The sequence below is a fragment of the Thermobia domestica genome, chromosome 12, assembly GCF_964235325.1.
Source record: "Thermobia domestica chromosome 12, izTheDome1.hap1.1, whole genome shotgun sequence".
Taxonomy (NCBI): Eukaryota; Metazoa; Arthropoda; class Insecta; order Zygentoma; family Lepismatidae; genus Thermobia; species Thermobia domestica.
In genome coordinates this window covers 181,259,219-181,331,307 of record NC_137465.1, presented here as the reverse complement: position 1 = coordinate 181,331,307, position 72,089 = coordinate 181,259,219, and the positions used below count along the sequence as shown (strand labels likewise).

At 35.1% G+C, this 72,089-nt stretch overlaps 1 protein-coding gene across 1 annotated transcript; it reads left to right on the top strand.

The window, feature by feature from the left end:
- Positions 1-40,268: 40,268 nt before the first annotated feature.
- On the top strand, positions 40,269-62,435 carry LOC145666200 (uncharacterized). Its single transcript, XM_081733270.1, has 3 exons — positions 40,269-41,294; positions 60,666-61,050; positions 62,395-62,435. The coding sequence occupies exons 1-3, from the start codon at positions 40,269-40,271 to the stop codon at positions 62,433-62,435; spliced, it is 1,452 nt and encodes a 483-aa protein (XP_081589396.1).
- The last annotated feature ends 9,654 nt before the right edge of the window (positions 62,436-72,089 follow it).

Below are 72,089 nucleotides of genomic sequence, written 5' to 3'. Positions count from 1 at the left end.
AAAAGAAATTTTCAATTTCCTTAGATGTGTGGGTTTAAGAGGTGCGAGGATCTAGGGGCGAAGTCCCCCGCTGGACAAAATCGGGAATATGAAATTTACATGCACGGAATTCACTGTTGATGAAAAGGTTGATACGTGAGAGATGCGACGCCGTAGGCCGAGCAAACTCGGGAGTCTGGGGGCGGCCTCTTAGCTAGCCAAAGGCCAGTATTGAGTAGAAAGTGTAAATAAAATTGAAAGTGTAAGTATATAACCAAAGTCTTGAGTATAAAGTCAAAGTGTAAGTATAAAGCTAGTTAAGGCTAAAACGTTGTGTTTGAAACTCATCAAACATTGGAGAGGAAAAATGCTCCCATATATTTAGTGAATTCATAGTTCGTTATAAGATAAATCCAGAGGTAATCTTTATTTATATCAAGGTAGAATATTTATCAGAACTTCCCTTGAATTTATCTCTCAATCGCGTAACAGCACTCATTCTCACTTAGAAGGTAACCCATAAGTAGGCTCCAATATTTCTGGACTGAAAGTCTGTGAATATTGGACTTTATGGAAATTTACAACATATTCGTAGTTATACTCTGAGTTTTTACTGAAATATCAAAACTAGGTGAACCCACCGAAAGTGATTGACAGAGAGTAGAATATTACCGTCAGTTTAATATCAATAACTCACAAAAACAGAATTTTTAAACATCCCTCGGATGATACTAACTTAATTGAGGTTCGAGAAATACCGGAAAATTTAGACTTTCAATCAATTCCTGGGGAACAGTTTATGTTCATTCCGAGACTGGTCCGGAACAAACTGGGGCGTCTATGAGTCCATGCTATAAGTCACTTAACGAAAATGCATTGACATTAATTATCAAGCTATGAAATTATTACAAGTTTGATCTTAACAATAAGTTAAGATTATCTACAACAAGTGTTTAAATTGTCCTTCATCATTTTCAGAATACAAATTATATATTTTAAGTACAGTGTGACTTCATTAAATTTGTTGGATGATATGTGATCAAATTCAATAATAATAACTTCTTTTAAATCCATTTTAAAACCATATTATTTATTTATATATATCCGAAAAAACATTTTTCATTACTCCCCAGACAGAAATGTCTATTTGTCTGAGATTTTGTCTAATAGTCACCACTTTCGAAGTACAGAATTTCATTCGTTGATATTTTTATATTCATTGTAAATTTACCTTACTTATAGTAATTACAAACGTTAAAATGTTTAAATCCTTTATAAAATCACTTTTTACAAACGTATTTATTATTCATTATGCACGTTGCATAACGTATTGTGTAAGTAAAGCTGCTACTTTTACTGTAGTCAACTAAGAACTGAATAACTGCTAGTGTTAAGTAGCACGCTGTGTCTTTTGCGCATAATACGCGTAATTCTTAAAGAGTTATCCTTCATTGTTTCTTTGTGCACACCATTAACATATGATTCTATTAAAAATCTTGGTATTGTCGTTTGTCAATAGTTACCTTGAAAAAATAAAACTTCAGTAAACGAATGGTAAGTTTCTAACGCTTAGTGTAATCACGTGTACAGACTTGTATAAAACCTACCAACATACTATTAAATGTCTGGTATTCTAATCCAGTGTTACTCAAGGTTTACGAGTCTATGGTCCCCATAGGTGAATGTGATTGTTCTGGGCGACCTTCTTCATCTTAACCCATTCTAACTCAGTTCAAGACTTATGACTTGGTCGAGCGGCCTAAGAATCAGACAAAGCCTTCAATTCTTAAAATTTATTCTTTAAGAATATATATATATATATATATATATATATATATATATATATATATATATATATATATATATATATATATATATATAAAGCAAATATTGTTTCTATAATTTATCTTATATTACCTATTTTTCAATTAACATTTCCTTCACATCAAAAGCCCCCTGAATAGTCTATCGCTTCCCACATGAACATTAACGCTGACGTTGAGAATCACTGGTCTAATGCATACAACGATCAAATCAAACAAAAACGAGTTCCTTTCGTTAATCGGAATTATATTCCTTGTTTCAAAATAAAACATCAAATTGTACTAAGATGATTGCGAGAATATAACGCGTACAGACAAGTGGGTGGCTAATTATTTTAACATCCATATACTTCGGCATTTAAAACTCCCATCTATCTTTTTGATGTCCAATTACTGTAATTCTCGTTTGCAGCAACCCCAACTAATTACAGCAGTTTTCAAATAAAACAATATCGTATTGACCTGAATTTAAGCCGCATATTAACATCTGAAGGACTGGAAAAGAAGAAAAGATAAGCATAAGCCGACGGAAGAACAAAAAATACCTCTTAACATTTACCAGTGACCCGGTAATACATGTAGCCCCCCGGCTCATGGATTTATTTTATAATAAAACAGTGCATGCAAAATACAGTATCATTATAAAAAAAAAATGGAGAATTAATTGGTATATTTCTTCTGAAAAGGGTTTCTCTTAACTACCGGCATAGTTTTTGTTAGGCAACAAAATTTGCCTTTTCACTGCAATAACTATTGTCACTACTTTAACTTCTGCTATACACTCAATCATTCTCACAAGGTACATTCGCGAAGTGTCCCCTTGGGATTCGTGTAAAATTGATTCAAATGCAAAATTCTTCGTGGCTTAATGTATATTGTTCTAATTTTAGCTGCCCATGCCGCTAATTTGCAAATTTATAGGCCTAGATATGTTCGGAATTCAATTATACAATACTACAACGCTCGGACACAAAATTGTTTATAGTTTATTTAGATGTAACTGAACATGAATGTCGATATATGGAAAACAAATTGGAGCAAGTACTCCTTCTCTAACACACATTACCCATCCTAAAACGATAACTATTTGCCACTTATATTACCTGGTTCGTGAAATCAAATACTTGTGAGATTCCTTCGTTGAAACCCTTTTTATTACATATTCTTTCTGTTTAATTTTTATATTGTTGTATATTTACAGAACTTATAACAATAACGCGTATTTCTATCAAGGCTCTTATAAAATAGAGGATCTACCCATATGTATCTTCATCCTATAAAATAAATGAAGCCCAAAAACAACCGAGCATCGGCACGTCTGATTGGCTCCTCTCGTTTCCGCCATCGTGTGATTGGCTACTTTCGTTTCCACCATGATTGTTGGCTCAAAACTTTGCGATCCTATTGGGTGGAGTGGGTAGTGCAGGGGTGGCGAAACTGTGACGTATGGCTTCAAGATTTTGGTTGTAAGGGCAGATCCTATATTTTATAAGATACTTGATTTCTATAATAATTATAATCATGATTTTCTCTTCTTTTTTTATACTCGGACTAGTGCCAATTTTAAGCTCTTCTACCCCGTTACCGTTGTAATCCCCGCAGTCATCTTGCATCCGCCAAATTGGATTCAACTTTCGTTTTCTTAAAAATATGAATAAGTGCAAGTGATACATTAACTTCAAGCACAATTTTCTCCGAAATCCATTATTGTAGTTCATTTTACCGTAGCTTGTACTATTTGCAAGGCATTGAATGTTAAATGTCAGGCACTACATGAATATTGAACCAAATAGAAAATTGTGCAGCGCCTCGTATGTATAGGTAATCTTTTACGTAGTTTATCGTTAAAGAAATATTCTCTTCAACATACAAACAGACCCAATACTTACATACCTACAGACACAGAGACATCAATACTGAAATGGTAGGTCTTCACTCAAATCTGGTCGTATGTCTATTTACATTAGGCATTTTGATACTAATGCAATACTTCCTTGTTGTAGTATAACTTCCTTTTTACAGTATAACATAAAAGTAAAAACATAACTCACAGAAATGTAAAGATATGGCACCGATATAACTCATAAGATTATGGCACCGATGTTGTAAAGAGTGTGTTTATACCTACAGAATTTTTTCCAGTTAGATTTTTTTTATTTGTCAACATCATAAACGTGAGCGTAACTGATATTACTCTGCTATGCCTATTCGCGAAGTGCCTGCAGGGATTTAACATGCAATACTTTCCGAATGGTACAAGCTTCGATACCATTCACTACACCAGAAAATTGTACATAAATGTGATGTATTTCTTGCACTTATTTCCATTTGTAAAAAAGAAAATTAAATCCAATATGGCCGATCCAAGATGGCGGCCGGGGTGGGTAATATGTGTCAGAGAAGCAGCACTTGATCCAGTTTGTTATGCAAATGCCGACATTCATGTCCAGTTACATCTAAAGAAACTTAAAACAATTATGTATTCAAGCGCTGTAATTATGTACGAATTCCGGATATATGAAGACCCATAAACATACAAATTATCAGTATAGGCTTCTGAGAACTTTACACTTGAATCAATGTTACACGAACCCCGAGGGAACACTTCGCGAATATACTGTACCTTGTCAGTCGATTATTGTCATTTCAAAATGAGAAATCAGCCCATTTTTAACAGCATCAATATGACTATATATATATATATATATATATATATATATATATATATATATATATATATATACTAATTTTTGTACGGTCGCGAATATAATAAGATGCATTTCAATTTTTCACAATTAAAATCGGAATGAAATGTGTGGCCGTGTTCGAGCCAACACAATGGTTGTCAAACGTGTAATTTATAGCGAGAAGAAACTTTAGGTTCTGTTAACAGGAGGAACAATTTTTGAAAAGGAAGAAAATAATTCTGTGAGCATGATACTGTTAAAAATGCTCAACTATATATACAGGGTGTTTCAAAACAGCACCGACAACGGTTGGGAGGTGATTCCAGACATTAAGATAAGACAAAAATATAGACCCACTTGGGTGCACAAATGCTTTCTTTCGGAGTTATAGGCTCCCGACATCATGAAAAATTGAATTTAAAGGTTCATAGCTTCGAAACTATGGGACCTACCGAAGTCTGGTCAACACTTTACACAGGAACTAATATGTGCCCTATCCAAAAACCTGATTGAAAATCGTATGGCACTTACGCAACAGCTTTTATAGACGTAATTTGGCTACTGCCATATAATTTGAAGTATTCACAAACTACCTCTGTAAAAATTATTGAGGAAGTACCACAGGATTCTGAAACGTGGATATTTGGGTAAGGCACATACTAGTTCCTAAGTGAAGTCTTGAACCGACTACGTTACGTCCCATAGTTTTGGAACTATGGATCTTTAAAGTTCAATTTTTCATGATTTCGGCTAGGGATGGCCACAAAGTTCCGGTTCCGGCGGAACCGGTTCCGCGAGGAAACGGTTCTCGGAGATCCGGTTTTCAGAACCGGTTCTGGAACCGGTTCCGGACCTGGATCCGAAAACCCGGTTCCAGAACCGGATCTTAAGAACCGGTTCCAGATCTGGATCTGAAAACCCGGTTCCAGAACCGGATCTTAGGAACCGGTTCCAGATCTGGATCTGAAAACCCGGTTCCAGAACCGGATCTTAGGAACCGGTTCCAGACCTGGATCCGAAAGCCCCCAAAGACCCGTAAAGGAGGGATAAAGTTCACCTTCAAAAATAACGCAAAGAGGACCATGCGCTTGTGCCTTCCCCGCCCAACCCGCTTGTGCCCCCCAAAAACAATTTGGTCCACCAGTGGGTGTTTAGCCAAATGAGTTGGCCAGTTTGCCTGTTTAACCAATGAGTTTGCCAGTTACTCAGTTTATTTAGCCAAATGAGACAAGCTGCCGCCGCCTGGGTGCCTGCCTGTCGCTTCCACCATTTCATCTAGCATACTGTTCACAGCTTGCCAGCAGCTCGGGTTTAGCGTAGGGATGGTCACAAAGTTTCGGTTCCAGCGAAACCGGTTCCGCGAGAACCGGTTCTGTTTTCAGAACCGGTTCTAGACCTGGATCCGAAGAACCAGTTCTAGACTGGATCCGAAGAACCGTTTCCAGACCTGGATCCGAAAAACCGGTTCCGCAACCGGATCTTCTAGAACCGGATCCGTTCAGACCCGAAAACCGGTTCCACCAGGAACCGGTTCTGGCCATCCCTAATTTCGGCAGCCTATATATCTCCGAAAGGAAGCATTTGTGCACCTAGGTTTGTCTATACTTTTTGTCTTATCTTGGTGTCAGGAATCACCTCCCAAACGTTGTCGGTGTTGTTTTGAAACACCCTGTATACCTTAATTTTTTCACGTAGCGGTACGTACAATTAATGTTTGAAAGTGATCTTCCGAAAACTTTGACATTGTAATTGTCCCAAGTAAAAAATATAAGATTATTCTATGCACAGGGAATTCGAAAACAATACAAAAAAGAGAGGAAATTAATTCTCGTACGAAACACGATAAAAAGGAAATGACTGTAGACCAACTTACGTGTCATTTCGAACGTCCGTCAAAATTTGAAAGGTACGATAATATGAAGGACCACAACGTAAAAACGAAAAATCAGATTAAGGTCAGCTAAAAGAATAAAGTGTTTCCTCCGGTCCTAAATGTCATTAATGCACAAGTGGACATAAACCAAGGACATTTACAGGGTTAGCTTCGAAGCATAAAATAAAGTTCATGTGCTTTTCTAAGAACGAAAAATTAATACATCAGAAACTGAAAACAGACACACATTCCGTACCCACTGACACATTAACGGAATCTAGTTACTATACCAATCCCTTATCCGACACTTCGTTTTCCAGTTCTCATAGCCCTCACATCATTTCGTCCAACTTTTGCAAATCAGACCCACAGATGCACCACTACTGATTTGACTCTGAAATGATGCTTCTGTGGACTAAGATTCACCTGCATGTTTTTGTGAAAGGATTCATTTCGCAAAGTTTTTCTGTTGTTTCTGTACACCCTGTATATACAAAGCTGATTGTATGTATGTTTTGTTCGTTTGTATTTTTATCGGCTTGCCATATACATATCCAAATCCATAGAGTTGGCTTGCCATATACTAATTATAGGTAACTATTGGAAACAGGGGCCCCGCAGACTCCGCATTGCGGGGGGCCTCAAGCTATCAGGGGGCCCCAAATTGTGAAGTGGGACGTAGAGAAGGAGCCCCACTACACAGTTTCCGCGGGGAGACCTCCAAGCCTTTAGTTACGCCAGTGGTAGGAAAGAGGCTATAGCTTATTTAGAATTAGAATTGCAATCAACACCAATATCTTGGTATATCGTAAGTAACTGTAGAAAAGAGACTATAGCCTATATTTAGAATTAGAACTACAGTCCAAACAATTAACTTGGCATACTTGTTGGTAACTGTATTAAACAGACTATAGCCTATTTAGAATTAGAGTCCACAAAATTTGTTTGACATACTTAAAGGTAAATGCAGGGAAGAAAATATAGACTATATGGAACTAGGATTCTACTCTCATCATTGGCTTGGCGTACTTGTAGATAACTATAGGAAGGAAACTATAGTATATTTAGAATTAGAATTGTAATCAACAGCGTTTCTTGCCATACTTATAGGTAACTGTAGGAAAAAAACTACAGCTTGTTAAGAATTAGAACTACAGCTCAAACAATTGTCTTGGCATACTTGTTGGTAACTCTATTAAAGATATTATACCCTATTTAGAACTAGAATTAGAGTCCATATAGTTTGCTTGACATACTTGAAGGTAATTGTAGGAAAGAAAATACAGACTATTTAGGATTGACATTGTAATCTACAAAATTGGTTTGGCATAATGTAGGTAACTGTAGGAGAGAAACTTATAGTCTATTTAGAATTAGGATTGTAATCAATTCAGTTGGCTTTACATAATCTAAGTAACTGTAGGAAAGAAACTTATAGTCTATTTAGAATTAGGATTGTAATCAATTCAGTTGGCTTTACATAATCTAAGTAACTGTAGGAAAGAAACGTATAGTCTATTTAGAATTAGGATTGGAAACAATTCCATTGGCTTTACATAATCTAAGTAACTGTAGGAGAGAAACTTATAGTCTGTTTAGAATTAGGATAGTAATCAATTCTGTTGGCTTTACATAATCTAAGTAACTGTAGGAAAGAAATTATAGTCTATTTAGAATTAGGATTGTAATCAATTCCGTAGGCTTTGTATAATCTAAGTAACTGTAGGAAAAAAACTTATAGTCTATTTAGAAATAAAATTAAACTCCATAAAAAGTTGTCTTGGCATACTTGTTGGTAAGTGTATCAAAGACACTACAGATCCTGTTTAGAAATGAGATTGTAATCAAAACGGTTTGGCATAATTGCAGGTTTGTAGGGGAACGACCATAGCATACATTTATTTAGAATTAGAATTTATACTGTTGGCTAACTATAGGAAGAGATCATAGGCTATCAAGAATTACTTTTACATCATTTCATTACCCCGGGGTGCCGTTGGTTATCAGTAACATCACCGATAGCTAAATTACAATTTAACCAGTTAGTACATTGTTGTTCACACTTTAGTTACAAACACGGCTGCCGTCGTCACTCGTTCAATGGTCGACTTATACACAAAATAACTAATATACATTTCCAGTATACCGACAAAAGGCTGCAGTTGCACTTAAATCGACGCTTTGGTTTCTGAAACAATGTGTGTGAAAAGCAATGAAAAAAGGTAAAATATTTATTGACAAAAGGTATATTTACCCATTTTTCCCCTTCGTGTTAGGTTTTTGTGTTATTAAATAGACAAAAAGTGCTCCGAAATTGGTTTTAAAAAGCGCTGAATGTTTACAAGGTGTGAAGCTATTTATAGCCATTCAACAGCAGGATACAGCAGGGGTCGATAATCCATTAATATTTAAAAAGAAAACTAACGCCGCTGTTAAGAATATTAGGTAGAGGCGTCAATTGGTACGTCCGGCGCTGGAGATGAAGTTGGGTGTGGTGGGGGAAGGAGAAGGTTCTTTTGGAAGGAGGGCTTGATGTATGATGGAAGAAAGAAGCTTCTTATTCGAGTTTCCCAGCTAAAAGAATCGATTCCTCTTAGTGTTACGTTTAGAACGACGAAGAGAGGGTAGTGGCGCCGGAAAAATTTTGTCTCATAATTTTAAACGGATACTACGTTGAGAGAGAGAAACGAAAATAAAAAAAATAGTACTAATGTAAAGGGTGTTCCTAAATCATAAATATAGAAGTGTTTTAAAAAGTAACTACAGTTTAGGATGACGAAAATCTGCACAACACTTGTTTTCACTTCATTGACTTCAAAGGGGAAATAACTATTGTTTTCTGTTTGCTTTGAAATGAATTGGAATTGCAATGATGTTATTTTACTGATTTTTTCTTCAAACGAAATGAAATAGAACCCTTTTTCTCCACTGAATAAAACCCATTATCCGCACACGGTATGTTGTACAAATATATGTAATCCTTATTCTTACTACGGAAATCAGTTTGGAGTATACGTTATACACAGGCTACATATATACTACTCTTTTCCCCGTTTAGATGTTACATCATGCCGTTGCAGCATGTCTGGAATCTAACAGTCTTCTGTATATTACATACGTATATGTATGTTACATACGTTAGCTTGTAATGCGCCGCTGTTATAGATCTGTGCTGTAGCGCATTTTTTTTTACTTTAAAAATTATATTTGATTACATTTAAATATAACATTGTCAATTTGCATAGGTAAAGCACATATTACTTGCTGGTTGCTACATATACTTTACAAAATAAATAATAAGGATATTGACAGTAACAATGATGGAAAATGCAACTAGTAATTTGTGTGTCTGTATAGAACAAATTAAGTATGTATAGAACATGCTATAGCGCATTACATTATATGCAATAAGGATTTTAGTCTGCATCACATAATATAAATTTAAAAATATATAACATTTTTCGAATCGAAATCAACAAAATAAGTTCCAGAAAGTAAAAATGGAATGTTAAGCACATACACTGAAGACAGCGTAGTGATTTAATTTGGTAACGTATAAATATATAATATGAATCTGTAATATCTACATATATATATATATATATATATATATATATATATATATATATATATATATATACCCCGGATCTAACCTCAAAAATACGTCAATTGTATTAGTATTTATTTGTTTCGAGATCTAAATATAGAGAACCAGTAACAAGATGAAGCAATGTGCAGTTTTATGGAAATATATGTGTGTATATATACTGAGAACATAATTTGAAGTTCAATGTAACAGCCTCGAGGAATTATTCATCACAATGATAATATTAATATAAATATATTGTATAATTGAAGATAAATAAATACGATGATGATGATATGTGATGTATATATGATAGTTATAATATGTAATTGAAAACAAAAAGTTTGTTAAGGAGATATTGAATATTTGTGAACTGAAGTACGAGTATTATTAAAGGCTTGCGTATAGCCCGCTCCCCCAGTTCTTTGTCACCGGAACTGGAAGAGTCACTACTACTACTACTACTACCGCTACTACTACTATTACTACTACTTATATCGAGAACAGAACCCAACCAACCCCTGCGGGGCTTCTAACCCGTTCCTACTATTACTACTTATACTAAAGCTTCCTTACCACAAGATTTACATTCTAAATTTTTATAACAAGCGATTCCGATTCATTATGAACTAATATGAATCGTCAGAATCACTATAATTCGTTTAAAATCACTGGGGGAAGCGGGCTATACTCAATCCTTATTAAATGTGCATATGTTGTTTCTTGAAGAACTGCATCACGCTGTCGGTACTGGTTAAGTTTATGTACATCTCATGGAAGATAAAAGTTGTTTTAACTGTTGGAGTGTCTGCATCAGTGCCTGAACCAATAAAATAATCAATTACAAAATATATGTAGCACCCTTCCATAAACCTGAAGGATGGTGAGCATAGGGCATTACAAGCTATACTGTACATACGTCCATCTGTATGGGAGATCCTGTCCGCCTATATACAGTTGTTTCGTTCGTACGGAAGGTAGCCTACGTTTATTCGGAACATTTATAGGGGAAGTATGTAAAAAATATACTGTTTCAGTTATACGTTTGCTGTACATTAAGTCCAAAATCTACAGGATTTACACGTGTAATTTACGATTTTACGTAAGTCACATATGTTTTGTTCTCAGTGTCATTTAACGTCCAACAGTTATGTTCTGTTGGAGATGAATAATACCAAAGAATGTTAATGAAACTGAATGCTAATGAAATAGTTAGTGAAATGGCATTATAGAAGATGAAAGAGTGATCTACCGACACTATGTTGTCTATTACAAACTCTGATGGCCGGAGATTGAACTAGGGACTGTTGGCACCAAGTGCGAGCGCTCGACCATGAAGACATTTTGTTCCATTCCTTCTCTATCTCATACAGAGTAGTTCATAATTATGTATGAGTTGTTTCAACGACTGCGCTAAAGAAAACATAAATTGAACATAATATTGAACATACACACATGTTACAGTACCTTTCCTTACAAGAATTTAAATATTGCTCTCCATGGCGTGGTCCCTGAATGGAACGTCCAAATGGATACATGCCTAGAGACGAAGATGAACGTTGTCGCAAGCAGCTTGACAAACAAGTACTGGTATCCTGTGAAACTCTTCTGTGATAGCTTCTGGTAGTTCGGCAAAATTACGTATGTGATGTTGATACACTTTTTCCTTTAAAACACCCCATAAGAAAAAGTCAGGTTGTGTAAAATCGGGAGATCGAGCTGGCCACTACACAGATCCACGTCGCCCGATCCAGCCGTTCGGAAATGTTTCGTTCAGCCACTCTCGCACTGGTATGGCAAGTGCAACCATTAAGTCCGGTGACTGTTATCCAAACTCTCAGACTACACAGTGTTGCCATGTAGAAATTTTTTGTCCAGAATTAAAAACACTACAGTCTGTAAAAACATCATATACGTAAATATGGGCCACATTGTAGTTAAATGCATTTTCAAAGATGGATTTATGTTGTGTATAAACTTAATATTACTTAAGGTAGATTGTTTAATGTTTTAATTACATAATAATAACTATGTAATTTTCACAAAGTAAGGCATGTTTAAATAAATTTGAAGAATAAATCAACAAGTCAAACAATTACAATTCCAGATCTTTTCAGAGGGAGGAAATAGATAACTTTTTATCCGTTAAATAATTGACTAAAAAATAAGAATGTTGCAAGTATCTAACACAAGAATACCATTTCCTTCATTAGTATGGTGCTAAGAATAATTTCTTTTCTCGGACTATGTACAGATAATTATCAAAATAATGGAAATATCTGTAACTTGCGACACATAATTATGTGACATGGTAACACTCACTATATATGCAGCGCCTCGATGTTGTTAACGGTAAATTATATCATCGTTTATATTATATCAGGATAATACAGTAACGGGGTCATGTATTACAACGAGAAGAAAGTTCTTATGTAAAATGAGAAAGACCTGATTGATTTTCAAAGAGCCAAAATTTTGACCAGAGTTTTTGGGACCAAAATTATCTATGGCAACCTGTGTTCGGAGTTTCGGAAGATACAGTGTCGAAAGTGAAGAGTAAATATAACAGTGAAGAGTAATCTTGTACGGAAACAAGTTTCAGTAACAGGACCGCCAGGCAATGAACGAAATTGTCACCAAAATCTGTAGAGAAAACAGCAGAAAAGTGAGTGTGCAGTTCAATCAGGATCTGAGACAAACTTCTTCTACAATCACAGTCTGACGCGAGTTGCATAACGCGAATATTTGCGATCGAGTTTCAGTTTTAAACGGCCGATCACCAGCAACAGTGCTTTGTGTTTAAAAATAGTCCTTAGAGCACACAATGTATACCGTCTGAGATTGGAAACACGTAATAGGGTCCGATGACTCATCTTTTAATTTATTTCTAACAACAGACTACGTTTATATGCTGCAGGTTGAAACACCTTGTATTTTCAACTGTCTCTTCTCTACTGTGAAATGTAACAACGGCTTTGTGTTGCTGGGTACTTAATTTCCGGGCATTCCGTGCACTCTGTGACTAATTTTAAGATACATATTACTGCCTCTGATTGTGAGGAAAATTCAGAAGACCACGGTCATTATATGAGATATATGTTGTTTCCGGTCATTGACACAGTCTTCCAAGATAGTAGTGCGCCAGTTGATAGTACTGCAACTATTTAATAGTGCAATAATGTACACTCATGTCCAAAATTATTGTCGTATGTCTATAAATATGTTGTAGGAATATAATTGGATAACGAATTCGCCCGTTATTTCTTATAATGTTAGTATGTGCATAACCGGCAAAGACATGTATGTGGCAAATTTTATGTCAATAGAGCAGTAAACAAGAACAATAGAATGAAAATAAAACTTGCCGGTTCATTTAGCAATATTTTATTTTATTCATTCTAATTTTCATACTTATAATTCTTTTCCTATGAAATTTACCACAAATATACATTTCCCGATTATACACATATCAGTATTAAAAGTACCCTGCAAAATCATTATCAAATTATATTCTTACAAGAAGACAATTATAGATATGCGACAATCATTTTGGACATGAATGTACATGGGAATGAAATACAACACTTCACTTACAACTCGTAGGCTTCAACATTACTAAACACCTGTAATGAGCTCTAGAGATCAGATTTCGTTGGCAATCGTCAGTGCTAAATTTCATGAAAGGTGTTGCAACATTGTTCTGCAAATCTGCAAGGGATCATTGTCCCTTGTTAGCGGTGAGGCTATATACAAAATATAACTCAAAGTATCTGGTAGGATCTGAACCACTAATATGTTTGAGGCTCTTCAAACATGAGTTGAAGCTGGAATGTCTAGTATCAACCACATGCAAGGCATTAGATGAGTGAGGATAGCCTTTGATTTTTAGACTTAGCGGTGAGTGTACCAACAATAATACAGACAACGGTATAGTAATTCGTCACTAAATTCAACACTTGGAGACTATACTGCGATATCCATCTGATTTTATACTGTAAGGGATTTTAATAAAATTATAAGGTATGTATTCACTAAAATTACAACGATTAGCTGGCACAAATGATCGACATTCCTTCATTGTTAAGTGTAGTGCTAAATACTAACGATTATCATCAATTTTTCAATATGAATCAACTGCGTGTGCAACGAATTGATATAGTTAAAGAACGACTTAATGAGAGAACATCTGCTAGCAATTTATTCATTGGATTGGCATGGTTCAATTTTAGAACGCTCACCTATGATGCGTGATTTCTCTTGTCCCAGATGGTTTCGGTGGTGAACAAACGTCGTGTACATTGGTTTGTCTCTGGTTTTTCCAATTTCCTCACGTATATGCACTATAGGTGCGAGATATCAGCGTTCAATTCTAAACTGGAACTTGAGTGATACAGATTAGACATTAAACTGTAGAACCATGTTTTATATTGCATTGATGAGGGTAGTGTAAGTGGTAGGAGAGATCACTGCATATATTAATTAACGCATACGAGATAGTAACACTCCAATACAACCAAGTTAAGGAGTCCCTTATTAAACCATTAAGGAAAATGAGGTGGTGTCGAAAGTTGTAGACAATTGAAGTAAATGTATCACTATGCAGTGTTCAGAGTGAAAAAAAACAAAGGTGGTATGTTTTATTTCAATGTTCACTCTACATACCATCTATCTAAATACTGACATACAGTGAGGGTATGTTGCCTACAAGATTTCATTTCAATTTACATACTGACTAAAAGCCATTGGAGAGTTTCTTTGTAATTACGGGAGGGAGGGATATGGAGAGACTTTTATTCCCCGCCAACAACTTTGAAAACATTTAAAAATATCCCCTTACGTTGCATTATTGAGAATTATTCACGAAAATGCTCAAAATCCGAGTTTTTATATTAACAATTTCCTGCGGGAAGACTGTCGGACCCCCACATGGCTAAGGAGTATTTCAAACCCCCGGAAAATCCGTCCATGCTCAAAACACGACATTTATATGAATTAAGACAAGAAGACACACCATACATAAGAAAGGAACAATTCAATATGGCACATCAAACTGAAATATATGAACTTCTTTAAAGACACCTCATTTTATAAACAAAAAGTAGGAAAAAGATAATAAAAATGTCGGTGTTATCAACTTTGAAATTATTTCTAAATAAGAAATAAAATGTTTTTACGTGCAAAGCTATTCGTCAATTACTGTGTAAAAATAGATTTAGAAAATATTAAAGGTATTTAGAACGGTATGTCTTGATCACTGAAAAACCAGAGGCGGTATGCCTTCAACACGAAAAATCCAGAGGCGGCATGGCATAACACCCCATACCGTCTCACTTCAACCACTGCAACTATGCCTTAAGAATATGCCAAGTGGCTCAGAGGTGGTGCAATGGTAAGACTCCATATTTCCATAACATTGCAGAGGTGTTGTAATCACCATCACACTTGACACAGCCTGAGAGGACCACTAACTCGCAATTGGACGAGGGCATAACGAAAGAATTAAACCTATTTCAACCAGGGACAGAGCCCGGTCCCAGTAGGTAGACATATGCCACAGTGACTGTAATTATAGCGAAAGAAAAAGTAGCAGCCTGTGGTCATGAAAGCCAGCAGCAACACAAAATGGAAATCATGATTTGTTGTTCGTTCACACGTAACCTAACAATGAATCGCGGGGTGGCGAAGTACACTTTTGGGTGTTTCGTGCGAGGGAATGTAGTTCCTCGCATTATTGTGGATTAAAGTTTATATAAGTTCCGTGTATTATAATGAATCTTAGTTTAGTTCCTTATTTATATTATATGTCAATTTATGCAACATCTAGTATCAGTTTAATACATCATCTATGGTGAATTTTTATTTAGTTTCCTATATTTTAGTGAATTTTAGTTTATTTCCCCTTTTATTGTAGCTTTTAGTATTATTCTTCGTATGATGGTGGAGAGTTTAGATTTCCATTTTATTGCATATTTTAGTTTAGGGACTCGTATTATTGTATATTTTAATTATGTTCCTTGCACTATGATGGATATTACTGTAGCTCCTCGCAATTTTGTTTAATTCTTTTTTTTTCAATGATTTTTAGTTTAATTCCTCGTATTGTGGTGAATTTCAACTCATTTCCTCTATTTATGATGGTTCTTGGTATAAGACATTTACATTATGGTTCTTTTTATTAGGATAGATAGAAGTTTAGTTCATCTTATTGTAGTGTATTTTGCTTTTAGTTCCTCGTTTTACGGTAGATTTTAGTTTAAGTACTTGTATTACTGTGAATTCAGTTGTGTTCCTTTTATTATGTTGATATTAATTTATTTCCTCCATCTCTAATTTGCTTTAGTCACACATTATTATCCTAGATCATAATTTAGTGTCCCGTGTTATGGTGGATATTAGTTAACATTCTTGTTATAATAATTTTTAGTTTAATTCCTCGTTTATACTACATTTTTAACTTATTTCTTCACATTATCGCGAATTTTCGCTATTGGTTTTCCTTTATGCACCGTTCCTTTCCTTATTTTAGCATCGTTCCTAGTATTATTGTTGAAGTAAGATTCGTTCCTAATATTATAGTGCATTTTAGCTTCTTTTCTCGAATTACGTATAATTTTTAGGGTTGTCTATAGTATTATGATTAATATAATTACTTATAATTTTTAGGGTTGTCTATAGTATTATTATTAATATAAATTTGATTTATAAGAAATTTTTATTAGTATTGAATTTTTGTGAATTCACTTCCTGAGGGTCCTGGATTTAAGTCTTTTAAAGACTAGCGCACTAAACATCAACACAATAGCCCCGCGTAGCGTAGTCGCTAACGATCGCAGGTTCGATTCCCGCTGGGAGCATGCGATCGAAAAAGTGTAAAAAGTTTCTTTTTCCGGCAAGCCAACCTGAATCAGGGTTCTCCTCATTTCCACCGGGCAAATGCCAGGTTGGTACGTAAGCTATAGGTCCCAGGCCTCTTCCTTTTCCCTGGTGCTTGCCGAGGAACGTCATCCTTCATACGTGACGAGCTAAATGGTGATAGATGCTGAAAGCCAGAAATCTAAATCCTAAATCCTAAACATTAATACAAAACAAACAAACTGTGACACGTCAAAGGGGAGAAGAAGGTAGAGGGAAAATTAATCGCCGCACGAAGGTATCTAATGAACCCATATTTTAAAATGTAAAGAGAAAACTTTCGGGAAGGAAGTAAGGACCAATTAACTAAAATGTATTAGCTATCAATGAGCAAACACACTCTACTACAAATACCGGCTCGACAGAAAGTCAAACAAAAACAAATAGTAAATAAAGGAATTTTCGAAAAAAGTACCTAAACTTAGAGATACAAAAAAATCGGATTATGAAATCAGAAACTTGAACTACGTACAGTATATTGTCACCTACACGCACAAATATCATTCTCCCTCCCTTACCATGGCACCAGTAAGTAACCACAAAATAGCCTCAAATTAAATTCTTTTAAAATAATAATAATGTATAAGAGGAGCAACTATTTACTAGCAAATATTTCTAAATGATATGGTGTCATTTTGTAAATTGTTGCCTTAATAAATAATATTCACTGAATTTTAAATTACAAATTATGATACATACGTAATTATACATAATAAATATTATATTTACACATTTAAAGTTTTTGCCTAGAACTACCACAGCAAATAGTATGGGAAATCTCATAATAAGGTCATTATTTTTGAATAGAATCTTTCCCACTTACTTTCGACATAATTATTCATTTATACAATTAGCAATTTAATACTTCCATTAAATTAAAATATTAAAGGCTTTTCCCATTGTGTCAAAAAATAAATAAATAAAAATTATACAGATTGACGGAAAACTCACTGAGGAACATAATTAACCTCAAGTAAGCTCTTTTAGCTTGAAATTCCTGCAACGAAACAAGAAATTAAATTGAAACAAACACAAAATAAAGAAGAAAATACAAAATAAATCAGTACAATATAAATTAAATAAACTTTCTTTCTTTCTTCTTGGAGTAATTTATTTTCTTTTATTAAATTTATGAATGAAAACCAGAACAAATGAAATTTAATGCAAAAAGTAAAAATGAAAATAAGAGCATTTAAATTCTTATCAGCAACTGAATCTCACTGAAGAAAAATGAGCATTTAATTACCGTAACAAATCGTTGTCTTTTGGCAAGATCTCAAAAGAAGAAGCGTAACCACAACTGAATATCTCCCCTCTTTTGAAAATTCAGCGGAAGAAAAATGTTGTAAGGAAGAAAATATTTTCTCTGCTTTCAACAATGAAAATTATATAATTATGAATTACATCAAAAGTTTAAAATTATTATTATTATTATTATTATTATTATTATTATTATTATTATTATTATTATTATTATTATTATTATTATTATTATTATTATTATTACTATTAGAGATGAGGAGTATTCAAAATACGACATATCTTACAGAAAAGAGAAACGTTAAACTAACATAGTATATATGCGTGTAAGACCTCAAATAGCATAAAATGTGCTAATCGAAAAAAAAGATTAATAATTAAAGATATGTATTCAATATAAAGTAGAACATAGAGGGTGTTCGGTGGGGAATTGCCAATTTCTGATCGATAGTAGGGAAGTCATAATTAACAAAAAGTTTTTTGCCCCTGGTTTCCGTGATAGGGGGGGGGAGGAGGTACCTTTTTAGCCCCTGAAACCTGTTGAGGTTCAGTTAATTGTGTGTAGCACAGACTATAGTTGGTGTACAGACAAAGCTTATATCTTATTGTAAAAATAATGAAGTAAGCTTTCTGGCGGGGTACAAATCACTTCAGCTATGCCTAAAAGAGGGAAGTACGGACGGAAAAATTATAAATTTCCCTCCAAAATTCCTTTCTCCACAAGTATATCCTGTTATTGAGTGAAAACACGGTCACTACGGCAATACAAAAATGGTTAGGCACTTCATTATATGAAGATGACGTTTGTAAAAATTCACTTGGTTGGCACGAAGAGTAGTCGAGAAAAAAAATCATAATATAACTGTACGCACGGTAAAAGCAATGATGTTTGCCACTTGCGGCTGCTTATTTCAATGTTATTTAATAGTGGTTTATAATTCATTAATTTATTTAACTGCAATAATAATTAATTAGCAATAACAGTGTCATTGAAATACCACTACAGATGCGTACGAGCACTAAAATACAGAAAACAATGTGAATAGTTGTTTTGATAGCTATCAACAGTTTTACACAATAATTAATTATGTTTGTGAGCAGCAGACGGCAGCAAAATATGCATGCAGTCAAGTACATGACAGAACAGGCTATACCGACTCTTCCATCTACAACGAGATACTTTGTATAAATTGATAATTACTTGTATTTTTGGGCAGAAAGTGCTTCTACATAAGCACTATACCAGATATAATGTTAATTTAAAAATAACATAAAAAGAATGTTTTTAATATAGAAGAAATAGACATTATTATATAGTTGGTTGCTATGTTGTTGTTGATAGATACCTAACTAACATGTACGATTGTAATACAGTCTATGTGCATATTCGTTTAACAAGAATCAACGAATAAAATTGTTTAAAACGTATCATCGTTTTGTAATTTCAATATAAAAGGTGAGAATACTAGTAAATGTAATCACGGAAGATATTTTAATGTGTAAACAAATAATACCATTCAAGAGTTACTGATATTATTAGCCGAACCAGGGTTGACGACTATCTTTGGTGAGTCGTTGTAAAAATTTTGGTTTACCTCACCCGGGATCTTGTAAATTCATATCCCGAAGTAAAGTAAGGGTGAATTTACTTCTGTAATAAGGTTAATGATTACGAACTTGACAAGACTTAGAAGTGGTAGAATAATCACATGAAAAATGAACGGTGAGGCCATGGAGAAAGAAACCAGTGATTGTGATAACGGTGAACAAAGTGCAGCACCAGGAATGACATTAGAAGACCGAATTTTGCTAGCCTTACAGCGGCAAGAACAATGTCGAAAGGATGATTCGGAAGCCATGAAGCGATTAGAACAAAATTTGGTTCAGATGTCCAAGGAATCCAACAGACAATATGAAGAATTAAAGCAAGAATTAAAGCAGACGATGGAGCAGAAGTCCGAGGAATCCAACAGACGATTGGAGCAGAAGTCAGAAGAGACGAAACAATTTATTATACAGGCGATGAATGACATCACCGCGCAGTTTGATGAAAAGTTAAAAAGAATATCTGAGGATTGCCAGGATAATCAAAACCATCTAATCCAAGAAGTCAGTGGTGTAAAAAGGGATTTGGAAGTAACAGAATCTACTGTACAGCAACAAAAGATTCAGGTCACGGATAACTCCAACCAGATACGCGCGAATACTCAGTTGATAGCTACCTTACAAGAGAAAATCAGGACACTACAGATCAAGGACAACACATACTGTAACAACATGGTTAACGGTCGTGTAGAATTCCCTTGTTCACAAGAGATGACTTCGCCTTCACCCGTATCTGATGAGGACATTATTTTGGAAGAAATTCATCCAAGGAGTACCGATGTGCAGAAAAGAGATGGTGCAACTACACATCACGCCATAGGTAAGAATTGTCACTCAACAAGAACACGGAATGATAAAAGGAAGGTAAAGTTAAGCGTAAAGATGAGTGAAATACGTGCTATGAGTAAGTTCAGTGGTAAATGTAATGAGAATGCTACTTCTTTCCTAGAAAAATTTCAGGATGAGTGCAATATAATGTGTATAGATAAATCACAATATATGAAATTAATCCCTCATTTATTACTCCCACCATGTTCTTTATGGTTTAAAGCAGTGCGAGATCACGTCAATACGTATGACGAGTTCAAAGCAGCGCTAATCGCAAATTACGAAAATGACTTTTTGCTCGCAAATAGAGATGCCACGATTAGAAATCAACATTTCAATCCTCGTTTGCACAAATCTGTTGTCGAGTTTGTTGTAAATACATACAATGAATTAAAAGTCGTAAATCCATTGCAATCAGAATCTAGAATCATAGCATCAATTCGAAATTTGCTACCGTTTAAGTTACAACAGATCCTGTTTTCTACCCAATGTATGAGTTTTAACCATTTATTAATGCTTGTTCAATGCTATGAAACTCAATACCATGCTCTGAATCAACAAGCTGGAGTAGGTAAAAATAAAAATAATTCAGATCATTTTGTACCTGTTCGGAATCTAAATATCCGTAGTGTGAACGATACGGAACACAACCTAAACCGAGTGAATTCAAGCCATCAGAATGAGCAAAATAGGCAAAGCTATGTTGGGAATCCGCCTAACCTAACCAATCGCGACAACAATTATGTCCGATCACTCAACCGAAGTAGGCATAAAAGCAATCGAAATACATGGCAAAATTCTAGAAACGCTACAAATTCTATGTATAGACATAATCGTTGTTCAAGAGATGGCACTTCATATCAAAATCAGAATCACGACGCAATACATGTACAAAATATTGCGGAACCTAATCATGATAGTGCAGTACAATGTACTCTATTAGAATCATATGCTAGTACAAATTTAAACTGACTCTAGTGAATGAAGTAAGGGTTAAACCCATACCAGCTATAGATTCTTGTGAACATTTATTTTTAAGTTTATGTGTTAATATCAATAATGAAAACAATTTTTATGACTTCGATATACAAGCACTATACTTGATAGGATTAGTTAATGAACTCATAAATATTTTATCACATTTGTTTCAACAAATGATGATTTTCAAATGATTTTAATTCTTTCTTGTTAATATGAAAGAGTTATAGTTCGATTCATTAAAAGCAAAGATTATTTTAAGTATATGATTCATTCTATTAAGCTAATTATTCGACGACTGTCTTCATGTACCACCTTATATGTTACTTGAATAAGATTCTTCTATATTCTGACGCCTAATTGATACAATGCATACTGTTGAATATCATCTAAAATAATTAATATATAATACGCCCTTGATCATGATGACTCATGTTTTAAATGTAATTGTTTCTTACTATTTTGAATTCGTACCCTTCGTTAATTATATAAATAAGCGACGACGTTTTAATAATAAAATATATATATTATTGTAATAAAAGATAAATGATAATGAAATGAAAGATTTATTATATATTTATATGAATGAAAATAAATAATGTTATATATACATACGAGGGTCGATCAAAATGTATAGAATATAATTAATGGAATATTGTTCTTATAAACGGACCAGTGGTTCTTAAATATAAAAACCAAGCTCCCTTGTAACTTTTATATTCAGTCCCATCGTCGGGCGACATCTTTATACAACGAGATACTTTGTATAAATTGATAATTACTTGTATTTTTGGGCAGAAAGTGCTTCTACATAAGCACTATACCAGATATAATGTTAATTTAAAAATAACATAAGAAGAATGTTTTTAATATAGAAGAGATAGACATTATTATATAGTTGGTTGCTATGTTGTTGTTGATAGATACCTAACTAACATGTACGATTGTAATACAGTCTATGTGCATATTCGTTCAACAAGAATCAACGAATAAAATTGTTTAAAACGTATCATCGTTTTGTAATTTCAATATAAAAGGTGAGAATACTAGTAAATGTAATCACGGAAGATATTTTAATGTGTAAACAAATAATACCATTCAAGAGTTACTGATCTTATTAGCCGAACCAGGGTTGACGACTACCTTTGGTGAGTCGTTGTACATCATAGTACATTGGCAAAATTTGTAAAATAAGTAATATTTGTATTACACAAAAACACTTTACATATCTTAACGTGGCCTGGCGTAGTATGGTACCACTCTTATTTGTCTGTTACAACAAAATATTAGTACATTCTTCACAGCCGTTCCATCTTGTCTAGTCCTTATAGACTTAGAAAAAGCTTTCGATAGGTCATGGTACTATGGCTTGGTGCTAAATTTCCCTAGGTACAGTCACTCCAACTACCCACTTGCTATCTCCGTATCAGCTAATCCTTCATAAGTAATGACCCTTGATATATAATTCAATTCTATATAATTCAATAGGCTGTGTCTTATTTAGACCTATTTTCCTTTATACTGGAGCTTAGTCTATTACTGTATATCTTATATGATTCAAATGCCTATATTTTTCAATATGTTGACGATACTGCATTTTATCTATACTTGACAATTTTCTTACCTACTGCAAGATGTGAAAACTAAGTGTCAGTTGTAACAAAACGCAAGCCCCTGTTTTTCTTCCACCTAAACGTAGTACTAAAACATGCCGAAATCCTGCTAATCTACACATGTCAATTACTGAACAGTTTCCTTGACCAATCGCCTCTGTAATGCCTCACTGAAAACATACAAAAGTTTTGTCCGAACTCTTCTCACTTTTGGCCACATTCTTTGGTTCCAGGGGGGCACGGTGGCTCAGTGGTAGAGCGTTCACCTCTGGTGCCTGAGGTCCCGGGTTCGATCCCAGCCCCCGCCAAGTGAACTTTGTGGTGGACAAACACCGTGCTCGTGGGTTTTCTCGGGGTTCTCCCGTTTCCTCCCACTTTCTTCATTCCACCATTTCACTCATCTCTCATCATCACCGTCTCCTTTAGCCTAACCGGCATAATCGTGGGACGTAAAACTCAAAGATTTCATTTCCTTTTCTTTGGTTCCACACGTCTCCTAAACTGTACGAAAAGCTAACTTATATGGAACGACATGTTATACACATGGTGTATCGGATTCGCTTACCATATCCAAATTACATGACCTACGAACACATGGACTTTCCAACTATTTTAGATCATCTTGCTACACTTCGGGAAATCTATATTCAATCCTGCGTTACAACTGCTCATCCACTATATCTCAATATCTTGAGAGTTAATGCTCTAACAGATGTTCTGTCTCGTTATCAGCACTCCCCACTCAACATACTCACCACTCTTTATGTTCACACAGCAAATTTTGACGCCGCAAAGAGAAGCCACATATTTGATATTTATTGTGTTCCTCATATTTTTTTTCATTTTATCACTTGCTTTTCATTCATCACTAACATTATGCTATCATTACGTTTTACATCTGTCTCGAGTCGCCCCGAGACAGAAGATCTAACCATGATGTTTCTCAACTAATATTTCTAATGTGATTGTGACGTCAATGCACTTAACATGATTATCATACTTTACCATTAGTAGGTAATCTTGCACAGCATTTTACCAGCGTGGCTGGTAATTCGATGCATTCCTTGGAAGGGAATAGCAATATTTTCACCTATATGAACCGGGGGTCGCAAAACATTGGTTTCTGAGTAATTTGCATATGTGTTATTTATTTAAAAATTTGCCGGCTAACAAGAGGTGCGCGAGGAAGTTACATGGAGGTATGCAGTAGTACACAAATAAACTTTCATCGCTCTACGATATGTGGAAGTTGGTCATGGTGATACTTTCTCGAACATCTCTCGTTACCTGGCAAATTTCAGAGAAATCACAATTGTTATGTGCAAATTACTCAGAAACTATTGGTTCATGTAGGAATTGAATTGAATTGAAAAGGTTGGGGTGGTTGCGCCGAAGACGGAGGATTTTTGGCACCCATCACTAGGTAGGAGCACACACAGTAAACGCGAAGAGACACAAATATACACAACTAAAAACCGTACTGTCCGTAGTAGAGAAGATTTTAATGAACACACAAAAACAGTCACGCAGAGCACCAGGCAGAAAAAGAAAAGTACAAGATAAAATAATAAATAATGCATGAAACGTTAAAAGCGGTACACTCTCATAACAGAACACTGCACAATCTCAGAGGCATACAGAAAAGTCACATGGCGTATAAAATTTGCCGATATCGCAGAAATTGGAACACCTTCAAGACGACGATCATCCCTGAGCAGAGTTCGGAGGTCAGCGGGTAGGTCAAACTAAGCACGCACAGGCGCACGAGGCACGCAGTCCACAAGAAGATGACGAATATTCTAGGGTTGACCACAGAGGTGTCAGTAAGGAAGAGGAGTTCTCTGTAGATGTCCGTGTGTCAAATGGCTATGACCAATCCGATGACCAATCCGAAAGTCCTCTCTTCCAAATGTGAAGAGCGGGAGCTCGACGACCAGACTCCAAGACGGGGCTTCACAGCATGGAGTTTGTTGTTGATCTGCTGATTCCATGATGACTCCCAGCGCTGATGCAGAAGACAAGAAAAGACGTGACGAACATCAGTGCTGGGAACAGGGAGGTGGCAACGAAGACCATGAAGAGCAGCCTCCTTCGCAGCAGTGTCGGCCACCTCATTTTCAGGGATGCCAACATGGCCTGGCACCCAACAAAACTGAAGATCATAGCTCTCAGCAAGTAGGCCATAGCTTCATCTTTACCGATGGCTCCAAGCAGGATAACTCTGTTAGCTGTGCTTTTGTTCCGTAAGTCAACCGTTATCGAGTTCAGCTTTATCCCTTCTGCACCGTCTACACCGCAGAATTGGTAGCCATTTTTGAAGCTCTTCGTCTTGTTTGTCGCCGCCTGCTTCACGCTATTGTGATCTGCTCTGATTCCACCAGTGTCCTTCATAGCCTTGGCGATGTCTCGTCTAATTGGCGATGCATCCAATTGTCCAGCAAGTACTACTTCCGTGCCAGTTTATGTACGACAAAATGTTCAAAAGTACTTGTAGAATATACCCTCGCAAGGAACGCATCGAATTACCAATCACCCTGCATATTGTTTATTGTTTTGTTTCGCAAGAATAATTTTTATTTAGCTTGCTTTTTCTCAATTTCATGTTATTTTTATGGCACTTAGACCACCTATTGTCTCTGTATTGACACCACGGAAATGTATAAAACCTTTGCCAAAGAGAGGGCGTATACCTCTAATGGCTAGGGGTTAGATTCTTTTTATATGAAGACGAGTATGATGAAATAAACAAAATATTGCACTAAGAGTCTTACGTCTTGCAATATTCCCACTATACAAAAAGCAGACACTTGATTGGCTGTAAGTACAAATTTAAACTGGCCGAAGAGGTAGTATGGCAAGCGTACTATTTAACATGGAAGCAGCCAATCTTTCAGTGCCTTTAGTCAGTTTATAGTGGCACTTACGATCTGTGCTATGCAACGTTTGATACGTGAACTGTTACTGTATCAGTTCCAACAAGGACATTACATTCCACCAGGAACCCAAAAATTCCGTCATGTAAAAGACGAAGGTGCAAAGAGCCACAGCTCAACAACTTGTTGGTTCGTAAAACCTCATGCAAGTTTAAAAATGTCGAAGATCACCGAACGTCCAGAGGCTTCAGGATAACAGATTCTGAGGTCATACAACATGTTTTTGAGAGAAATTAATGCACGAAAACACGACGATTGTCAAACCAACGCGACATGTTACGCTTCACCGTAAATGTGTCTACTTCACTAACTCGGAGAAACCACAAAGATCTGCCGCATTGCGTAACACGCCTTGACTCCACATCAGGTCCATAGGAGAGTGGATGTGTGTTGACAACTGCTGCAAAATTCGCGTAATGGTTGTTTCCTGAAATAGAGTGTCACAGGCGACACTTAAAAAAAAAGATCTGAATGTGCAAAATAAATGATTCAGCAAGGGTCAACTTCCATAACTGCTTGCCAAACAGGACATTTTAGAGCATAGGCGGAACTACGACAAGGTAATTCATTTCGTGTTGAATCCTAATGACAGTATCGTCAATGAGGAACTTTATTTCGAACAGATGAAGCCAATGAATGTTGCACCACTCCAAAATTATCCTACATTCGTTAACCATAAGCGCGTCTTGCTGCAACAGGATAATGAAAAATCACACTCGATTCGAAACACGCAACAACAAATACGGAAATATGATGGCATCGAACTGATACCATACCTGACATACATTCTTGATCTTGTCCCATCAGAATATTAACTGCTTCAGTTCATTGCGAACTTCCTGAAATCACGATGCTTCATTGGCTAGCAGGAGGTGGAAACAGCATTGACTGATTTTTTTTTCTGTAGGGACAAGATTTGGTGTCGACGCGAATTGATGAATTGTGTTGAATTCTGCTATACACAATCCAATACGAGGGGCTATACTTTGAATTTAACCTCATTTTATTGTACTGCATAAAATACATATAGCTACCTACCAGAATATTACAAGACTTATGACTAAACCTTGCATTCACGGAGGGAGATTATGTGGTTTGGATTAAATATTAAGCTGTAGGTTCCACGTCCCATGTAGCCATACTGCTAAAAGGGACGATAAATTCAAAAACAAATCGAACAAAATTAAACCTTGCATTTGCGAGAAACAATTTGCTGTGGCATTATTCCTCTGTTCCTGTATTCGTCCTGAATTTTCCTTTAGTTTAGAATATTATAAATAATATGTCGTATGAGTTATATGTCGGGTAGAGAAAGTAAATTTTCCGTCTTCCACCCCTGTTCAGTAGTTAAGTCTCTCATAGATTTACGAAAATATCCCTATAGTTTCAATGTTTCTGACTTTTTAATTTTTTTATGAGATGTATCTACAAGGCATGTGTTCTCCGAAGCATGTTATAATATTCAGGAAAATTTTCGTAAAAGGAAACAATAGTTCAACCAGAACAGGTAAGGTTAAGAGATTTTCCCTAGAGGCCCTCGGGCAAGAAAACCGCAGCGACTGAAAGGTGGAAGGAACAGGAAATTCAATAGTGGTAACCCACGACCCGACTCAGAGCGAGGAAGATTCCAGTAGATACAAATAGTCTACTTCACTGTAGTACGTCATACAAAGCTCTTAACGTTTCCTCTTCAATGAAATCACGGAAAAAGCAAATACCAAGTAAAGGCTGAGACGTTCTTAAACAAATACAGTATTAACAAGCGTTCAGAACGTTTTCTAAACGTTTCTTCAGTTTTCATTTAGTCAGAATGTGATACAATTGTCCTTTTGCTTTTCGTTTATAAAATTTTCATTTTCCTTTATCATGTTGACCTCGAGAGTTTGTTTTACGTCACGTCATGAGGATCTATCTGCCAGAGGTATAAGAGAAATAATAGAGCCGATTATGCCAATGAAACTGATGTCCGTGAACCTGGCCCCATCATACCAACACTAATTTTAAAATAAACGCAAAACATTAGTGTCCAGTTAGGGCTGACAACCTACAAACGTTAAAAACAAGATTCTAAGAAGAGCTATGTTTACCCTAGCCTCACCCACTCAATCGATTAAGAGGGCCGCGGTGGCTCAGTTGTAGAGCGTTCACCTCTGGTGCTTGGGGTTCCGGGTTCGATCCCAGCCCCCGCCAAGTGGACTTTGTGGTGGACAAACACCGTGTGTGTGGGTTTCCTCGGGGTTCTCCCGTTTGATCCCACTTTCTTCATTCCACCATTTCATTCATTACTCATCATCACCGTCTCCTTTAGCCTAACCGGCATAAGCGTGGGACGTAAAACTTAAAGATTTCATTTCATTTTTCAACCGATTACGATGAAAGTCAAACAAAAATTTAGTGCTAACGATACCACATGCAGAAAATCAAAATCTTTTATATGTTGATTCTTTGTAGAAATCCTGCATTATCCTATAAATTAAACCTAGGTTTCTATATGCACTACTCGTTATTGCGTCAACGTGTTGAGTAAAGGTTAATTTGCTATCAAATATAACTCCTAGATCTTTGATAGTGTTTCGGGTAAACAAGGAAGTGCCACTTATTGTATAGGTAAAGTTAATTGGATTTTCCTTCCTCATGAAAACTATATGTTTACATTTGGTCACATTCAGGACTAATTTATTCTTAAACTCTCTGTAGATTATGCTGAAGTTTCACGCACCCTTCAACTGAACTTACTTTCGAGTATAATTTGAGATCATGGGCAAAAAAGAACTTGAGAAGTTATAATACACAGAGAAATATCATTAATAACAAGAAGAAAGAACAGGGGACGTAGATTAGATCCTTGAGAGACTCCCAATAGAGTATTGAACTTGAAAATTACCGGTAATGAAACCATCGTCTAGGATTATTCAACTGGAACTCTCTCCAGCCCTCTGTGAGAAAATTTTTTATCTTCAAATATTATTATTATTATTATTATTATTATTATTATTATTATTATTATTATTATTATTATTATTATTATTATTATTATTATTATTAAGTATGTTGCCTTTCGGCAGGTCCTCGGACTAATGAGGATTTTCGTTTAAATTTTAGATTATTGCCTGGAAATGTTTATTCCACTTCTGTCGATCTTCAGCTTCCTCTTTTAACTCCCAATATTTTCTCCTATCTTTCAAATCATCGATCAGCTATGTTCTTCTTCTTTCTATTTCTCGCTTCCCTTCCATCTTTCCTTCTATGGTGCTGTGAAGAAGACAATTTCTTCGCAAGATGTGTTCAATCCAATAGGCCTTTCTACGCAGGATGGTGGCTAGAAGTGTCCTCTTCTCTCTTATCCGTTTTAAAACATCTTCGTTTCTTGCTCTCTCTGTCCATTTTATCTTTTCCATCTTCCTAAAACACCACTTTCGAAGCTCCCTAAATATTTCTTCTCTAACATCCGTAATGCCCAAGTCTCTGAACCATACACTCCAATGCTCCATATATAGCAATTGACCAAGTTCTTCTTAAGTCCAATATTGAGCCTGCTAGTTAAGAGTGATCTTTTCTTGTTGAATGCTTCTTTAGCTATGGCAATTCTTGATCTAATCTCTGTAGTACAATAAGTGTCTCTCGTCAAACTACTTCCCAGAGACTTGAAATTATCAACCTCTTCAAGTTCTCTTTGTTCTACTCTGATACCTAAGGGCGTATTTCCACGGGATATTAAATTGTCATATAAAGCCGAACAATATTACATTAAGGAAACATTTTTGTTACTGTTGGCGTATTAAGACATGCAATGATACGTGCAGCTTTTTTATTAACTCTTATTTACAGTATAAAATTTAACTACGAAAAGGATAAGGTTCCTTAAAAGAGTTTTGCAAGACCAAAATCAACACCATGATATCATGTGTATGCCCAAGCCAAGACCTAGACCACCCAGGTACTAGTGTTGCACTTCCTCATCAATAGAGTTTTCGGCTTAAGCACATTATTATGGGGTCCCGGGATCACCCGAAAATTATAACTTGTAGGATTTGTAATTTGATACTTCTTTAAAAAGATCGTGAAAAAACAAACAACTTCTCTAGAGGAAGTTACTCGTGTGAATCATCGTTTACGAAATAGCCACCACTTAAATCTGAGTTTTGTCTGAGTATAGAAATTTTCCGATTATAATGTTCACAACCATTTAAGTGTATGTTTTATGTTACAATGAAATAATATAGAATTCAATAGTGGCAACTTCGCAAATTGTTTCCCAGACGACCAGATTGTTCCCTATAAAGTTATTTGATTTCCCATCATGTTTTCAATTATGTATCAATTTAATGCATTTCAATTTAAATGTTTGGATTGTATATGTAAAAAACATGTCTGCAAATGTGTTGCTTTGCTTGCAAAGGATATAGTAATTAAGCGGCAACATCAGTAAGCAACTGTGATTTATTATAAAATTTAAAATAAAAAGATTTTATAATTATGTTTATTGTTTATTTTTTTGAAAGTCTATACTTTTAACATATCACAGTATGACTGAAAAATAATATTTCAGCTGAACATGTGCTAATTACTTTATAAATTATAATTATTAAACTAGCCAAGCAGACCTCTACCTTCCGAAGAGTTCCTCTGATGTTCTTCGGTTTCCTTGACAAAATTGGCTTTTAATTGTACAGTATGTCGTTCAATTGTAAAAATGTTATAATTTATTTTAAATATGAAAAAGGAATGCGGAGGTTGACTCACATTGAATCGAATTTTATTATGACACTTAACTAGGAAATATCATGTTTCCACCACAGATTATATTCGATCTGCAGAAAACTTTTACTGACTATTGCCCGGCATCGTAGTTTCCATTGCAGGCGACTGTTTAGCAGCTGGTCCATGGGCATTGCATCCCACTCCTCTTTACAGGCTTTCCACAAGGCGATGACGGTGTGAACTCAATAATGGGAAAGGCGCCCCTTGATAAGTCCAAATGCACAATAGTCCACTGGGCTGGTATCTGGTCTCCTGACAGATATGTTAGAGAACAAATTACCGAAATTCGAGTGTCCTGTTCCATACGGCCATAGAATTCCAGTGATGTTTCGCCTTTGTCTGAATGCCTTGTCTTGGTGGAGTTCAACCTGATTCTCGTCTTGATTGTACAATTATGAGATTTCCTGCTGGTACATTTTAGTCAGGACATGAATCTGGTAGTGCGTAGAATTAACTCTTTTGGGAAAAAGCTCTAGCTCCTCGCATTGGTGTGGTGGTTTTCAAGGTTCTGTACCGCATATTATCTTATGGTACGATTCACATTGGCACTATTTACACGAAAATTACGCACTTGACACATTTGTACAAGAAGCTACGTTGTAAACTTAGCGTCGAAAAGTGCTTCAATGAACATCTCAAAGAATCTGTTCAGTTTCAGCGGCATTTCACTACGCTCCACTACACGGGTCTACTACGTAACTAGCGAGATACTGTTGCTTGACTCGTAGAAATCTCATGGTGATGAGTTGCGCATGCGCCATAAAATTGCACATTGACTTCGATTCAATATAAATGACTCAACCTCTGTAAATATTAACCCATGACTAAATTTTCACATTCTACAATATTAAATTGTATGTAAATTTATTTGTATTCCTAAGAGTAAAGTGAGAGCGAGTAAACCACAGTTACGAATATGCTTGAAATCTGAGTTTTCATAATCAACTAAATTGGTAGGTAGTTATGTAATAGCAACAGTACAAAGGAAATATGTATAACTTAAAACAGATTTCTAATGTAATACATTTTCAGTAATTTGTGTTACATGACGGTGTTGGGATAAAACATAAAACTTGCTCTTTAGAAAACAAAAACTGTATAATAGGAATGAAAGAATAAATGAACGAGGCTAATCTAGAGGGAGTTCCATGGGAAAGATCGCAGAAATAAAGGAGAGAAAGAGAAAGAGAAGATTGAAAAATTTGAAGAGATGACAATAAGAACGGAGAAGAAAGATTTTGAGGTTAACATCCCTTTCAGCAGCGAGGCTATATGAGACGGGATCTACTGATGAATGTGGAATCCGAACTACATGACCTCCTGCTGTAAATTGAACCCGGGTCTCCTACGCCAAAGGCGAATACGCTAACCGCTTAGCCACGGATGAGATCGGGGACTCAGGAGATATGTGATTATTATTATGACAAGGTCTTCGAAAAGGTTCTTGTAAGTTTGAAAAGTAAGGCATTCCCGAACAAAATATCCTAGATACATCATGGTTAAGGGTCAACTTTAGAATGCTTGCTCCAAAATCTTTGCTCAGACACGAATTTTTAGACTTGATCAATCTTAAGAAGATGGGTTCAAAATTCCCGAACCGTAACTTAACCTTACCCTACTCTACTACAATAGTTCTTATCCTACTCTACTCTACCCGGTCCTCTTCTACTAAACCCTATTGAAACGGTTCTACTTATAGGTATGCAACTGGAGTGTGTATTGTAAAGTTTTCTCTAAGTTAAAATCAATCTTGAGACTTAAGTTTGATATATACAGTGTGTTTCAAAAAGGATAATACGATTTCAAACAATCATAACTATGCATCTTTTCATCCCTTTTGAACCAACAATAAATCGTCGGAAAGAATTAATGATTGCATTAATAATCTTGCGTTCTCTGCTTCGTAACTGTTCATTAATGAGTTCGTAACTGTTTATTATGATTTTTGTCGGCAATACCTTGGGTTAAAACTCGTGCAGCTCAGAGCATTAGGCGATGGTATAAATTAATTCAAGGCACATTTAGTTTGTGTAAAGAAAAATCCATTAATCACATGAGGCGTGAAAATGATGGATACAGGAATAACAAGAGTTTGGGTCCCATATTAAGCAGCTATGATTTGGTATGTAAAGCAAAATCATTACTTGCTTTGTAATATAAGATTATTCTGAAATGTGTATGTGCTATACTGTAAATACTATTTAAATTCTAAATCGGATTAATCTTCTTGAAACACTTTGTATATGAATTAAAAGTATAATACTAAACCTAAGTGAGTCCATATGCTGTGGTCGGTGTTTGCTAGTCAAAAAAAGAAAAAAAGAAAAAGAAAGAAAAGAAAAGAAAAGAAAAGAAAAGAAAAGAAAAGAAAAAAGAAAAATCACTGCCATAACCTTTCAGTCAATTGAACACCAAAACTATCATATTTTACTTCTACAACATATTTCTTTCTTTTTGTAGAGCAGAAATTTTGATGAGGAAATCATGCATATTAAAATGAAGAAACACAACTATAGTTCTGAAAATTCACGTTCAAAAGTAAGATAATAATAATCCGAAGGAAATAGGCTTTCTTTCCTTTTTTAAGACTTTCTTTCGTTTCTTTTAATTTTCAATGGGAAACAAATATAATACAAAATGGGAAATTAATACAAAATGGGAAACAAATATAAATCTAATTAAATGCCGGACAAATCAAATATAACTAATTTAAATTATTTGCGAACATGTTATTATTTAAAAAAAAATGAATCCACTTTAAAACCCGCTAAAAAAAGGAGAAAATGTTAAAAGCTCTTAGAAGAGGACAGCAACACTGTTAAAAGCGCTAAAATCTTACTATTATGATTTAAAAAAAAAATAAATAAAATAAATAGCCTAAAAGTAATCCTATTTTCAACCTTAGTTGCATTCATCACTAATCTAATAGACTTGACAACTACTTTTTTTTTTTACTTCTAATAGTAGATTTTAGTTCTTTGAAGTCAGTTAATATTTTTTATATAAAAATTTATTTTTTTGCTTTTCATTGTTTTTAAAAGTCGTTTAATACATTTTAAAATTAGTTTTTTCTGCAGTTTCGTTACCGCGTAACGTAAGTATGTGTTCTAACTAAATGCAGGACACTAACATCCTAGAAAAAATAGTCACCTATGAGAAAAATGTGTGATCATATATTTCTCTTCAAGTTGCACTGTGTTTTACAGGATTTACAAGAACTTAGCATTTAACACAGTCACTCGTTGAAACGTTTCATATTCTAGCCTCAAAATCTATCATTAGATCCTATAGTGCAGTAAATGAAGCTCAAATTTTAATGAAGAAAGGAACAAATTAGTAACAAGCTGAAAATTGGTACACATGTTGGGAATGTTATAAACAATATACTAAAAGTCAAGGGCGCCGATTTCTCTGTAAATTTAGGGGGACCCATTTAGATGCAGAAGGTATACATATATATATTGCATTTTAAGACAAATTGCATTAAAATTATGCCTAATATTGTATATTCATAAATACAAGAGGGGGGCCATATGAGCTTTGGGGGGCCTGGGTTCCCTGGCCTCTAGGATCGGCGTCCTTGCTAAAAGTCCCTGGTTATTAAAGAATACTTAATGTGACATGTTTCAAAGCTTGTTTTTCACTTTCTCGTTCAATTCAAAACTTCGCACAGCACATTTCCCAGTATTTCACACATAACATATTCTAAATCTATTCAGAACTTCAAAACAGTTGCAGGTTTTGGAAAAATAACCTTAGCTTTTAGTTTTTTTTTGGGGGGGGGATTGAGGGTGTTGTTTAATATGTCATACGATCATGTTGTCATTTAAAATAAATAAGTTGATTCCAAGATAGCAGCCACCAAAATTGTGGACGACAATCTTAACCCCGTCATAATGTTTCCCCCTCATGATATCAATATTGAGACCAACATTGATCCCAATTGACTTCGGATCCACTGCATTTACAGTTTCTCAAATATGTAGCTCCGTCCAGACCTTGTATTTCACTTTTAAAAATATCATATTTCAATTACTTCGGACATTTGGACATTTTTCCAACATGGCGAACGAAGAAGTTGTGTAATTTCAGTAGCCTATGTCATTTAAATAATCTTTACCAAAATCTATGTCAAATTTCAACTTGTTAATAATTACTTACAAGTTCAATAAACTTTTAAATCAGTTTGACGATAGTTTTCGGAATTTTAGAATTAAGAGCTAAATATTTCTAAAAGTATGCGTTTTATGAAAGATTGTTTCTCTATTAAAAATATAAGTTATCTATGTTCTATAAAACAATACTAATTTTATCTCTTTATGTTCAACCATAACGAAGATATTGCTGTTTTATCTGGGTATTGTTCATTTGACACTTGCAGCGGTTATTTTCCTATATTGCGGGCGAAGGTCAGGTGGGATTTCTAGGAACTTTTAGTATGTTCTTTAGAACAACATTCCCAACTTCTGTACCAATTTTCAGCTTGTTACTAATTTGTTCCGTACTTTTGGGCACAACTAAAAAGCAAACGCCAAAAATATAGGCGGGTTGCGCGCGCACCTTACAGCTCGCTGTTGCCAATTCTCCCTTGTTATGTGCCACCTCCTTCCCCTCAACACGCCTGCGAAACATGAAACCTTGGCAGTGACTGAGCAAGACAAATGTAAATGTGGCAAATACGTAGGTTGCTAGTTGGCTGTTGCTCTCTCCACCCACTTTTTTTTGGCGATTTTCTTTTTAGTACAATTTATGTTTACACTGCATCTGTTAAGGTATTTCATGGTCTAGCTCAAAATATAAGGCGCGTTCGGAAAGTCACCTGTGATTGGTCACTGTGCGTGAAGTAGTAGGGGCAGCGCTACCATCTTTGCACAGACGTGCGCGCGCGATCACTCTGCATCCAGCCTTGTAGAGGGAAGGTTGTCTGATCATTAATTCCACTTTTGTAGCGTCTCAAAATATGTGCTGCAATACGCAACTCAGTCAAGAAATATATCTCTTTATTCATCCCACACAGTCAGAATCACAGTAACTGATTTCTTTTGTTTGCTGCTTGAGGGCGACTGATTTCGGAAACTAATTTTTACAGCTTGGTGCGTTTTGGATAAGGATTACTTTATGTATCAATATTCAAATAATAAAATTTAATTGAATTAATTGAAATGTAGAGTATATATTGTAATTAATAGATTATGTATATTTGTGTATGTGTAATAATTTATGTATGATAGTGTATGTTAGATTATTATGTACACGATATTATAACTGGGCATTAAAACTTTTGTGTTGTCCTTACGAAATAAATAGATAAATTTTACTTTGCCATAGCCTCGTCATTATTAAAATATCTCAAATAACGTTATTTTAAAAAAATCATTTACCAACATAATCTGAATTCCATGAATTTTGTTGATTTGTCGTCCCGGCGCCCCCTTTGACGCAGCGCCCACGCGACTGCCCTGGTAAATTCAAAATGTTTCCATAGTAAATAAAACATGCACTTAAATGGTTGTGACCATTGTAATCGAAACATTTTAATAGTCAGACAAAACTCACACTTAACCCACGAGCAGACGCGTATGTGCAAAAAGTGCGAAAAATATCATTTTTCCAAAAAAAAATGAAGCTCTTTCATCAGTTTGAGTGAAACATGGCTTCTTTCTATTCTTCACGGAGTTCTTCAGTTACTGTTGTCGTCCCACACGTCTATTTTTGTTTATTACGTTATTGGAGGGAAGTGAATTATATCGCACAAAATGCGGGGCGCACCCGCTCGTGTTATTCTGTTTTCCGTCTGAGGTAAATGCGTTTTTACGATGGCGGAAGAAATTTACATATGGTTGATTTTTGACGGGTTCTTAAGGTAATTCCAGATGATGACGTAGAACATGAAATTCATAGTGATAGTGAACTAAGTGATGAAAACACATAAATAAATCAATATCACAGTAACTCAGAATAAGAAATGTCTGATATTGAATATGAGATTTTGTCATCTATAGATTTTGTGCGCTGCCGACGAGCTAAGATCTTCAACAATGAAATGTAGTATGTGCTCTTTCATCTGCAAAATCACTCATAAAAATTATTGTTTGCATTGAATGCAATGAAAATTATTCTGTTTGTACATTAATACCGGACATTCAAGAGAACGTAAATCATAATCTCAGAGGTATGTGGAATAGGTTAGATGTCTTCGAGTAAAGGATAAAAGTAGTGTATATTGAATCAAGTGTGACTAACACCTTCTAAGCAAAATATTCAGTGAAAATTAATTTCTGTTTTGTAAAACATAACTCCATTCAAAACATAATATTCTATCAAGTATTTAATATATTCTGTGTTCTCATTTTCAGTGAGTAATGTTTCTGTGTAGGGTTGCCAGATTTTGTAAGCGAAAAACCGGGACACCAATCTCAGGCTATATATACGGTTTCTACTTATTTGGTCAGAATCATTTAATTACCTGTCTTTTCCGGGCTAGTACTCACAATTTTCAACTTCATTCTATATACAGTTAACACAAATGAAGATACACAAAGGATGTATAAAGATAATGAAAAGGTAACATAAGGAGAGCTGCCTGGTGTCCCTAATTCCGAATTCCAATTTTTTGTACTTAACAGGCCGTAAATATGCCGCCAATTACAACACACTCTCCCATTTATGATTAAAGAGATACTTTTTTCTTTGTTACGTTCTCATTTGAGTCAGAAATACTATCTTCCGTTTTTAGGTTAGATATACTGCTGGTTGATATATGTTCTTGCTGGTTGAATTTTTTTCAACCTGAAAAACGAAAACCGGGACAAACGCGTCCAGAAAGCCTTTTTCGGGACAGTTAATTCTTTCACTGAAAACCGGGGCTGTCTCGGAAAAACGGAACGTCTGGCAACCCTATTTCTGTGTTAATATTGTGAAGAAACATATAAATAATTGAAACCTACACGAAAAACACGTTTTTCTGTTAAAATTAGAGATGCAAAAAAGCCAGATTTTTTGAATCGATGGTTTTTTTCACATAAAAAGCCGGCTTTTCTGGGAAAAAAACGAGAATTTTGGAAATTTTGGTTTTTTTCATTTTCACGATTTTTCTATCTAAATAGCTTTCTCAGTGTATATTCTATAGTTAGAAAAGAATTCCATGACCTAAATGCCATATTTAGCTCTGTAACTCACCATCAAGATGGATGGAGCACATGCTTTACGAATTAAAGCTAACATGATAAATGTAGTATTTGAGGGCAATTTTACATGCTATTTAACTTTATTTTAACTTTTGAGTTATCGACATTTTTTTCTTCTCTAGATCATTTTAGTTTCTCATCCGTGTTTCATTTCTAAGAGTTTAGTACTCTAGCTTCTAGCACAAAAGTTAAACTTACGTTTTTCTATATATCCGTCAAAGCATAAGTTTTTCAATATGTCCGTCAAACTGTACTTCCACATTTCTGTTATACTGTAGTTGTGCAATGATTTAGCAATAATTTTCCGGATACAACCTTGAATACCAATTTATACAAATAATCAGTAGCGGATTTAGAAAAGTACTTTGGGAGGGGTTTCTCTGATTGTTTCGTTTTCTAAAAAGTCCTAATTTTATTTGGGAGGTCGGGGTGGTATCGAGACGAGACGAGACGAGACTTTGTACAGTCTCGGTCTCGTCTCGGTTGATAAGTAGCGGTCTCGGCCTCGATCTCATCTCGAGTCAAAAATCGCCGTCTCGGTCTCGGTCTCGGTCTCGTCTCGGTCAACAGATGCTTCTCTCGATCTCGGTCTCGGTCTCGAAGGCGAAGTCTCGGGTCTCGTCTCGAAAGTCTCGAAATTAATAGTATGAAATTAAATTTGTGAAAGTATTATTATCGTACAGTCTGTCGTTTCCGGTTCTTACTTTTTGCCTTCATTCTTGACAGATTATGGCATGATGTACTTCTTCGTATCTAAATTGCTAACGCTAATGCTTTCCATGCGTGTGTTCCGGGTTCAATCGTCAGTGGGTATAACATACTTGGGATAAAACCCTAACAGTAACCCTTATTTTACTTTCAGCAATAGACTTTGTCTCAAATAGCTTCAGTACTTCATATACAATTAAACTCTATTAAATTAACTCCAGTACTATACGGTAGTTTATTTACTTCCTTTGAATCAGAATTGTTCAATACCTCCTAACAGATAACGCAACACATAGCAGCACGAATGTATTTAACGTACCGAAATTGAAATTTTATAATTTTTCAGTTATTATCCAAAACACTCTGCTTTGATTGCCATTTTAAAAACAGGATATAACGTTCATTATCTTAACTAATAGAGTAAATTATTACTACCATATATTTTGTTTCAAATTGATCAATTGCTTTATTACCGTTTCACATCTCAGTGTTTAATTGACACTTTAAAACAAGCATTTCCTAAACCTTATGGTGGGAGCTACTGCACTCATCTTTGCTATCTGTGGTCTCGGGTTGGATCACCAAACAAGTTAGATTCAAAGTCCTACGTTTCGTATAGTTCGCGTCTCACTTTAAGTACATTCTGTTTCTTATACAAGTTTATAAGGTCGTAATGTATTATATAAGCATATATCCAGTGCCGTAACATAGATTAAACTTGTTCCTGAGTTCTCAGCGTTGCATGGGGCCGCGGTGGCTCAGTAGTAGAGCGTTCACCTCTGGTGCTGGGGGTCCCTGGTTCGATCCCAATCCCCACTAAGTGAACTGTGTGGTGGACAAACACCGTGTGCGTGGGTTTCTTCGGGGTTCTCCCGTTTCCTCTCACTTTCTTCATTCCACCATTTCATTCACTACTCATCATCACCGTCTCCTTTAGCCTAACTGGCATAACTTTGGGACGTAAATCTCAAAGATTTCATTTCATTTTTCTCAGCGGTGCATGTATAACGAAATATTTTAGTTTGTATAATATTTACCTGTACCTCGGACATTTCCCTGTACCTCGGGCAGAAAGTGCTCGTACATATGCAATATACTTAGTAGAATGTTCGTTTTTAAATTAACAAAAAAGAAGAATATCTTTATGATATGTAAGAGATTATTATGAGATAGTTGTGGCTATGTACATGTTTTGTTGTTCGTCTAGCCAGTGAATTTATGTACTTAATGGTATAAAGGAAAAGATATTTAAGTTATGTCCAGTAATAAAGGTGAGATTAAAGATATTTAAAGGTGTGAGTTAATTTTTGCACGAAGAAAAGGTATTATCGCTTCGTAACTTATATTTTAACCAGTGAACCAGGTTTACGACTCCTTTCCATAGAGTCGTTATAAAACTTTTTGGTGTTTCCGCCCGGGAATTTCGTAAATTCAGTTCCCGAAGAAAGGAAAGTAGGAGTGAATTTATTTGGATACTGTACTTTATGAATACGAACTTAACCGTATTACGAAGCGGTAGGATAATCATCAGAAAAATGGATAGCGTATTAGCGCAGCAGGAATCAGATACAAGTAATCAAGGTGAAAATAGTGCAACACCAAGTGTATCATCAGAGGATCGACTTTTGTTAGCTATACAGCAGATGACTACCGAGATGAAACAAATCATAGAACAGAAATTTAATGAAGCTATCCAGAACATGGAACAGAAGATAGAACTGAAATTTAATGAAGCTAACCAAACCATGGAACAGAAGTTCTATGAAAACTACAATTCTACGGATAGTATGGATGTAAGTCAACCCCTGAAGACTGAACCAGAGAGCGAGGATGATCTTCCTTTGGCTCAGCGGACGACCATGAAGACTAAACGGGTAAAGGTGGAGTCGGATGATGAGGATGATGTTCCATTATCTGCGCGAAAGAAAATTAAAGAACAAAATGAAGAGATAATGAATGAATACGGCTATTGTGTCATTGATGGCCATAAGGAAAAGATTGGCAACTTTAAAATTGAACCTCCAGGTCTTTTCCGTGGTCGTGGAGAACATCCAAAAATGGGAAAACTAAAGCGCCGAGTGAACCCTGAAGACGTTATTATTAATTGCAGTAAAGACGCTCCCGTTCCTGAACCTCCAAAGGGACATAAGTGGAAAGAAGTGAGACATGACAATAGTGTTATTTGGCTAGCATCATGGACTGAAAATGTACAAGGTCAAACAAAGTACGTGATGTTGAATCCTTCGCCCAAATTGAAAGGAGAAAAAGACTGGCAGAAATATGAAACTGCCAGAAAACTTGCCAAGAGTATTGATAAGATTCGTCAAGAATATCGTGAAGATTGGAAATCAGAAGAAATGAGAATTCGTCAGAGAGCTGTTGCCTTGTACTTTATTGATAAGTTGGCATTAAGAGCAGGTAACGAAAAGGAGGAAGACCAAGTTGACATTGTTGGTTGCTGTTCTTTACGTGTTGAACATATCAATGGCATTTCATATCGGAATCAGAATCACGATGAAATACATGCACAAAATAGTACCGAACCTAATCACGATTGTGCGGTACAGTGTACGTTATTAGAACCGTATGCAAGTTCGAATGTAACATGATTACCGTTACTGAAATTAGGTTAAATTCATGTTAGTTATAGATTCTTGTAAATTTTCATTTTAAAGTTTATGTGTTAATATCAATAATGAAAACGATTCTTAAAAATACTTGAAATGCTTAAATAGAGTTTTAAGTAGACTGGAAAATTAATTTTCAAATAATTTTTATTCTTTCTTGTTAATGTGAAGAATCATAATTCAATTTATAATTAATCAAAGGCAAAGATTATTTATATTCGATTGACTTGTGTTGAAAACTTAATTGTCAAAGATTATGTTAAGAATAAGATCCATTCTATAAAATCAATTATTCACTGACTACCTTGAATAAAATTCTTCTTTATTTATGACAGCTTAGAACTACGAGGTATACATTAAAATGTAACATCTAACCTATTTGTTATTCAATGCGCCCGAAAGGAAAAAAAATATTATTTGTAACATCACCGTTTGTAATAATGTTCGAAATTATTAATCTTCATAATTTGTATTTCATCCTCGTTAATTATATTTATAAGCGACGATGTTTTTAATAATAAAGAATAAATATTAATGTAATAAGAAATAAATGATAATGAAATGAAAGATTTATTATAAATGTATCTATGTGAATGATTATAAATAATATATATATATGAGGGTTAATCAAAATGTAATGAAGATATATACGAGATATGATCAAAATATCAAGAACATATGTAATGTATGAACATTAATGTAACCGGACCAGTGGTTCTTGAATATAAAAGCCAAGCCTACTTATGACTTTTATATTCAGTCCATCTGTCGGGCGACATTTTCTATAACGAAATATTTTAGTTTGTATAATATTTACCTGTACCTCGGACATTTCCCTGTACCTCGGGCAGAAAGTGCTCGTACATATGCAATATACTTAGTAGAATGTTCGTTTTTAAATTAACAAAAAAGAAGAATATCTTTATGATATGTAAGAGATTATTATGAGATAGTTGTGGCTATGTACATGTTTTGTTGTTCGTCTAGCCAGTGAATTTATGTACTTAATGGTATAAAGGAAAAGATATTTAAGTTATGTCCAGTAATAAAGGTGAGATTAAAGATATTTAAAGGTGTGAGTTAATTTTTGCACGAAGAAAAGGTATTATCGCTTCGTAACTTATATTTTAACCAGTGAACCAGGTTTACGACTCCTTTCCATAGAGTCGTTATACATGTGATCTTTGCTGGAGAAAACTAATCATGCGTTCATTACGCTGAAATTTTATAATGCTTGAAAATTACTTGCGAAACATGGACATACATATTATGTAAGTATATAGGTAATTCGAGTTATATATATCTATTTTCTCTGTCCGCAAAACAAGTGATTTTTAACTTTCTAGATTTGTTTTGTATTAATTTTCGTAGTTTTGCTGCAATATGAAGGATCAAATTGTTTTTCGCTGTATGAATTTCGTTAAATTTTGAATGTTTTTACCCTACCTTACCTAGTAAAAGTTATATATACATGAACTTTAGAGGTAGACTATGCTAAGTCATTTTTTGGTCGAAATTGAGTTAAGAATATTTCTTTAATAGACTATGTTCTTTCTAGTGGTGTAACAATGTAAGTCTGAAAGCATCCTATTACTTTGTAACTACTTAGTATAGTTTGAAAACAGTACTATATGTTTTATTTAAGGAACTTGTTTTTCGCTTTTCTTGTAAAATTACGAAATTATGACTTGGATTAGTTTACCTCTGAGGTCCAGATATAATAAAATCATAGCCATAATCATAATCAACAATTGTCAATCCACTGCTGAATGAAGGTCTTTCCAAGTCTTCTCCACAACTATCTATCTTGAGCAATTCTTTTTCAGGTCCCCCCCCCCCCAGTTGTTCTTGATTTCGTCAAATCTTTTTTGTATAAGAACGTTTCCTAGGCTGTTTTTATCTCGTGGTATCCTGTCTAGAATTGTTTTTGTTCATCGATCATAATTTCTTGCAATATCTCCAGCACATTTTCCAGCCCATGTTAAAAGTTATTCAATTAGTACCAGTCATTAGTTGTCAAATAATTCATTTCTACTGTATATATTTGGCCTACAAATAGTTCAAATCCACTACTTTTGGAGCACAGACACGCTACTTTTTGCTCTTCGAATCTGGCAACACTGACTCAATGATTTAAATCAACACAATGTGAGGACCTTCACTTGGTCTAGCGGCTAGCACGCTTGACTTCGGTTCGCGTGGTCCCGAATTCGATTTCCGGTGGGGGTACAGTTGAACGACCGAAGTGGTTCGGATTCCATTATAATCATTAGCTCCACGTCTCCTTTAGACGCCCTAGCATAATCATGGGACGTTAAACTAAAACAAACCAAACCAAAAATCAACATAATGTGTATTACTAACTGTAAGTCCTTGAATAATTGCATATAGCTATATGGTATGGATCGAGTTTGAGGTGGTCGGTGGTCAAATTAAAACAAGTGAAATGTAACTAGGGTGTATGGTTTTGTGTACATCAGGCCTAAGGCTTAAGGGAACAACTAGTGTTACTAAAAAGTTATAAGTTACATTTAATTTCAGTTACAATTTGCATTTACATGTATTGCTGGAACGAAAACTTTGATATTGACATTATAAATAGCCCAAAGACTATGAAAAAACGTCGTCTTTGAAACCATTCTTGCACCATAAAGCAAATTACGAGTTATTAAAATATTATGCAGCTTAGTCATTGTTTGCACTATATTTAGAATAATATTTAGCAGTTTATTTAAGTTGTCAACACTGCTTAAAATAATGGAACTGCAACTTGTAATTAAAATAACCAAAAAATATTGTTGTAATGCTATAGAAGCAAACTAAAGCAACAATCATAAAAACTTAACACAAATGCGTTATGTTAAGCAATAAAACAATCACTATCCATCTGTTTGGTATCTCTGAAACGGTTTGAAGTAACAATTGTTTTAAATGTCATTATGATCACTTAAGTCTTTTGGAAGCATCTACATGATGAGACGTGATATATCAGTACGTTTCCGAAGTAAAGTCTTTAGAAAAAGTTAAATTTTTCATTTCTTGTAACTTTGTTCCTTCCTTCATTCGAAATACATTATACCATGATCATAGTACCTGTATTTGACGCTAAGATACATTGCACCGTCGTTGACGGATTGCATCGTCTATGCTATTTGAGTTATTAGAGATCTCCATAATGTTGATGTTAGTAATACTGTATTGTCCTTTATTACACTGAATAATGTATGTGTTATTATGGTTTTATTTAATATCTAAATTACAAATAGGTAATACCTTACATAGTGCAATTTGAGAAAATACAACTTTTTTCCGTTGGTAACACTGCTTCGGATCCAAGGGAAGGGCTATAAGCGCTATATCCCTCCTTAACGCTCAGGTATACACTGAATAAAATGAGCTTCAATCCTGCTTTACACTGGATAAAGAGGCAAAGTATCGTATCCTGGATCCGCGCCTGTATATATAATATAGGCCTGATATATATACAGGGTGGCCCATTTTAATCATTCCACGGAAATATCTCGAAAACGGTTGAACATAATCGAACTGAACAAAAACTCAAATAGGAAATACTACGGGGCAAATCGAATGGTGTTGTCGCGGTGTCTCCAAGGGCCGCCCTTCATGGGGACCCAGGGCCCAACTTTAAAATTTTAAATGGAAACATGGGGCAAGTTATATCTCGTTCGATAGACCTTCAAACACTAAACAGAGTTGTGACAATGAACAGAACAAAAAGTGAAACAGGAAAATGACATAAAGCACATCGGATGATGTCGTGGTGACCCCTAGGGCCGCCTTTCATGGGGGGCAAAGTCCCAACTTCAAAATTGTCAATGGAAAAAAAACATAGGTTAAGTGATATTTCGTTCGATAGATCTTTAAAAATTAAAAAGTGTTGTGGTAAAAGACTTTTCATATCGGTTACTGTATTCAAAATGGGCGCCAAGACATGGTGCCTGTATTAGATAAAACGTCCAGTACCACCAATATGAAAACGGTTGGATATAAATGAACAGGATAAAACTCGTATAGGAAATCGCAGAAGGTATTTATTATTCCACGCCTCGGGAATAATTCAACGGAGAAAAATATTATTAAAGTATAAGTGAGTTAATGCTAAAGACGAAATCTAATTCTTAAAAAAATATCTTGCCGATCTCCCTTCGTAAGTGGATGAAGCGGAAATGAATGGTAAAATCTTAAATGAGAACCCCACTTTTACTTGCGATAGGTATGGTTTGTCTGAAACACTTGGGTGTGCAAGTGACTGGTACTGTAAAGCAGTAATGAACCAATATTGTGCAGACGACTTTTGAGCAAAACCAACATTTGTACTCGTTCTAAAATTGCATTGTTCGACAAATTGGTTTAGCATTTCAGTTGATTCATTTTTGCACAAATCATTGCATACAATCAAAATGGAAAGTAATATTTAACAAGAATTTTACCTACCTTTTTCGATTACAGACATCTATCTGTTTTAAAATCACATTTCAGATAATTTTGTTATGTAGATACAATTTGCAAAAAGTAAGGTTCTCATTTGCAATTTCACCGTTTCTTCTCGTCCCGCTTCACCCACTTACGGAGGACGTTGGAACAATGACTTTCTATGAAACAGATTTCCTCCTTTGCATTATGGCACTTTTACTCTAATCATCTTCTCCTCTGTTGCAACATTTACGAGTCCTGGAATGATAAATACCGTCTGTGATTTCCTATAGGAGTTTTATTCTGTTCATCCGTTATTATCTTCAACCGTTTTCATATTAGTGGTACTGGCATTTTATCTGATACAGGCACCATGTCTTGGCGGTCATTTTGAAAACGGTGACCCATATGAACAATCTTTTGCCATAACGTGTTTGGTGTATGAAGATCTATCGAACGAGGTATCACTTGACCCATATTTTCGTTTAAAATTTCTAAGTTGGGCCTGGGCCCACATGAAAGCCAGCCCTAGGGGGCACCCGACAACCACATTAGATTTGCCCCGTGAATTTAATATTTGAATTTTTGTTTGGTTCATTTATGTCAAACCGTTTTCATATTAGTGCTACTGGACGTTCATCAGATGCAGGTAACATATCTTGCGGGCTATTTTGAATACGGTGACCGATATGAAAAATCTTTTGCCACATTGCCTTTTAGTTTTTAAAGACCTATCGAACGAGGTGTCACTCGTCACTCGACCTATGTTTCCATTTAAGATTTTGTAGTTGGGGCCCGGGCTCCGTTGAAGAACGGCCCTAGAGGGCATCATGACATCGCCATTCGATCTGCCCCATAGCATTTCTTATTTTAGTTTTTGTTCAGTTCATTTATGTTCAACTGTTTTCGAGAATAAAGTGGGCCACCCTATATATATATATATATATATATATATATATATATATATATATATATATATATATATATATATATATAGAGAGAGAGAGAGAGAGAGAGAGAGAGAGAGAGAGAGAGAGAGAAAGAGGAAATTATATACAACAGCACTTGATTTTGTTTCGGGAGAGGCTTGAGGAACGGGTAACAAACATTTGTGTTGTACGTGCAATGCGAAAAAATGATTACAAATTTATTTCGGGAGGAGCTTGAGCACGATACCTCCCCCTAAATACGATACTGTACATCAGTCAACCGTTCCCATACTATCTCATACAGCAACGAAACAAATCTTGAGTAAAGGCAAAATAACTATCAATATTCGAGACGAGACCGAAACTTTCGAGACTGACCATGGTCTCGTCTTGGTCTCGTCTCGATTTATAGAGGTCCGTCTCGGTCTCGGTCACGTCTCGGTATATAAAAGTCCGTCTCGGTCTCGGTCTGGTCTCGATATATAAAAGTCAGTCTCGGTCTCTTTACCATCCCTAGGGAGATGCTTGAAGTTTATGAGTACAGGCATAACTAATATTTCGTTTCGTTTATATGTTTAGCAATTATTTTCCGGATACAACCTTGAAGATCATATTATACTGAGAATTAGTGGGGAATTTAGAAAAGTATTTTGGGAGGGGCTTTTTCTTACTAATGTTTAGTTTTTCTAAACATTCGTAATTTTTATTTGACGGGAGCTTAAAGTTTATGAGTAAAGCCATAACTAATAGATATTTTGTTCGTTTTAGACATTCCGCAACTTTGGGGAACAGACTTCAGTCCGAAAGACCGACCACCCTACCTTAGCAAAACCGTAACTGATGGTAATTAGTAATAATAACAATTTAAAAACAATAAGAAAGGAAATCGGCCAACTCCTAGTCGGCCAGTACCCGCACTATTTCTACATTCACAGATGGAATGAAGAAAAGCTTTGTCAGAATGGTCGAATGCTGGGTTGAATCCCGGAGTTCCCGATAGAAGCGCAAAAGCTAACCACTCAGTCATGTTTGTTGTGCAGTTGTATTTAGTTTAAATATATTTCGTAGTTCTTTTCTTTAGGTAGGGGGAGAGTTCCGTAATGATATGTAGAATCCCTCTTGTTAGAAATTCAGAAAACTTGAGGATTGGGTAAACCGTGATGGTGGTTATATAAAACTTAACTGTAGAATTTCAAGAATATACAGAACCAAAAGCTCTAGATGTGCAGCCTTTAAGTGTATCATATAAATCTAAGTATTTCTCTTATGTTTTATTTTAATTTTATTTTGTTTCAAAAAGAGGGTATGGAATATTTTGAAGTAAAAATACTACGTACAATTTTGTTAGTTATTTGTATATTTTTTTAAAAGAAGTTTTTAGTTTTAGAGTTGGCTCGTTTACACCAGCTGTTTTTTTAAATAACTGGTTTAAACCGAAAAAATAAAAAGAACAGAAATGCGAACTTCATGGTGACGTTTCCACAAGTCAAACCATCTGCATTAGTCTTATTTCCTTTTCACCTTTTAATCAAGGTGTCCCATGTTCAATTCTTGGTCGAACTACAACCCTTCTTTCATGTGTAAACCAAGTAGCGGTTCGGATGTCACTTTAAGCGAAAATCTTCTCCTTGATAACCTCGGTATTGTGTAAGGATGTTAAGCCAAAACATACGAAACGAAACCAAATTATATATTTCTGCGTGCCTGTTGTTTTATAAAGAAGCCAAGGTTGCTTGAATATATTGATAGAAATTGGCAAAATTTATCGATTGCCTACGTAGCTTCCAACATTAGCTTGGATTGGACTTTCAATGATATGTACATACTAAATTTTTAATTTAATACCTCAGTTTTAGTGTACTGATTATGATACATTGACCTTTAAATTTTACATGGAAAGCAATAACAAGATTTTCCCGTTATTGTTTTACATTTAAAATAATGACGGGATTTTCCCAATGGCTAGGGCGGGAGTTTCTAAATTTAAGAAATTTACTGACGGGACTTCTTTAAGCTTATGGGACCCCTTCCAGCATAATCCCGTTGTTGCATAATAACACCAAAGCGAAACAAACTTATTTCTGTCAATATGTAATATAAATACATAAAGCAAAGTATCTAAATCAAAACAACTGGTTTAAACCCAAAAAACCTGGTTTAAACTCCTGCCCGAAAAAACCACTGGCATTTTCAGAAACAACCATGGTTCTTGCCAACTCTAGGAGGTTTAAAAAAATTTATTATATACATTGGTTAATCCTTTGGAATTCATAATGTAAAAATGTTGAAGTAAAATTGTTTGAAATATCTTTTCGAAATTCATGATTTATTTTCGAGGTTTTATATTATTATCGGCATCAAACAGTAATTAAATGACTTTTTGTGTTATAGAGAAGCGAAACAAAGTCTGCTTTATCAATTTAAAGCAGAATTTTGGAAAAAGCCCAAAATTTCCCAAGCAAAAAAGCGAAGCAGAAAAAAACGATTTTTTTTTCAAAAAAGCCGGTTTTTTCCGAGCTCTTGCATCTCTAGTTAAAATTAATAGATACTGTCAGTATTACTCTATATCACACAAAGTGCTCAGCGCGCCCGCTCGAAGGTTAAGTGGTGGCTATTTCGTAAACGATGGTTCACACGAGAAACTTCGTCTAGAGAAGTTGTTTGTTTTTTCATGATCTTTTCAAAGAAATATCAAATCACAAATCCTACAAGTTATAATTTTCGAGTGATCCCGGGACCTCATGATAATAATAATGTGCTTAAGCCGAAAACTCTATTGATGAGGAAGTGCAAGACCAGTACCTGGGTGCTCTAGGTCTTGGCTTGGGCATACACATGATATCATGGGGTTGGTTTTGGTCTTGCAAAACTCTTGAAGCATTGCTTTTAAGGAATCTTATCTTTTTCGTAGGTAAATTTTATACTGTATATAAGAGTTAATAAAAAGCTGCATGTATCATTGCATGTCTTAATGTGTCAACACTTACAAAAATATGTTTAATTAATGTAATATTGTTCGTTTTTATATGGCAATGATATGGTAGTGTAGAGAATTACTAAAGCTCAATACTCGTACATCTAGCTTTAGTTTTAGAAGAACATCATTAACATTAGTTAACTTTTAGTTATATGCTGTTTTAGTCATATAACTTTTTTTCGTAGGGTTTCACAGAATCCAATCATGGGTTTCCCTAATTCAACCAAATGGTGGCCAAATAAATCAGACGTTCTTATGTTGTAAGAATAGAATTGAAGACTTTGAGGCAAAAACCCGTTAAATCCAAAAGGTAAAAGTGTAAAATCGGTAGCTTCACAAGGATTTCTGGTCGTGCGGTTTTCTAGAAATTTAGCACATATACACTAGACCGAAAATTAATAGACACGTATTTTTTTCTTGTATCTTTCGGAAAACAGGTTAAGGGGGGCAAAGGACCCCTTTTCAAAAAAGGATCCCCTTGACTAAAAGGGCCGCATTAAAGAAACGAAACTCTCCCGATGGAAAATGACTAGACAGTACGAGGCCATTTTTTTAAAAGTAGACGAGCCGAAGATAGTGATATGCTGGATTTCGGTCAAAATGACAGAAACTGTGATATGTTGTAGATATTGTCATGCTGAGAAAAAGTCTTAATGGACATAGCCACAAGTCATTAATCGTTTGGTCACCACAGGTCGCCACTACTTTCTTGAAAACAGCTGCATGGATTTCTGTGTTTCGATGTTCTGGATTTCTGTAAGATTGAGTAAATTTGTGATATGTTGTGGATCTTCTCATCGTGAGAGAAAGTGTTAATGGACACAACCATCACTGACCATATGACCACTAAAGGTCCAAATTTGAGAAAAAAGCCGGGTATAACGATATTTTTTTTATTATTACGGTGTAAATGATTGAAACTGTGATACTTTATAGATGTCATGATTCTGAGAAAAATTGTCTACTGCTTTCCAGGGTTTTCCTTTGTCCCTCAAGATGAACATCGAAATGTTGTCTATGCTTAAATGATGTTAGACGCTACTCTACCAATCCCTTTTCTGGGTTGTTGGATAGGACTTTTCGTAGCTTCAAAAAATTCCACCAAATTTCAGAATATCCTTACCTTCTGGTGTTTTAAGAAATGTGGTCCCGTAGTTGCCAAATGGTCAGTGATTGGTTGTTGTGTCCATTGAGACGTTTCCTCAGGATCACAATATTTACAGTATATCACGGTTTCAACCAATTCCACCGAAATCCAGACCTACCTTCTGCTGTTTTCAAACAAAGTGGTCCTTAAGTGGTCAAGCGGTCAGTGATGGGTGGTTGTGACGATTGAAAGTTTTTCTCAGGATCCAATATTAACAACATATTATGGCTTCAAGAAACTCCACCGAAATTCAGAATACAGTTACCTTCTACTGTTTTAAAAAAAGTGGCCTCGTAGTGGCCAAACGGTCAGTAACATATCAGAGTTTCAAGCAATTACAGAATGCCGTTACCTTCTGCTCATTAAACCTTTACAGGACGAACGGCTCAAGAGTTGAGCCAGCAGTTTAAACCTCCATCACTTCGCTTCTAATTAACATAAATAGATTATTTGGGTGTATATATCTTTAGGAAGGATCCAACTTTCCAACGGTGTGCATTTCGTCTACAGCGGGAGTCTAGCAGCGGAAGGGTAAAGAGGAGAAGTGGGATGTACTAGTTTCCCCTCCCCCCGGGCATTTTAGAAGAGGGAGACTCTTCCTCCAAAGGAGATACAAGCATAAAAAGTGGTATCAATAAAGATAAATAAACATCCTAACTAATAATACCCTGCGTATGGCCATTCTTTAGCACGACAAATAACAGAGTTGCCAGTTTCGAGAAAATGTATTTTTTTTATTTCGATTGTTTTGAATTTCTTCATCATCACCTTCTTCTTCTTCTTCTTTTACGGGTTGAGAACGAGGAGCACAAAAGTTACCTTGTTGGAATTTGTCTCATAAGCTTTTAAATGAGGTATGGCTTATATCTCTGTGTCAATTAGGGTCGTCAGGGTAGACCAAAATATTTCGAAAAATATGTACAGGGTGATTCTCGTAGGAAGCACATTCGGAATTTTTTCACACTTGGTATTGAACTTTCTTCTTCATTTTTTTGCCTGGCGTACACGTGGAAATGTTTTTTTCCTACGTACGACAAGTAACAGTATTGCCAGCTTTCGACAAATTTCCTGAAACAAAAAATCTCATTTTTTTCAAAACTTTCGTCTTATTCTTCTTATACGAGTTTCACACGAGGGACTTTGCGTTCAATAACCTTTACAACGAGGTATAGTTCATGTCCCTGTGAGAATTAGAAGGGGTACTAGGGCCGCCAACACAAAGATCTACGATTTTCTTGAAATCTCTATCCGTCCTATAAAAAAGTGGCCCTATAGTGGCCAAACGGTCAGTGATGAATGGTTGTACAAATTGAGACTTTTTCTCAGGATCACATTATCTACAACACATCACGGTTACATTCATTTTCATCGAAATCCCGAATACCGTTACCTTCTCTGTTTTCAAAATGTGGCCCTGTAGTCGCCAAACGGTCAGTAATTGGTGGTTGTGCCTATTGAAACTTTTTTTCAGGATTACAATAACTACAACATATCACAATTTCAGTCATTTTCATCGAAATCCAGAATATCACTATCTTCGGCTGCTTTCAAAAAAGTGTCCCTGTAGTGTCCAAACGCTCAGCGATTTTTGGTTGTACCCATTGAGACTTTTCCTCAGGTACACACTATCTACAACATATCACGATTTCAAGCAATTCCACCGAAATCGAATTTCCGTAAGAATTGTGCGGGCTCCTTTGTCATTTCGAAGGGAGCTATTGCCCCCCTGAAACTCTTTTCTCGCAAAAACGAAAAAAAAACATATTTCCTACTTTGAAGTCATCTTTGCATCGGGAGAGTTTCATTTCTTTAATGTGGCCCTTTTAGTAAGGGGGCCCTTTTTTGAAAAGGGGCCCTTTGCCCCCCTTAACCTATTTTCCGAAAGAAACAAAGTTACGTGTCGTTTAATTTTCGGTCTAGTATATATGTGTAAAAGTTTGAAGAAAACAGGAAGACGAGAAACCCTTGTGAAGCTTACGCCTTTACACTTTCACTTTTTTGGACTTAAGGGGTTTTTACCCGAAAGTCTTCAATTCTGTTCTCTGTCGTCTTTTACCCACCGTTGCCATTCTTTCTGGTCCAGGTAAGTTCCAAAGGAAGACCAAAGATACAAGCAGGTTGTATTTCATAAACGATTACTCTTGTTGCGTGGTTTTACTAAGAAGGAAACGTACCCACAACCATAGACAACTAACGATACTGAGATAAGCCATGGCTCAAGAGAATTTTCACAGACAGAGGCGAATGATCAAAATTAAGGTTACTTTCGAGATTGTGGAGCAATACTTTGCTGTTGAATGAAGGTATCAATATAACGTTTTGTATTTGAAGCCCCCCGTGGTCAATATATCCATCTGTTACATCTTTCGCAATCTAAAGAAATATTCGTATGTTTATTGTAAATTTTGTGTCAGAATAAAAAAAAGAGCAATAAACGACAAGCACGGCATGAATTTTTCAGAGTTGTATTGATCGAAACCTGAATGTCTGGAAAGTAATTATGCAGATTTATATAAAAGAAGCCTTGTACAATTCCATGACATATGTGTGTTTTATATTTAGTTTTAGTTGATACAGCATATAACTTTAAAATTTATATTTCTTATAGACTTCCTGAAGTGAATGCAAAGCAAATATGAATGTTTTATATGCCAACTACTAATAACAATAAATAAACATATATTTCTTTCAACCAAACGCAATCACTTTAACAAAAAGTATTGAGGTAGTAAGTTTGAAAGGATCTTTCAGGTATGATCTTGGTATTGGTCTTTCATGTAAGGAAGTTTGAGACTCGTATGCTTATCACTAGAGCACAATTCGATGTGACTTCTGACATTTTCCCATCCCACACTTTGTTTCATGCCCATGTCTTCAGTCAATAATTTATCATCATTTGACTAAATTTGACCGTGCAGGAATTCACAATTAGATGGTGGTTGTTTTGTGAACAGTACTCTCACAAAATTTCTTTTCCTACAAAAGTTTTTTTTTTTTTAATTATCTCTTCAGTGATATAGAATATTACATACCACATTATTTAAAATTTTCAGGAGACCTCTCGAAGTCCTATGATGGGGTACTCTATGGGACATTCGATGCGCCTTCTGACATTTCCCTACCTCACCTTGCGATTTATGAAGCACTAGACGTTTTAAGTTAAGCATCTGTTAACTTAAATTACATAGAAAAGTAGAAATGGGTGAAAAAGTGATTGTAGGCTAATATTTGAGAGAGAGCAGACATTCAATGAAATCATACCACCAAAAATGATTCACCAGCAAACATGATTGATAATACTGAACGAAGGATTTGGGTAGAGTAAGAAAACAAATTAAGTGGTGAAAATCACTTTTATTTTCCAGGGATTAAAGACAAGATGTTGAATAAGTAATATATTTACAGTTTTGTAGCAAATATTAGACATGTAATATTCATGAATTATACTTGAGGCTTCTTAACGTAGTGCTCATGGTGGAAAGACTACACTGTAGTCTTTCCACCATGGTAGTGTTGTTTGCATCGTTACCAACAACAACCGGGAAATATGGTTACAGCTTACAAACATTTTAAATATTGAAAATTCTAATTACTAGGGTTGACAACTCCGAAGAATTAAATTACCAGCACCCGCTAATAATGTCCAAAGTAAATCCAGAATAAAACTTGAAATAATTAATATTTGAACCTGCGAAAATACCAATCAGCCCGTAAAATACCAGTCAATTGGCAACACTATTAACCACGAATAATTTAATGATGACCAATAATAAGAATAGAAGAAAATATTAGACTTACTTCGAATGTTGCGGGGATTCATAAGGATTCCATAACGATATCAGAGTCAGTGGCCTGAATCTCTGGCTTCAAAGTACAATAGCAAATGCCTACCAGTAGCAGCGAAAATTTTAAAGAAGAAAATCTCGAGATTTTATAAATGCGTGCAGTGTTTACAAATTAACTCATAAAGCATTTAAACACAAACAAACTATTTGCTGAGCAAAACAATATATTCACATTTAAAAACTGCATACGTGTTACAGTTTTTGGAACTAACACGTCTGTAGTTTTTAAATGTGAATACATTGGTTTGCTCAGCAAATAGTTTGTTTGTGTTTAAGTATATAGAAAGCAAAGCGTCTACTCATGGAAAATGATAAAACGTTACATATTGGGTTTCACAATCTCGTTAGAGATGAATAATTTTCATTACTTTTTCTTTGCTACTTACGCTGCTGGATTGGATAAAATAAAACTAGTCATAACTTTATTGTTTTTTTATTCTTTCTGTTAATGTTATATTATCAAGTTTTAACACCGCCACTAGTACCCATTAAGGGCAGAATGTAGAAAGATAAAAGGAACAATATTATTGGCAAGAAAGAAGCCTATCAGGAATAAATAGCAACTGGAAGAAATTAAAGGAAGAATAACAAACGATATAGAAAAGCGAGCTTGGAAAGTTCATAGCTCCATTATAATAAGAATTATCGTAGTTGGGTCAAGATATCACAGAGGAACTGCTATGTGAATTATTCAACTATCTATGTATAAGAATGCTCCAGTACTTGCACACCAAATTTTTAGAGAGGTAAGTGGAGAGTGATCAAGTACTTCTAAATAACCTCTCTAAAATGATTGTGCAAGTACCGCTAGTTTTGAAAGAGGGATATTTGAACAATTCACATACTACTTCTTCAGTGTCGTCTTGACTCGACTACGATCGGTGATATAGTAGTGGAACTATGGACCTTTAAAGTTCATTTTTTCAGCTTTTCGGTAATCAATAGCAACTAAATTACGCACTTCCGACCACAGGCCAATGCGAACTTTTTTTTTATTATTATTATTATTTTGATGTTAGGAATATATTCCCAAAAGAGTGTGTGAACTTTCTGCAACACCCTGTACAGGTCCAACCATCGCTTGACATTAATAGCACAAGAATTCGGCTTTTCCTTTCTTCTGTTGTTTTGTTAAACATTGTTTTGTTAGCCTAATAATTTGTTCAGAGAATCTTCAAATATTTAAGAATTACTATGTTATAAATATACTACTACTACTACTAATAATAATAATAATAATAATAATAATAATAATAATACATCCTTATATATATACAAGAAAGATAGATCTTATGCACTGCATTTCGTGAAGAATGATAATTACTTGAAATAATAAAATAATTACGCGAATTAATAAAATTTTTCAGTTGAAAAACGTATGTATTGCAATTTTAGAGGTAGCTGTACTACCTTTATCATACTGTCCAGCAAGGCATGCATCTAGAAATTATTATTGGGAGGGGTCCAAAGTTTGGGGAACCAATACTACAAGATGCTACAAATATGCAGTAGTGAACCATTGTTATCCTTCACTCGAAAAGGCAATAACTAATCGGTAAATACTGTCACCTAATTTCTAAGATAAAATATAGAACTGGAATTTAGTTTATTTTAACGTACGTTTCAGCAGCGAGACTATATAAGGCGGGACCTACTGGTTAACATGGAATACGAATCATATTAGGTCCTGTCGGGAATAGAACCCAGTTCTACCACGCCAAAGGCACGTACGCTAACCGCTTAGCCACGAATGAGCTCTAAAACTAGAATTTTTTAATAAGAAATGGTAGAATACAAGATGAAGTGTAAGATCAAAATTTTACACTACATCAATCATTTATTTGCCAAACAAACATAAATTTATAAAAAAATATATAAATTATGTCCAGTCAGGGTGTTTTTTGGGGGAGAGATTCGGACCCAGTAGATCCCGCATATGTGCATCCCTGGGTCTAGCTACTTTTGATACATCCAAACACCAACGTCACATAAACATCGATGAAGTAAAGAAGTTGAGTCACTATTAATTATGTCGAAAGCAAATACCAGTAAAAGGCTGTCGCGTTAATTGATGTAAACTATGATGTTATTTTTGTCTAGTAATAAGAGGTGGACAGCTTTGGTTTCTGGGGGAAGTCGGTCCCCTGCCCCCCACTGCTAGTGTGGGCATAACATATTATTAAAAGCTACAAGGTAAAACTAAAATATGATCAAACACAGCTTCACTTATAAACAGTCCTCCTGTACAACAGAAGATTTATTTTCTTCAACTTGTAAATATCGCGACACATCCCTTGAGGCTGCACAACAAATTTGTGTCAGGATATATATTTGTTGGTAATCACTGGGTTAGAGAATAAATTTATATCTCTAAAATCAGAATAACCTTTGAAATCGGTCTCGGAAAGTGGTTTGGAAACTGATTATCAACAATAATGGATAAGTCTTGTTTGAAAGAATTTAACCATTTCCAACGATTTGAACTGCAGAATATTAAATACAAAAGACGTTTCGCGAAAATCATCTATATATGGAGTACCTTCAAAATAAAAAATGTGAACGAAGATGACTCAGAACACTTTAGTAAGTTTTCTAGTGTTCAATATGAATTTTAGAATAACAGCAAGATTAACACAATCATCGTAGTTAGTATCTTACACCTTGTTAGTGTATATCCTTGTTTTCTGTTAACTGTACTTTATTTCACCATTTATATTACATACGATGCTCAGGTCACCTTTTTCTGTATGCCTAATCAGATAAGTATATCAATAAAAAATAAATTCTGATACCTACTTCCCATTGAAATTACTAATAAATGAATACTCATGGCCCAAGAGAAAGCGTTACCTTCTGCAGCCCGACCAACTTCAGATAGGAATGATATTGCACTTAAAAAAAAAAATACTCTGGAACAATGTTTCTTTGTTTTAACTAACATTATTACTTTAATTAAAAGTGAATGTCTTTTATGAAAACTTTTTTTTAAATAGTTGTGACTTCTTAAAGAAACACCTTTAAGTCATCCTTGCTAATTGCATCAATCAAGCACTCGATGGCGCCAAAATATCTCTTTTCATCACCCGTGTTGATAATGAATTAGAAAGTATTTACCCTCTTACTCTCAACTCTGCTGAGATATACTTTATGTGTTTAGAGCTACTTTCCCCTGGCTTCTTCCCGAAACTACGCTTCATTTTTACCTCTTCTTCCGTTCTACAAATTCAAGGAGAAGTTTGTTATCAAAGTTTACCTCTAAGTTAAGGAGATGTATTTGTCGGGTTGCTCCGCTAATTTCCGGAATATTCCATTACTTAACTCAATAAGGCAAAAGTTGTTTTTCCTTACGTCGCTTGATATCTTTCCTTAGTGGTGGAAGATACGGTGATCCATTTGCGAAATAAATACGCTACTGTATTTGCCTTCTCTCGCATACGTTTACAGTAGCAAAACAATGAAACCTGTTAATGTTGGCTAAAATCGGTTTCATTTAAAAATGGCCAACTTACAGAAAATAGATTATTTTGAAGCAAAACCTATTAAAGCGCTTACAATTAAGCATTAGCAATACACTAACCAATTATTATCTACATATACGTATGTGTTTTAGAAATGACTATACGAAATGCTCGTTTCTCGCACGGGTGAAATAGGGTTGTAATGTCCCGCTATTGTTCAGCAGCACCGCATTGCATTTATATAAAATTTTGTATATGGCACGTTGGCATTAGTCCGGATCAGAAGATAAATCCTTAATTTATAACGATAAGTCTTCTCTCTGGTTCTTTAACATTAAATATTGAGCCATAAAAACACCAATTTACCTTTTTGTTGCACACACGGGTTTAATAAATATGAAGGAGAAGCGTACAATTACTTTATACACAAATCTTCTAAGATGTCTCCTTTACTAACTCTCCATAATTCTATTTATTTTCGGTCGTCATGACGACGACACGGAGATCAAATTATATAAAAACACTTCAATAATCTTTTTATATATATTAATACTATATTATTTCTCTTTCTTTCTCTCCCTCTATTAATAGAATCTGTCTAGTATATATTTGAAATACATTGTAGCCCAAAATTACAAGTAAAATAATAATGGTTACAAGTAAAAATACACCTGTATACAATAATGATTACAAGTAAAAATATACAACATACTGTTGTAAATTAAATTTTTTCTAATCGAATATAAAAATAAATAAAATTAATTCCGAAATTTATGACTGTTTAAGAACAGTATAGAGAGGGTTGAAACATGGCAACGGGTGTTGAATTCGTCTCGTTATAGCGGCGAGAAAATGTGTGCCCATTCTACGTGAAAATTTTGCAACTATCTTTATCTAATTGGTTTAGTTTTATAGATAATTAAGAACTAGTGCGTGTGATATATATGTGTAGTAGGGTGAAGCGTTTTGCACTTTTGTTGGAAATTCGATGACGGCTGGTGCGGAAAAGGTGCCATTAGTGGCACCGACCTTACTGATTTTTTATTTTATTTTATTATTATTTTTTTTTTTTTTGGATAACCCCTTACCCTGCCCCAATGGACTTAAAGCTGTTTGAGTTTTTGGTTAGGCAATAATACGCACAACACCAATGACAGAAAAGCTACTTGTGGTCGTTTTAAGAGTTAACTGATGGCTATAATACAATTATTTTACTAAAAGAAACTTATAGCAATGCCAGTAAATAATTTTAAAATGTTTATGAGTCAAAGTACAGCCATATTGGCTCAGTTGTTGGAATTAATATCCAGATTTTGTTTGGAATGTCACCTTAACGATGATTATAGGCGTACCTCTTGATATAACACGATTTGTTTTTGGCAACTCTTCGCTTGTTATGTGCACCGACAGAAAATGCCATCTAGAAGCAGGCTACACAACTTTGTGATTGCTTACTTTGTCCACGCTCTTCGAGCGTCGTCGCAACATCCGGCTCCGTCCAGAAGATTCGCGCACCTCCCGCTCGCCTCGTTGGCTCCAGAATCTACGCCGACCTTTCTAGAATATTCTCCGTCGATAGTTCAGCCGTGGTATAAATATTGCGTACTTCGTCCAACCAATCCAACAGGCCAGTTTGTTGCAGCTTAAGCTTTAACGGTTTTAGTTCGCTACTGTTTCTGTTAAGACAGAGAGTTTGTGCATTGTACCTAAAATTACAGTCTTCTTAGTGCGATACGATTCAGAGACATTTTGTATACTTTGGTTTCCAAGTTCGGAAACATTGGAAAGCAAGATGAAGAAAAAGACTCATAGCAGACCAACGCGGGAAAGTGTGGAACGAAGCTTATTTGGCACTCCAAGTGAAATGAGTGAAGTGCAGCTACCCACGTACGCTGACGTTATTCGACATTATCATTGGTTTCGAAGTGGTTTAAGTGGTGACGGAAGCGTACCTAAATTACCAGTGACTGACATTTGTAAACTAGTTGGACAAAGAATTGTACATATTTGGCGTAAAGCTAGCATTCCTGCGGTTTCAGAAAAGAGAGTTTCTGACATGCTGAAAACATTTTATAATAAGTGTCGCACCAAGGAAAAACATTTCAGTCGACAGGGAGAAGCAGCAACAGTTCGTTCAGGTTTTGTTGCACATGCGGAAAAGTCTCTTTTTGATATGTCTTACAAATGGGGCAGGGTAAGGGGTTGTCCAAAAAATTTTTAAAAAATCAGTAAGGTAGGCGCCACTAATGGCACCTTTTCCCCACTAGTCGTCATCGAATTTCCAACAAAAATGGAAAACGGTCCACCCTAATGTGTAGTGATTACGGTTAAACCACAAAACATAGTTAATATTTGGTGTCAGGACACCTCAATAACAAAATACTATCAGTTTAGTGATATATATATGTTAGAGCAGTTTTAAAAGTGATAGTGCTTTATTCTTTGGATTTTTGCTGTAGAATAGTCATTTTCTTATAAGATAATATTACAATTTTCTTTTCTTCTTATGACACAGCAGGGATACAGAATGTCTGTTAATACGGAAGTGAAACCACACATTCTCAAGATCAAAGAAGATGACATGATGGTTACCAGAAACCAAACTATTAATAGATCTGATAATGAATCAATGGAATATTTAGAAGAACATAAAGATGACAATCATAGTAAGAATATCTCAGCAACTCAAGGGAATAATCAAAGTATCATACATAATAATGAAGAAGAGTATTTGATAGGCGGGAAATCGACCACGGCACACATTAAGTCTGAAGCGACAATAGTGAATAAATACAATGATAGTCACAAACACCCTTCCTTTGTATTTGTTAAAATAAAAGACTCAGGATCTACTCATCCAATGGCGATTAGTCGTCGTCTATATCTAGCAGACATTCCAGGTATTATAAAATTTCAAAGAAATAGGTCGTTATCTCATGAAAATTTCATTCCTTGCAGCACAAGAAGCAAATACTTTTCTTGCTCATGAAATTTTAACTACAAGAAATGGCAATCGTACATTCTAAATCATGCAATATCTAGTGTAGGTGTAGCTAAATGTGTCCAAGATGATATTTCTCTACAGGATTTAACTAGAGATATAGAATCGGACAGAGAAATAATCTCTGTACGACGAATCCACCGTACCATGCCTGATGGTACAAAGAAACCTACAGAGACGATAGTCATAACCTTCGGGTCATAACCTTTGGGTCCCAAACCTTATCAGTAGACATAGCATTGTATTACCAAAAATTCCCGGAAGAGTGATATATACCGGCAATCCGCCAATGTACAGAATGCTGGAGGTATGGCCACTTGGCCTCTCAATGCAAGGAACAACATATAAAATGCCGAAAATGTAATGAATTACACACTAAGGATAACTTTACAAACCCAACAAAATGCTTACATTGTAACCAGCCACATTAGGCAAACGTATAAAATTGTGCGGAACGACTACGACAAAAACAAATAATGAACACTATGGCATCAAAAAATACATCGTTTAATGAAACCTCACAACAAATTCCCAAAACCACTATTCAACCATTGCAGTATAGTGCAGCTGTGATATCTAATATGAGTACTCCTGTTGCTGGAACAACACGTAAATTTTATAATCCTCAATCGAAACCTACATTCCCATTGCATGATAATACCGAAATATCTATTTCCTCCCCATCCATAGAAGCGAATGCCTTATGAAGGTCCTCCGGGGAAAAAACGGAAAAAAGCTTACACTAACCAAAACATAAAACGACCACAAATACAAGCTTACAAATATCATAGAGTAATTTACTTAAAACTAATAAGGATTTCATTAAGGGTCCTTCTATTAATAATAATCAACACATTAATAGGGCAAACAAATCAATAAGCTTCATATCAAACTCATCCAATGTCTCGTTCTTCCAACTCTCGGTCTTTAGACATTGATCGTCCTGTTTGCAATCAGTCAACAAAATCTAATACTTCGCAAAAATCTCTAAGCACTTCAACAATAAAAAACAAATTGCTGCTATACAACAAATAATTTGAATTTTACTTGATATAGATTCCCCAAATGACACAGTTAATTCAATCATGCAAAAATTACTCAAATTTTTGAGTAATCAAAAATGAATCTCAAAAATTCCAATATTTTTACTGTTCTTCAAAGGAACATGCAAACTTTTCGGGGAAAATGGCCAGCATTAAAATTTCTTATTTATATTTTTCAACCAAATATTATTATTCTTCAGGAAACATGGTTCAAACCAGACCTCCCGATACTTATATGTGAATATAACATTATTGAACAAGTAAGAACCGATGGGTATGGAGGGTAGGATATAGGAGTTCATAAAAGTCTTTCACGCAAAAATATGTCTATTACTCTTCCTAATACCCATTATGCAATTCAAAGTTTAGCTATTGAACTCTCAAAACATAAGATCGCGATATCTATATAGTCCTCCAGATAAAATACTCACTACACAAACGTGGCAATCTCTGTTTTCTTCTGATCAGAAGTTTAACCTAATTGGAGCAGATGCCAATTCAAAATCCAAATTGTGGGCAATATTCGAACCATGGAAGCCCGCTAACTAAGGACAACCCTTCACCGCCGGATGTAACTATTATTAAAAAAAGATAAGTACTTACACTCGGATTGGACAGTATACTATGACACTTTCGGAAGTGACCACTATTCCATAATTACCATTATTATTAATTTTTAAAAAAATTCATCTCCAGAGTCTAATGATAAAACGAACTTTTGTACGAATTATGCACATCCAATTTCCACCAAAATAAACTGGGAACAATATAAAAAAGAAATAGACACGGTCGTCATGAGGGGAAACAATACTGAAATTGACTCTCTAATATCAAAAATTTTGTACGCTTCTAAAGTCACACAACTAAACAATTTAAAATCACAAATAAAGACAAAGAGAAAATAACATTTATAAATCACCGCACCCAACATGGTGGAATCTAACCTGCCAAAAATTGGTAAACAAACGTACAAATGCTTTGCGAGTTCTTAGATCTAATTCAAAAGCACAATTATTGTATTATAGAAAGATAAATGCAGAAACAAAAAAAATCTTAAATACAGAAAAACGCAAATTTTGGCAAGATTGTTGCAATGGTTTAAATTTTCATACCCCTTCCTCTCAAATTTGGCTCTTCTTCAGAAATAAGAAATCGACTGACTCCCTTCCCTCGCAAGCTTCTTTAAAACATGTCGATGAATGGGTGCCCTTATTTCATAATAAATTAACTCCTCCATATACTAACAATTCTCGGAGTCAGCTAATCAAATATATGACTGCAAAGGAATCTCATACAATCGAGGATCCATTCACATTAGATGAATTAAACCATGTAGTAGGAACTTTGAAGAAAAAATCTAAACACGGCTTAGACAGAATACATTACACTCACCTAATACACTTATCAGAAAAGGGAAAAAGCCGTTTATGTGAGATATTTAACAACATTTGGAACAGGGCAAATATACCTTATACTTGGAAAAAATACGCCATTGTACCCATCAAAAAACCTCAAAAACCTATAGGATCTGCAGATAGCTACCGCCCTATCGCATTAGTTTCGTGCATTCAAAAAGTATTTGAACAACTACTATTAAACAAATTAACCTGGTTTATTGAACACAATAATTTGCTTTCCAGAAATATAGGGCCTATGTAGTTTCAGAAAAAAACTATCAACCTTAGAAGCACTCGGAAACCTAATAATAGATATTTGGTCTGCATTCCAAATCCGTTAATATCTGTTACTACTATCTATTAATTTTTCGGCTGCCTGTGATAATATCATACTTGAAAACCTAACATTTTACATATATAAATTCAACATTTCTAAAGAAAATTATCCGTATAATTCATAATCTCCTAATAAACGGAAAGATTTACATAAAAATTTGAAACTATATTGGTACGCCTAGAAAAACTTCCCGAAGGATTCCCCAAGAGAGCAAATTAAGTCCACGCTATTTAATATTTACGTTCTAGATTTAATTAACACCCTATGTCAATATACTGAAATTTAATTCAATATTTTTGCACATGATCTGATTCTCTTTGTGAAAACACATGATGTACAATCAGGTCTTCAACGCCTTCGAATGGACCTTAAAATTTTAACTGATTGGAGTGACCAAAATGGCCTGTCAATAAATTGGCAAAAACCCAGTCTGATAAATTTTACACGTAAAAAACATAATCCTCCAATACAAGTTCAATTTAATGGTATTATTTTAAAACAAACACATCACATGAAATTCTTAGATTTTCATCACCACAAAAAGCTGAAATGGGAGCTACTCACAAAACATATTAAAACTGAGGATTCCAAATTCTTTAAAGTTTTCATTGGATTAACTTTTAAAAAATGAGGCGTCCGCCCTTTAATTCTATACAGCCTTCAATGCTATTAGGCAAGCACTACTATACATAAAAACGAACCAAATTAAAAAAGCATGTATTTGCTCTGACGCCCTTAGTGTTTTACAAAGTTTATCATCAACACATTGGAAGAAAAGATCAACTTGGCTTCAATTACAGATTAAAAGTATAATTCTTTCCCTAAATTATAATGGTGAAGAAATCAATTTTTTATATACAAAAGCCCACAATAACATTTTTTTAATGAGATAACTGACAGGCTCCAAATTAGCAGCTAGAGATTCTTCACCTGCTAACATAAAACTCCCATATGATAATTTTATGCCTATTATTAAAGGTAAATTTAAAACAGTCTTAGATCAATACAGACAAACAATCAGGATGGGTCCCGGTATATACTATTGGGATATCTCAGATCTACAAAGTAAAAAGCCTTGAGAGCAAATCCAATACTGGAAACGTTTAGACGTTATAAACCTATTGAAGCTTCACCTACACACAGAACTAACCCCAGCTCAATTATTTAAAATAAATTAGAAAGACACCCCTGGATGTTGGTGTGGGGAGAAAAATGCTGATATAGACCACATCACATTTAACTGTCCTACCACAAGTGAATATAGAAATATTCTATTTGATGTAATCAAGAAATATCACGGCATTGGCCACCACAAGGTTCAAAATCTATTGTCATCCAATAATGTACAACTTAATAAAGCTCTTATAATGTTCTTACAAATCAACAATGTAAATATTTGAAAAAAAATACTACTAATCAAGAAAAAAATAATAATAACAATAAGGAACTTATGTTAACTACATGTATGCTATACTTTTTCCTGTACATTCCATCCGGTGAGGGAAAAAAATACATAATAAATCTTGAAACAACCATAACAATAAAACTTGACAAATTCAACATTTTTACCGGACACTCATCAAGATCATCAAATTTCTAGCAAACTAGTGAGAGCACCTTTCTAGCGTTGTTGGCGAGACGGATTTCAACATTATGCCAGTATAAAATTCTCCTTGGAGGTAATCAAGTCAAATCAAATCAAGAACAGTATAATTGAAGAGTGGTTAAAAGATGTATTAGCCAATAACTTATAGAAAAAGTGCTCTAGAAGGAAATAAATTTAGCAGGTAACCTAAAGGTAAAGAAAATACTATTTGCGGAGAAGTACAAAGTTTAGGTCGGAAGAGACTCCTCTCTCTCTCTCTCTCTCTCTCTCTCTCTCTCTACCTCTCTATCTCTCTCTGCCACTGATATAATATGGATTGATCAATCACAAAATTCGAAGTTAAATGATCTTCACAATTCTTACAACTATATTCTGCATTGTTTGAATTCTATTAGGTACTTGCTGTATTTACATATTACGAACATTTCGATTTCTCAACGATTAAGATTTATGCTCCGCTGAAAATATTAATGCAAATTTAAACCAAGCCCTTCATACTCAGTTAGTGATGACAATGTTTCCTATATACGAAACAATGGTTTTAGAACATGAAATTAATATCTTGGTAGTATACCTTGTTTTAATCGAAAATTATTAATTTTGAGGAACCAATCATTCCACCGCATGTTAAGAATACCATTTTTAATATTATAATAAAATGTGCAAAGGAATAAGATAAGATATAAATAATATATGATTGTAATATAATAAGATTAATAAGTGATGTATAGTAGTAAAAATATAAATAATATGGTTAATATTTACGAGGAAAAGGAAAAATATTGTTTAGGATGGGGGCGGAGATGAATAATAGTTGTGAGCATGTATAATAATAATAATAATAATACGGTATTGCTGAAGCATGAAATGCGTATATACTGAGGCGTTAAGGAAACATTAGAGCAGGGCGCAAAATCCCATGTCCCTAGGTCGCCATTGGCGACTAGAAATTTACAGCTGGCGACCAGTGTTCAATTGGAATGGTTTCTGCCTAAACTCAGAGAGCTGCGCAGTTTCTGTTTTGCACGAAAATAATTTTCACTGAGTGAGACAAAACACTAAATGTTAAGTCTTCCTCCGCTCTCCAGGAGTAATTCGCTCTGAGTAGGGAGTAATTCGCTCCTCCTTTCCCACCCTCAATCGAAATGACCTCCAGACGCATCAACGCGAGAGATCGTTTCCCCCGTTGTTTGAAGCTAGAACAGCTGAAGGAACAACCCAATGCCTAGAATAGACCAATCATGCACGTCACGATGTCAGTGATAAATAAATAAATATTTTTTCTGACAATTTCGATCAATGGTCCCTCACTTAAGGACACTAATCCGAAAACTGCAATCGACAACTGGTACTTCAGTTTAGAAAGAGAGTTACGCAAACGTAAAGTCTTAAGATAAAATGTTTTCTAACATATATATGAATTGTCCAATTCAGAATTGATTACCCTGAATCTAATTGTCTGATTTTTGAAATATTATGCCCTGATGTAATCTCCGTCAAATCAAAGTCCTGGAGGGGAGGACCTCTCATAATTTGTACATGAGAGATACTGGCGACCATCACTTTTGGATTCTCGAGTGCGCTTTACTTTGAAATGATGCGCCCAGCATTAAAGTATATGGTTATTTTCACTAGGATGAGATTGTAATGATTTGATAAACGAAGGTATGAAGTACTCAATTAGTCTAATCATCCAGAAAAGCTGATGCGGAACGATGAAAATGCAATCTAACTTAACCATGCTGAAATGTTCTAGCTGATTGTAACTAATTTCATATAGAATACGTTTGTGCGATTGATGATAAAACTTCATACAAATTTCACGTTTTACTTATTTTATTATGTTTTCTTGGAATTAAGGCTATATAAATTTTGGACTAAAATCTAAGGTTGTTTGCTATGTGTATTTATCATCTAATGCCATGAAGTACAATTTCCTTATATTTCGTGGTCTCATAAAAATCTGAATCTGACAATTTTTCGAAGAAAGTTCCCAGCCGTTACGCGCGAGGGTGGCGACTCCGTTGATGCTGGACCAACCAACAGACTATTGTCCAGTCTTCAAAGTTTGATTTTCACAATAGAATATACAGTATCATTGAAGATCGGATCGTAGTTGTTTGTTAAACCTACATTACCAAAATTTTGAAATATACAAACCAGGATTTTTGCCATATTAATAATCGTATAATAAAACTAGAAGGAAGGATGGAGAGTCACAGTTTAACGTGCAACAAGATGTGTTTTGTTATAGTTTGGCAACTTCCCTCCAGGATTGAAGGTATAAGATTGTTATATGGTTATGGAAAATATTTGAATCCCCCTTTTTCCTTAGCATATGCATTTCAATGAACGTATAATAATAAAAATCCATTAAATTTTCTACTTTTGTCCTAAATTTTGAAACATAGTACGAACAAAAATACATCTTTTGTTCAGAGTCGAACGATAAAAGCGCAGGTTCAGATGGAAAATGTTTCAAAATCATTTCAAACGGGTCAGCCGTTTTTTCCCGACCATACAAACTGGCTCCGCCACTAATTTCAGTCCTTTTGAACATTTATTTTAATATTTCAGTTTAACATCCCATGATTATGCCCTTCTAGGCTAAGGGAGGCGATGCTTAAGGCAAGTGAATGATGATGGAAGAATTAGTGAGATGATAAAGTAGGAGGAAACGGAGGTATCCCGAGAAAAGCCACAGACACCACAAACTTACTTAGCCGGGTATAAAATCAGGGACCTCACGCACCAGATATAAGCGTTCTACCACTGAGCCACCGTCACCCCCATTCATACGTCTTACTACTGAAAAGGGATGTTTAAGTGAATTACTCATTTGTTTTAGAAAAGATCGAAATCAAATGCCTATATTTAAGTATTATATATTATCCTAGCGTTATACTCAAGTTAATATAATTTTATACTGTAAATATAAGAGAAATGAAACTAGTTAACTTTTCACCATTATTTAGGGTATTTTGCGTGCGTTTCTAGCTACAGGGTTAATAATTGTTCGCATTAATGAATATATAATCTAGTAATCTTTACAGAGTCGATTAAATCTTTTGAGTTTTACGTCCCATGGTAAAAGGACCGGATGATGCAGGCTAGGCTAAAGGAGAGAGTCATGATGAGAAATTAATGAAATGGTGGAATGAAGAAAGTGGCAGGAAACGGGAGAACCAAGGGAAAACACACGCACACGGTCTTTGTGAGCCACAAAGTTCACTTGCCGCGACCTGGGATTTCACCAAGGGCCCCATGCACCAGAGGTGACAGAGTCGATTAAGATATTCAATGTACTGCCTGCTGATCAAGTAGTTACGCATGCGCCTATGGGTACGTGGTTGTGGGTTCAAGTCCCGATGCAGAAACACAAAAATTAATTTCAGTTATCTACTTATATTAACCATTCGTATCTTTTAGCTTAAGGTGTATAACGGCGGGTCGTTGAACGAAAATATCATTTCAGTAACAAATAAAAACTAAAAAAAAAAATGGTTGGACAGTGTTGGCAAACAAAGTTACTGTATATTTCGCTTTTTGAAGTTGTTGTGCTGAGCATGTAGTTAACATTAAGTTCAATAATTATGTATCTAATTCATATACTGGACACAAGCTTATACATTGTTATATTTTCTGTAATAAATGTATCGCATATCAGATTTGTTTTTTTTTTTAAATGCCTTCAAACTGAAAAAATCACTAGAAGACTCCAAAGCCGACACAAGATTGTGGTGCGAGTTTAGTGCTACTCCGTATGTGACTTCCCTCTTAGAGAATTCCAGAGCTGGCACTGCGTATATCATCTATTGTCGTTTATGTAGTAATTTGATACCGAAATTCCAATTATTACGCCCCCAATTCGAAATTTTGCGCCAATGAGAAGTAGACCACTATATATTATTTGCAGGAAGGTACTTGGCTTAGTTGTAGTGCGCTTATCACTACAGTGTGAGGTCCCTGGTACTATCCCCGACGAAGTAAGTTTATGATGGACAACATCGTCTCGGTGAGTTTTCTCGGGATACTCTCGTCTCCTCTCACTTTCTCATCCCACTAATTCTCATCCCACTAATTTGCCTTAATCATAGTATCCCTTAGTCTCGGTAAATTGAACCGAAATGTTTCATTTCATTTCATTTCATTTGGGTTTCCAGGTAGCATTCTTGTAGTAATTTATTTTTTGCCAAATATCGTCTGCTTACCGTTCATCAGCAACTGTTCGTTTTTACCTGAAGTACATGTTCATATTTAGGATCTATTTATCACTATGTATTTCCTATGTACGTAAACTCATTTTCCAAAATTATTGCCGCATGTCTATAAATATGTTGTTCTAGGAATATAATTTGATAACGAATTCGCCCGGCATTTCTTATAATGTTAGTGCATTTATAATCAGCAAAGACATGTATGTGGAAAATTTCATGTCAAAAATGCAGTAAATAAGAACAATAAAACGAATATAAAACTTTCTTGTCCATTTAGCAACATTTTGTTTTACTCATTCTAATTTTCGATATTTATCATTCTTTTCCTATGAAATTTACCACAAATATACATTTTCCAATTATACACATTGTATCAGTATTAAAAGTACCCTGCAAAATCAATATCAAATTATATTCTTACAAGAAGATAGTTGTAGATATGTCACAATTATTTTGGACATGAGTGTACATATTGTAATGACTTATAGGTAGAGTCAATAATGGATCGAGATTTTATCCCTTCACCAATTTTATGATAAAATTAAGTCTTTTGTGTTTACAAAAGTTCTAACAACAAAGTGTCTCTATAATAACCAAACTTTGCAGGTTGTAATGTTCTGTACGGGCAACCACTTAGCTTGATAGCAGTCTCCAGGGATTAGTTGTGGTTAGAATGACCCCTTAACTTCATAGCAGCCTCCAGGGTTTAGGATAGATTACGATCAGTTGGTCGACTGATGCCAGGTCCCTCGCTGGTTGGGTTTTTATGTGTCGTCTTCGTGTCTTTTTGTGAGGTCCGACTTCTTTCGGCATTCCTCGGTGTCATTCGTGTCAGCTTTTCGTCTGCTACACTGTTTACAATCAATAACACGTGTTGTGCTGGCATGTGGTTTTGTCGTGATGCATTTGCAAAACTTCCTGAACATCTCTTATTCTCTATATACTACCCTTCTCTTACTGTTAATGTAGCTACCATATATATACGGCCTGGTCAACCAATACCTTTCACCTTTTTCGATTATATAGCTCATAACTTTAAAAACATAATCATCATGGCTGATATTCAGAGCTCACCGCGTCCTCATCAGCCTAGAGAAGCTCCTAGGCAGAAGATAACCGCATTTATCCTTCTAACATTCCTCATGATGTGTTGTGGCGTCAAGTGCACCTCACTTCATCTCTCATCTCCATCAGTGCTTATGATTTCTAATTTATACCTCCCATATTTACCAATGATTGCAATTTAAATCACTTAAGAACTAGCGGTGAATTTGTATTTTAAATATGGGATATGCGTGAGCGGCACGCCGCCAAGTTCCAGCGCTGCAAGCCAGCTTTACACGAAAGACATTATACGACAAAATCGTGATTTTCGTGTCATCACTGCTGACGAACTAATGATGCGAGCAGCGCCAAATTACAGTTTCCAAGAGCGGCATGGTCTACAAATGTTCCAAATATTAAGTATGGGAAACCATTAGTTGCTGATATCTGGACTCTCAAAACTGCGTTTTTCTGGTAACTCACTCATTTCTGAATTTCTTTTTTCACTTACAAGGAGAAAGCAGACTTTGGTAAACTAACATCGGGGCCATTTTTTGCAAGGTGATTGTGAACATTTAAAGTGTTCATATTACAAACTGAGAGAGCGCAATGGCCTAATATAGCATAGAAAAAGCGTCTTGAAGCTTTCGACTCGCCGCACGACATATGCGGGGATCCTTATAATATAAATGTTAAAGAATAATCTTGTTTTTCTACATGAACGTTGAATTTTTATTTAACACTTCTTTTTTTATTTTACCCCAGTTCACATTAGTTCAGTTTATTCCTCTTCTATGAGAGGAATACAATGTGGGTAATAACCCAATTCACCTGCTTCACTTACGTCATATGTTTAGTTAATATTTTTTTTTATAAAAAAACTTGGCAATCATAACATATTTACACGCATGTTTGTACCGAAAACCGAAATAATGGGATATTCCTGTATTATTAAGTTAGAAACGATTCTAAAAAGGTATTATATTTACTTTGGTTAGTAGTGAATGCAGAATTTCATCCCGAGGTGTGAGTATAAGTTCCTATATTCATATTGTTTTAAGATTTTTGTATAGATTTTCTAAAACGGTAAATGCTACTTTTTTTCTTAATAATATCTTGTTCAAAGGATGGGAGGTTAAACACTGGAACCCCCGTTGCGTACGCTACTGACTGAAGTAATGACATATGTTGAGCGCATGTAATTATAAAGGTTTCACTCACATCATCATAACTAATATAATCCCTTTTAGCTTTGTGGGTATGTGAAGCCTAATATGTTCCGGTCCTATTATTA

Coding starts and splice junctions, on each gene's coding strand:
- LOC145666200 (XM_081733270.1), top strand. CDS start 40,269: ATGGATAGCGTATTAGCGCAGCAGGAATCAGATACAAGTAATCAAGGT. Junction 41,295..60,665: donor AACCTAATCACGATTGTGCG/GTACAGTGTACG, acceptor CTTATGACACAG/CAGGGATACAGAATGTCTGT. Junction 61,051..62,394: donor ATATCTAGCAGACATTCCAG/GTATTATAAAAT, acceptor ATTATTCTTCAG/GAAACATGGTTCAAACCAGA.